Raw genomic sequence first — 64,253 nt, 5'->3', positions numbered from 1 at the left:
TTCATCACGCACTATACGCGGACGACATAACAATTTGGACTACCGAAGGGAGCCTTGGGGAAATGGAGGACCGCCTTCAGCGGGCCGCCACCATAACCGATAGCTACGCTATCGGCTGTGGTCTCCAATGTGCTCCCGCAAAATCGGAACTTCTGCACATCAGATCCGATCCTAAGGACAACACGAGTTTGCAAATCTCTCTGACGGGAGGCCCTATCAAAGAGGTCGGGGAGCTCCGCATACTAGGTCTGTTCATCCATAACAGGCTCAGCCCGGAATCCACTATTGCCAAACTCAAGCGCGTAGGCGAACAGGTCGGACGCATGATCCATCGCGTTTCTAACAAGCGCGGCGGGTTGCGAGGCAGGGACGCGCTTCGGCTCGCCCATGCCTTCGTGACCAGCAGGATCCTCTACTCCGCTCCCTACCTTCGCACTACGAAACAACACGAAATAAGAATCGACACCATCGTTAGAAAGGCTACAAAGCGAGCACTGGGCCTCCCAGTGGCCACCTCCAATGCTAAGTTGTCGGCGTTGGGGGTGATAAACTCCTACCAGGAGTTACGAGAGGCCCACCTCGTGAACCAATATACGCGACTCTCGCAGACGGCCTCCGGGCGCCGCCTGCTAGACCGCTTGCACATCCAACACGAGTGCACTCCAGAGGAGACGTGTCGGATTCCGGAGCTATGGCGTCACAAGCTCTGGGTCCCTCCACTCCCGCGCAACATGGACACACATACACACGAAGGCAGACGAGAGGCGCGCGCTCGGGCCCTCGAACACCAACACGGATCCAAACAGGGTGTATACTACGTTGACGTGGCAGGGCCGTCGCCCAATGGATTCTACACGGCCGCAGTAGTTCACCAGGATCAATGCGTTAACGGGCTCTCCTTTCGAGCTCGAAATTCAGCACAGGCTGAGGAAGTAGCCATTGCGCTTGCCGCCTCGGACTTGAATTCGAAGGTAATCGTGACAGATTCGCGTAGAGCCTGTCAACACTACCTGGCTGGCGAGATTTCACCTTTAGCCTGGAGTATATTAAAGCGCGCAGTGAGGGAATCGGACCCTTCGCCCAAACGCATAGTTTGGACTCCAGGCCATCAGGGCGTTAGAGGTAATGAGGCTGCGGACGCGGCTGCCCGAGCGCTTACCTACCGGGCACCTCACCCAGGCTCTTCCGGCTCGGAGATTGTGCAACCGCTTCTGCGGTTCAGAGAAATTCTGGACGACTATTGCGAACGCCATCGTCTTTTCCCGGTCCCTGCTAAGGGCCTGAGTAAAGCTGATGAGCGAACTCTGAGGCGCTTGCAGACCAACACTCTGTTGTGTCCTGCAATAGTGAAACATTTCGACCCCAAAATCGATGGGCGCTGCCCTCACTGTGGGGAAGTTTCCGATACCTTCCACATGGTTTGGGCCTGTCAAAAGAATCCTTCCCTTCCCCCCAATCCTTCCCCTTCCCGAGAGGCATGGGAGGCAGCCCTGCTCAACTGCTCGGGGCTGGAGTCTCAAAGGGCTCTAGTCCAACGGGCGCGAGTAGCGGCCTCGTCCAGCGGGGTCCCGGACTAAGGACTCCACCTATGTAAACGACCATTTTTGGTCTGCAAACTCTCCTGTTGTTTATTAAAACGTTTTCACCACCACCACCGCGGTGGCTCAGCGGCTATGGTGCTCGGCTGCTGACCCGAAAGACGCGGGTTCGATCCCTGCCGCGGCGGCTGGAATTTCTTTGGAGGAGAAATTCTAGAGGCCCGTGTACTGTGCGATGTCAGTGCACGTTAAAGAACCCCAGGGGGTCGAAATTTCCGGAGCCCTCCACTACGGCGTCTCTCATAGCCTCAGTCAAGGGCGTCCGCAGAATTTTTTGCAGGGGGGGGCCCCGTTGGTGCCCCGGGGGGGGGAGGGGGGTATGTTCGTAGCAAAAAGGCGCTATTTGTGGAGTAAATTTATTTATTTATATATAAATAAAAATTAAACAAAATGCACACATGAAAGAAAAATTACAAACAGCAAATTAAAGCGCGGCTAGGAGAGGTACATTGGAGTTTATCAACGAAGAAACAACTAAAATTAATAAAAAATGCAAAAAGATGCTATATCACTTCGTGGAGAATAGTGCTTAGTCTTCCTGCATACAGGTTCTCCACTCACCCGGATTGATGACCAGCACACAGCACAATATGTTCGCAAACACGCAACTACAGTCACTCAGTCAGTCTTCCTTGAACAGCAACTGTAGGCGCCTCGGATTTTTCTGGGCGAATTGCGTAATTACACGTGTGATAAATTCACTTCTGTGCTTCATTACACGCTCTCGGTGCACACTCATCATACACATTGATTGGAAAAACTGTTGAACGCGTACGTTGAAAACAAAAGATGACTATATATACAACGAAAACTTATTTACAAGATAAATGCACGCTTGCAGCTTCATACACCTCGCTCCATCTTGCTTGCGCATCCGCACAGTCGAGCAACCCCACACACACTGCTCGCAGCTCGTCGTTTTCTCGTCCGCTGTCTTGGTTGTTCTCAGCTTCGCTGACAACCGGCCACTAAAAACACCCAAGCACAAACACAGAGGCGCGCACACGTGCGAGGGCTTACTTGCCACAGTATCCCCGAATGCGCACTTTGGGGGTGAAAGGAACGCCGTGCAACTTCCGAGGGGAAGGGACACTCGCCACTCCGGTCGGAAAATTTGTTTTTGTGTTTTTATGGGGTTCAGAGCCCCAAAACGACTCAGGCTATGAGGGATGGAGTAGTACAGAGTTCCGGGTAATGTCGACCACCTGGGTCTCTTTACCATGCACTGACACGCACAGTACATGGGCGCTGTTGTGATTTGAGGCCCAGCCAGAGGTGACAGGCGAGCCAGGCAGGCGCCATCGGGCTGCGTTGACTAAAGGCGCTGGTTTTCGCAGAAGACGCAAAGAACGCTGGTGTGGGGGCGCCTTGGGAGACTGCGTCGCCGTGAACAAAAGCAGCTAATCCCCTTTGCCGGAGATTCTGAAAGCGGCGCTTCTACCGAACTGCGCTACCCGTGGATCGGAGGAGACAGCGAGCGGCGGCGGCGCCAACTCATCGCCCGCTTGCCCCTGAGCAGCCCGACAAAGCAGGGGTGGACACGGCTGATTTGTCCTTCCCTCCTTAAGAATTCATCGGTGACCGGCGTAACGATAGGCGAAAACAAGATGCCCCGTGCACTGTCTGCCTCCGTGTCGCTATCTCTCTAGAGATCAAAGAAACAGACACCCATCTCAAGGCGGCTCGAAACACATGCTCGCCGGTGCCGCTGTATGTCTGGAACAGGTCGCCCTTCAGTAGAGCTAACGATGGCGTGGTTTGAAAACGGCGGAACGACGCACGCCCGGACGCGGCATTTCGCAGATGTGACCATGCGGGGCTGCTTTTACCCTTTTGACTGAGCGCACCACCGCCCCTGGCGTGCGGCCATCACTCACGGTTCGAGTGAGTGATTTTCCAGGGGGGTGCAACCGCCCCCCCTTGCCCCCCCCCTCCGGACGCCCATGGTACAGTTCACTATAGACGCTTTACAGCGGCGTATCATGGGGGCTGCCATCTTTGATCACGTGATCACGCCGCCATTACTCGCCTCCTGACCGCTCGGCGCGCGCCTCGTCGCGAAGGCTGCTGCGTCTGACGGTTCGGTTCCGACAGGCAGTGTTCCGGCTGATACGGTTGTAAAGGAGTGGGAAGACGAAACTATGGTTTGGCCAAAGCTTGGAAGGACATGTGAGAACCCTAATTTGATCACTTCACGCGTGAAAACGCGATCGCACTTCATGTCGCGGAGAGCCGCTGAGCTCTCCGCCTGTTCGAGGCAACGGACGGATCGCCTGAATGCTTGTCTTTGCATGCGCTGAAGACTCTGTTTAATGTTTTTTTTTATTGTTAATATATAAAACGGCAATGTTTAATGTTCTTGCGGCCTTACAGGTTGTTGTCCTATTCTGTACATGCATGCAGACACTGGTCTGAAACTCTCACATGCACATCGTATGCATTTGTTTACACCCTGTTAACGGTGCTTAGGAAACCTGAAATATTTCCTACTGGTTGATTAAACATAGAAAAGCGACAAAAATAAATAGACACACAAAGGTTGACTATCATGGTAGCAGTACCATGCATCAAGCAGCCTTCACAAGCTGGCGTGCAATCGTTTCGAAGGATTCCGCGATATAATTGTTATAACGCGCGCATGGCCACGCGTTCATGCTGGACGAATTTCACAGTAACGTCGGCCTCATATAAAAAATTTTGGTACGCTCGACGCTCGATATGCGGACATGGAAATGCTCGTGGTCTCGTTGGTTGTAATTAATCAGCTTCACTCTGAGCGTACGGAGTCACTTTTAGTGACTGTCTCGCATGGACCGCGAGCAAGTGACAACGGTCCGGCACAGCAGCCGTAAACCAAATGCTGTAATCCGAACACGGTCCACGAAAACCGCGCTACTTGGAGCGAAATTGAACAGTAGCACCAAGACTGCGTGTAATACACGGACTGACGGTAAGCGTTGTCGGCTCGCACGGCTGTGCAGTGCATAACAAACAGCAGGCGTATGAAGGAGCGTAAGTAGTCTTATTTTTTTCGTTTCTAATTCGGCCTCGGGCGCTCGTTTTACTAATGGTCACAGACCACAACTTACGATCAATGCGGTCTCAGCACAGTGCACAATAACTGAAAGCACGCCGTCATGGTTTCGGTGGCGGAACAGCTTCTGCATGCGGCTGTGTTGTGCACTTACCCTCGCAGATTTTCCAAGATCGAAACCTTTATTTATTAGCTATCTAACGCTGGCGAACGTGTATGTTGCATTCGCCAGTTCGGAAAGGGTGCGTGGCGAACGGGCGCGAACATTGGCATTACCTCCTTGTGCAGTTCGGTTTCGTGAAGCTCGCAAACGATCGCATCCTGAACCTTTAACTCTCTGTCGCAATTCTTGCAATCCACAACAGAGCATGTTTCCTCTGCCTTTTCACATCGTAGAAAGAACACATTCGGCAACCACCCGCGAAATTTCCACTGCTGCGTCGAGGCGTACACGCCGGCGACTTACGAGGCAAGTAATGGTGCCGTGTTCGGAGCGCACGTGTGGCGCCATCTGTTCTCAAACGGAAGAACTGCGCGCTGTAAACGGTCTATACCCATGGCCTCAGTCGCTTTAACCAAACCATCCTCCGTGTGAGGAGGAGTTCAGTGTTGTCCGATCAAGCTGACGCGCGGGAAAACGAAACCAGAAATTGTTAAGGCACTCCATTTTTCATGTTCAGTATATGCTAATAGCTGCCTTGTTTCACACTGCGGTGTCAGTTGTGCAACACAAAGGCCTCTAAGGACAATAGCGAGTTTTAGCACCGCCGCACGTCAAACTACGGTAACTGCCGTAACTGCTACCGCAAGGCAAATGTGGCTAGCCAAGCCTGGCAACAGTAGCAAAGACATCGCGTTACCGTAGTTGCCGTACAACAAAACGGCTACGCTGACTCTCTAATAAAGTTTTCTTGCACACTTACGCTGCGTTTATGACATAAAACTCTCCATGCACCGACTTCAAGGTGACCGCGAAGCGTGCGATCCATCACGTCTGCACTTCAAATAGCCCGTTTGTAGCCAAGCTAATCCACTCCGAGCGGCTTCTGAGTTGCGGGCTTCTTGGGCCACTTGGGCTTGTGCAGTCCTGCCGCTTGTTTTTCGCCGGGGGAACTTGCGGTCTATCAGTGGGAAAAGCGGCCCAACAGTACCAGCATGAGGCTAAGCAGATTTGTGGAATTCGGCAGGAAGATTATCTGCGTCGGAAGGAACTACAGGTGAAACAAACATTGTTTTCTCTGATTGGTAGCACCCTGGGAGAGGGGAGGGCCCCGGGCTTCGCGATAAAAGTCCGACGAACTTTTTGAGACACGCAGAGTCAGCTTCTTGGCCTCACTGAAATAACATCCCAACTAGCTGAATAGGAGCACGCGATTTTAAGGTGTACCGAGCAGTTCTTTTCTCCGGTTTAGATTGACGTGCTTCAGTTAGTTTTCTTGCACTGACAGCCGTTGTTCACGTAATCAAGACACGTAGATGTGTGACATCGACCGCCGGAATGTTGCTGGCCTTCGGGGCGAAGACTTTTCCTTTCTAGACGCACATAGTGTGCTGTCGCTGTCTTGCCGGTCGGGCGGAACTGCCCTCCAAATATGCAAAAGAAGGTACCATGACCTCTGGGATGTTAAAAAGAAACAATTTCGCAGCTACAGCTTATTTTCTGATGCAGTGCTCTTGAGCGTTGTAACTTTTCGCACAGTTGGCATGGAGTCTAGAAGCTTTGTATTCGCCCGGAAAGTATGGAGTTTCGATATGTATGTCTTGTTCATTTTTTTTTCTTTAGCCCGCTACTGAGACCGGGATTTCGAAAATAATGCCACGTGTTGTTGGACTAGGTCAGAAACTGATGAACGGACATAAGTAAACATGGAGAAAATTGTGCAAAAACTCCTTCACAAAGTACAGAAGTTTTGCACGTCGCTGTTAATATAAATGCACGTTTTTCTTTCGTTCTGAGTATGTTGAGTTCAGTTCAGTTTCAACCGGCCCCCCTACCTACCCTCTCCAGCACGGCACGCAGGAATCCGGGAAAGGAGTAGGTGGTTTATTTACTACTAGACTGACACTTAAATTTAAGTGCTGCTGCAGCTGCCAGTTGGGTCAGTCCCTTTTGCACCCTAGAATCTGGGCTTCTTAATTAATGCTTCATTCCATACTCTATCATCTTCATATTTGCTTTTTCCTGGAGCTTCTTCGCATTTTCTGATAATGGGGTCCATGTCGGCCACTCCTCTGCAAAAGATGAATTTTTCTTCTTGGCTTGGTGCCTTTTCTTATTTTTTCTTTTTGGGGTTTGGTCCGTGCCCTCCATTTTGGGGAGGAGTAGTTTTCCGCCTGTAGTCTTCTTAGTATCTTGCACTCCTTGTAGCTTAGCTCCTTCCTGTCTGGAACGGGCAGCCTTCTTCTATCCTCCCTTTGCTTGGCCATTTTCTCCCTTGGAGGAGAATGTTCCCCTTCCACTATCTTGCTTGCTCCATCGCAGTAGAGCGCTCATCTTGATAATACCAGACGAGCAGCTCTGTCTGCGGTTTCATTGCCTGAATCCTCAGTATGTTCTGGAGTCCATGTTATTCTAGCATGTCTGTCTATAATTACACCTGTTATTTCGGCATGTTGTGCGTCCTACAAAACCACTTGTGGCCCATTCGTTTTCTGGCCGAAAACATCCCAGTTAACTGATGATACTCGGTGTTCTGAAGGTGATGTATTCTCCATAGGCACCGTACCTTGTTTCATATTTTCTGAAAGTTTAAGAAAAACCTGCCAAATGCGATGCATTCTTGCTACTATTTTACTTTTTTGCTGCTCATGGTGGTGTATGTCTTGTAGTTACGGTTTGCCCTGTATATTTATAATTGTTTTCACTTTTTGCCTTCTATTGCGCATTGTATTTAACTAATTGTTCCTATTGTGCTTAATCTGTTGTTTTTGCCCCCTATGCTCAATGCCCTTCTGGGCCCTGTAAGGTATTTTGAATAAATAAATAAATAAACTGTCCTTAGCCTGTGTTTTATGGTTTCATGCCCCTGTATCATGCTTTGCAGTGCACATAGTTCATGAATCAAAATGTGAAAAATATCTAGGCGCTAAAACATTTGTTGCATGCTGTGAGCTTTTCTCTTTTTTTAATTTTGTTTCTCTTCACTTATCCTGCTGCGAGTGTAGTAGATCGATGCATTGATTAAAGCTAAGTTGCCGGCTTGCGAGTTTTATTTTTGCGCTGCCCACTGCTTTAGCATTGACTTAGTTTGGAATCGCTGGTTAAAGTATTCAGTGAAGTGACAAAATTTCTTCTTTGGGTGAGCTGTTGCATATATCTTGGGCTTGCTCATGCATTGTTTTGTGCAAGTTTTTACAGCTACTAAAATAGCACATGGTGCAGTGGTTCATAGAATTCTTCTGCCTTTGTTTGGTGCTCTCTCAGTTGCAGCAATATTATGCTGTATAATATAAAGGCAGGTGCATGTAACAAAGCCCTTCCATATAGAGTTGTCCTATTACTGCCAGTCACCGGAGGGATTGGATTCAGTTGGAACACTTTCCGTCAGCTGGGTGTAGCAGAGAAATTTGAAAACAGCCACGTCAGTGTCTGTCATATGTGGGAAGCTCCTGACACTATTTTGGTCTCTGAACCAGTTTCCACTGGATCATTATCATCATCAGTGAGATCATAGTGGTAGTCAGAATTAGATCACGAGAACTTTAGTGGCCATTACTGGCGTCAGTCGTAGATTAGATTGACCAGGTTTATTGAAGCTGAGGCAAGCAATAGTATAGCTGTTTGTATCATTCTTCTGCTAGTGTCTCCATTGAGTTGCTCCTCTAGTGCTGCATACTGAGTGATCACTGATGTCATTCTGGTGGTTGGGGAGATGGTTTCGAAGCGCTCACAAGCCATTGAGGCTGGCCTGCTGACTGATGCTTTGCACTCGGAGCTTTTACTGCATAGCCACAAGATGTTATTCCAAGTATACTTGTGAGTTTCATGCACGAAGCTTAAGTTATCAAATGTCGGAAGGCGTAGACCATTTTTGTTTTTATTATGTGGAAAAAAGGAAATCTCACCTCAATCTGAGGCCAGTCTTTGTAACTTCTTTGTATTTTTTGAGGATTTTCTCAATAATGTCAGTCATGAATTTCGATTGCTCTAGTTCACTGTCATACTTGGCCTTCATACATTCTCTTGGGAAGTTTAGCTGGAGAGACTAAGCTATTTTATAAAACGGCCTTCATATGTATGGCGTGATGGCGCATACCATAAAGCGTGTGAATGTTGTCATAGTGGGTGCCACTTGGGAGCTCATGAAGGTGTGCCAATGTGGTGCGAGCTTAACTCTACGAGGAGGAGGTTTCGACCCCCCCGTTCCTGGAAGCCGTATACTTGGCAGTCATCTGCCAACAACGAAGGCACACTGAGCTATTGAGAGGGAAATGGCAGGGGTAACGTTGAAAGGCAGCATCAAAGCAGAATGAATTACAGAACTAACTCAAGTTTATTATATTGTCAAAACGGTGGTTAGTTGGGCGAGCTGTGTTTAATTCATGTAGAGGAGCACACAGTACTAACCGAACAAACTACTTTTTCAACAAGAGCAACATACTAAAGGGTGTTCCTAAGGGCGTACTTAGAAAAAAGTATAAAGGGACTTTCACTAGCAACAGCAGATTTAATTTGAACAGCATAGATACTATGCGGTGCTCCAGAAGCAGAGCAAAGTTCTTGAGAATGGAAACAAAAGAACATGCACTTAATTGCCACAACAGTCATGCTAGCAACAGGGGAATGCGTTATAAAGAGAGATTTCATTGTCGGTGAGCTTCAGCATATGCTTTAAACAACCCTCAGTGATGCCAATTTATTTTTTATTGACATGTTTTCTGTCGATCATTCAGCACTGTGGACAGTCTGCACAATTCTTTTTTTGTCATGGCTGTTCTTGAACACACATGTATGCACTACACTCATTGAACGAGGAGAGGGAGAAATTTCCCAGCCAACAAACAGCTCATGTTCAGAACGTTTTGGTGATCTGGTGAACCCACTTGTCTAAAACTATGTGTTGGTTGTAGCCGCCGCGGTGGCTCAGTGGTTATGGTGCTCGGCTACTGACCCGAAAGACGCGGGTTCGATCTCGGCCGCGGCGGTTGAATTCCTTCGGAGGAAAAATTCTAGAGGCCCGTGTACTGTGCGATGTCAGTACACGTTAAAGAACCCCAAGTGGTCGAAATTTCCGGAGCCCTCCACTACAGCGTCTCTCATAGCCTCAGTCGCTTTGGGATGTTAAACCCCATAAACCAAACCAAACCAAACCTATGTGTTGGTTGTGTTGAGATGTAGAGTAGAAGAGGAGTGCTTTTGAAAACTTATAAGGTTCGGCGTTGCCAAGATTTGTGCCTTTGAGGTTCGTGTTCTGATTGAAGTTTCTTGTGACTCTTGCAGGGAGCATGCTGAGGAGCTTGGGCATGCAGTGCCCAAGGAGCCCCTGCTTTTCATGAAGCCCCCCACAGCCTACATCACTGAGGGACAGTCTATTATGGTGAGCACATCAGAAGCATGGAACTCAAATGCTGGGATGCTCTGTAATCTGTGTAGAACTGGGTCTGCATCCAAAACTTGTGATTGATGGAGTGTTTCATTATACAATGTTTGTTGAATTATTAAGGCGGAAGCCTTTAATGCCTCATCGTTGTAAGCAGTAGTTGTCGACAGAAATGTCACGCTTTTCAGTTGGTCGAAACGGTCGTGACGTCACAGTGCGCGAATTTCAAACGTGGGGCCAATTGTACTTTGGCTAGTGACCATGCAACCAATTAAAGGGATCATATAGTGATGCTCCAAGTAAGTGGGAATGAGTTTAGTTAATTGCCTAATCACCCAATTAGCCTAATTAACCTTTCTAATCAGGCCACATAAATAAATAAAACCGGGTAGGAAATTGTTCGAGTTCAGGAATTGAACCCTGGTTTCCGGAGTGCGAGACGACCATGCTAACTACTCCGCCATGCCAGCTCGATGGTTTGGAATGAACAAAGGTGCGTCTAATCGTTCACTCCCATCTTCCTCCTTTCCCGTTACAGTGAGGTTCAGGTGTCCACTGAGGTATGGGAGACAGACACATTTCCTTTCCTCAAAAACCAATTTACCGATGAGCAAGCCTTAGGCAACACCGCGCTTAAGGCTTTCGCCTCACTGCACTTTAGGTGAACAAAGTGCCCCATTGAATTTTTTTCTTATATTGACAGTGTTCTATTGTATGTATGGGTTTCCTGGTCCTAATAGAGCTGCAAAGCAGTTTCTGTCCAGGAAACCATCCAGTTCAATCTTTGCCATGCTGTATGTTTTGCTATAGCTCCGCCAGTTACGCAAACAATTACAACATGCAAGCCAGAAATGGGCGCCTAAGAGCTATGCTCTAAAACTGAAAATCTGAATAATTCCCTGATTGGATGTTAAAGAGACACTGAGGAGAAATTGAAATTGGCTTCTGTCTACAGAATACCAGCTCTTGATTACGAAAACGCCACTCATACTGACAACAAAGCTCTTGTAACATAGAAAAGAGCAAGAACCAAAATACAGGTATCGCCGCCACAGGCCAAACTCGCAAGTACAAGTGTGATGACATCATAGGACAAAACAGTGTTGCTAGAACCAGTGGCTCTAGAAACACTGGGACACGAGGAGCCATGAATCACTGAGGCGCAGCCAATGCATGCGCAAATCTCCTTGACGTCGCCAGATGGCGCCACATACCCGGCAGCTACGCGCGCGTCTGCAGCATTGGGACCAATCAGCGCCTGCTCACCGGCAGTAGGCGGGCTCCCGGTATTCCGCTAATGGTAACAAGGTACACGGTATGCTAAAGTTAACTTCGTTGACGACTTCGAGAGCGGGATCCATTGTAACGCTGGCAAAACGCTGGTACAAACGTAAACGAAGCGACGGTAGCGACGGCCGCAATAGCCGATAGATACCTTCAACGTGCGGCCGGCGGTAGCTTTCTTTTCGGCTGCTGCTAGGCTGCACTGCTGGCCGCCAGAAATCACGGAGTCTGTGTTACGTCATGTGCACGTCATGTTACGCGTCACTTAGTCCTGTGTGTTCATAAGAGAATCCCAAGTTTAAATCAGAGCGGCGGGAAAAACTTTCTCAACTTCAAATCCAAATTTCTTAGAAATAAATGCATCTTTTGCTGCCGGCCAAGTGGCAACAAAGCCACGAAATGCCAAACTATCGGATTTTGCTTTAAAAAAAATATTAAGAGCTCTCCTCGCTGTCACTTTAATTGGCACCTGAAGGGGATATGCTCTCTCACGTGATGTCCCTGCACAGTGCCTGCTCGCTTGCAAATGCCCTTGGCCAAAGAATGCCATTGTGTGCCACTAACCTTACTTGCTCAAACCGTGCTCCGTCGCCACTTCTTAGATTCCCAGAGGCTGTGAGGAGCTGGACCATGAGGTTGAACTGGGTGTGGTGGTTGGCCGTAAAGGGTCGGCCATCCGTGCCGAGGAGGCCCTGGACTATGTGGCGGGATACGTGATTGCATTGGACATGACCGACCGGCAGCTTCAGCGACAGGTGAGAGCCAACCCCAGGCTTGCACAAAAGCATTCTGTTTTCTGCAACAGTTAATCAAGGCTGCAACTGTCCATGCACTGTGTGGCAGTGCTTAGTGCCTTGTGAAAGCCAGTGTATCTTGCATGGCTACTGGGGGCAGGAATTAATGCTTCTCGGGCAAAAGAGCTGGATTATTTGCACTTAGGCTTCATGCCAGTGTGGTATTATGTGGCGAAATTTGCTGATTACCATAACTTCATCTTATGCTCTTGGTTTTGTTCACTTTATCCAGGATAAACCTAAATGGACTGTCATTTGTATTTAGGGCTGATGAAAAAGATTGTAGTTCCAAAGAGCTAAAAGATGCACTTTGTAGAGTGCTGATTTCCTCTGTTGATTAAGTGGAACACCTGTCATGCACAGTAAGGGAGGAAAATGGCAGTAGTTTAGCGTTCAGTGGTCTCTACTTGCTAAACAGTACTAGCCATAATCATTCCATTCTTCTGTTGATTTCTAAATTGGCTCATATTTGTTTCATTTGCTTATGGCAATAAATGAGAGTGCACATTTTGATGTGCAGTCTGCATAAACGGGTCCCGCGTTGTCCCGCAAAGTATGTGTAGACATGAAATGCTTTTTAAGTTAAAAGCTGTGAAAAGTGCACAGAGTAGTAGTATTTCTGGCCACCAGGTGGTGCTACTAGTTTTCCTGTTTTAGTATCAGCTGCACCATTGCACTCCACAACGGAGTATCCTGTGTATCCTCATTTCATGACTTCCTTTGAACATTGTGTGCTTGACAAATGAATGAAACGTCTTAACTCGCTGTTGTGGGTCTGTGGCTTTGACATTTGGCAGTTGAGCCAAAGGCTGTGGGACTCAATCCTGGCTGCAGTGGCATTATCACAGTAGATGCGAAACGAAACCACGCCCATGTGCTGTGCAGTATCAGTGCGTGTGCACCGCGGGGTGCGTCGTACAAGCCGCGGCAGACGCTGCCGCTGTACCGTTTTCAGTGCAATCGCGCGCCCTTTGTAGGCCATCTCGATGGCAGTGGAGAGCATCTCATTACCTCGAATGGCAACGATTGAGAAGAAATAGCCAAGCCTAACCAAGCCGATTCCATGTAAATCCAAGATGGCGTGTTTCACAGAGAACGGGTTGGTTGTTACAGCGATGCTCGCTCGCATCTATATTAGGCCGAAATAACGAACTTTCAGTTGAAAAACGATAACCACAATATTGTTGGCGTCTATTTTAGTCTGAAAATTTGAAATTCTAGACTCTACAAAGTCCGAAATATTGGTTATGAAAATATGCACGTTTCTATGAGGTGCGTGACGGTTCCCTAGCGAAGTCCGAAATATCGCGCTAGTCCAAATTATTGGAGTGTGAAAAATCGGTCGGCTACTGTATACCAACCGAAATGCTTTTGGACCCCACAGTGTCAGGCCCAGGGTCTCCCTTGGGAGCGTGCCAAGGGCTTCGATACCTCCTGCCCCGTGGGTCAGTTCCTGCCCAAGGAATCGGTCGGAGACCCACACACCCTGACCCTCTGGTGCAAGGTGAACGGCCAGCAGCGGCAACAAGGGAGCACCTCAAACATGCTGTTCACCATCCAGCAGCTGCTGGAGGCGGCCAGCGCGCGGTTTACCCTGGAGCCGGGCGATCTGCTGCTGACGGGCACGCCCAGCGGTGTGGGTCCCGTGCACGCCGGCGACGTCGTCGAGGCCGGCATCGAGGGCCACAGCCAGGTCCGCTTTCCCGTGGAACAGCAGCAGCCGAAGCAGTAACGACCTCGCACTAGCAATCTTGCGTCACGGCAGATCCGAAGGACTAGTTTGCAAAACATCTGTCGTAGCTAGGGGATCGACTTTTTAAAGCGGATCCACGTTGCAGACCAAGGAAAGAGTCTGGCTGTGGATCGCAGATGCATGGAATTGCATCACTGGCAGGCTTGGAGTGTGCAAAGCATGGCGCAGTTTGTTTTGAGAGAGTCGTAAGACATGCGGTTTGCTGTCCAGAGCCAACATTTGGTGTGTCAGGCAAGTCTGCTTTGAATTCAAGGCAGTGAACGGCCAGAGCAGTCCACCCTAAGGTGCTAAAGGGCTGTATATGGTACAGCCTTTGTCAAAAGTTTGGAGCCCAGGGGGTTTGCTTCTGAGCCTCACTGTGTGGTTCGTGATGCATTTCCAGCGCTCCAAATTTTCTCTGGGTAAGAAGATTTCTGGTTCTGCCTCCTTCAATGGGTAGGGCTTCCCAGAATGCTTCAGGAGTCGCACTGCAAGGCTAAGAAGTAAACCCCCTGGGCTCTAAACTTTTGACAAAGACTGTACATCGTTCCTGCTCACACATGTCCTTAGCCTCACTTGCTTTTGGTGAAACAAGCTGTACAGTGGCGAGCATGCTTTCAAGAGTTAAGATGTGAGCACTGTTTAGGTGGAAGTATGATTGATTTCCATCTTGGCTGTTTTCTCAAAAACTTGGAGCATATGGTATTGGGTAGGATCATACCTTTGTGAGGCCATTGCACATCTTAAGCTGTGACCATCCTAACCGTGCTCACCTCCGTACAGCAAGGCCCTTGTGAACAAGCCAGTATGGAATGATAAATGGTGGGAGAGTGGGCTTGCATGCCGAATGGCGCAGATGCTTTTTAGTGTCGAGGAGACTGCAGGTCAAAAATGTCTTCAGGTCCCAGCCCCCTTCTTTTCTCATGTTTATGAGGGCAAGTGGCATCTATTTCCATGCTGTACCTTTCACTTGAACGCACATTTCATGTCCGTGCATGTGCACTGCCAGTGTCGTCATATTGTACCCTGCAGTTGTCAAGTGCATTTCCCTGTGATCGCAAGCACTGCTTTCATGGTCTACGCAGCAATCCAAAAGGGAAAGAAAAAGTAGGAATTCAGTCACTTGATAAGTATAGGCTCTAGCGTGATGTGGGCTTCACAGAAATGCAGAGAAAAACGTGCGAATTGCTTTTAATAATGAGCAGTTTTTTGGCAAAATAGGAATAGTTACATTAGCCACTGGAAGGTGGCGCTTCAGCTGCATCAGTAGTTTGTGATGATGATGATGATTATGTGGCCATGCCCTTTGAAACGGGTGAGCAGTACGTATACATGTGCTCAGGCCATGTTCAAAGAAGAAAAAAAATAGAAAGTGTGGCTGAGGGGGAGGTTATAAAAGTTCAACGCACAGTTAACAGGGAATAAGGGGGGGGGGGTAGCTTATCTGACTCCCCTTGTTCACTATATCTGGTGTATCATTGCCCACCACTCGGAGAGTCGTCGCTACTGCGGTGCTGCAACGCCATCTGTTGGTGGGAAATTTCGCAACAAAATTTATATTAGAAAACAATTCCTCACGTTTCTGTACATCACTGTAAAAAACTGCACCCCAGATGGTCTAATTCTCGCTTTTTTCGGCGAATTTTGGATCAAGCGTTACCTGTCTAGCGTGTCCTGTGCACCCCACTTAGACTTCTTTTTCAATTCCAATGACAGCCCCAGACTAGTCTCTCTGGCATGGTCCAAGCTTCGGGTTTCGCATCATCCTACCTCGCGTTGCTAGGCTGTCCAGCAGAATGCTTTTTGTGTGTCTCTCCAGAGGGCACCACTTATGTATGCAATGCAGCTCATTTTGCAGGTCTCATTCCTCTGAAGGAACAGGTTTCAAACTGGCTCTTCAACCTTTTTCATAACTGTGGCTTTTTCCTCGCTGTGCCTTGATTCAATGGGCCGTCTAGCTGAGCACATTTTCTGTCGAGAAGAGACTAGAACCTCGTTGTTGTGTCGAACCTCACTTCCCTGGTCAAGACGTTTTCATTGCAGAAACCAGCGTCACACGGTGATCTTTGACTGGAGTGATGAATTTGGGTAATCTTTCTGTAATCCCCTGTGGTTCCTGGATCCAGTTTTGGTATTTTAAAGAAAGCAAAATCCTAGATGAGTAGATTGAATAAAGTGTAGTCCGTTAACCCAACACAGCACGATATTCTTTTCTTAGTAAATTCCAATGCGGGACAGTTTGCTTCAAAATGGCAGCAGCTGGTGACAAACAGTGTGCTGTGTGGTTCTGGGTGAGTAGGTGACTATTCTCAGTACACACCCTCTCTAGCAAAGTTCTGCTATAATAACAACCGTGTTATCTCCGCACTTAGAGTGCTTCATTGAAGCCCGTATGAAGAAGGTTGATTTTCTATTTTTTCTTCCAGTAGGGGTTGCTGAAGTGACAGTAATAGCTTGTGCTTAGGCGTGTTCAGTCCATGGACAGTGAAAGAATTTTTGTTGCTACTTGCTTATGTTGTTGATAATGACGTGTGGAATCTAGACTGCTAAGTTCATGTAGCCACTTGTTGTGTTCATTCCTTGCATGCGGCTAGCTAGGTATAAAGCGATATGCACCTTTGGTTGGAACGAGAGGCAGGTTGTAACACTTCGTCCTGTCCTTATTTGGACTCTGAATGAGCAGTTTGGATGGGAAAATTTCCGGAGAATCGTTTGAAGTTTCTTCGACTTCGAGGCATTTGTCTCTGTGTTCTGTTAGCCATACAGGCGGAAGCTCTATGCAGACAATTTCAGCGTTCCTTAGTCTAATAGGTGCATATCACACATGCTCAAAACCCCTGTGTGCTCAGGTAATGACCGCTGTGATTGATCCAGGCAAGCATTGAGGAGATAAGCAGGTGGGTAATCAGTCATCAGTGCGCTGTTTTAATTGTATGCAGTACACCAGATTACTTGCAGATATAACTGGAGCAGCAAAACCACTCTTCCCAGGCTCTCCCCTCTAGAGAGACCCATCATTAGGTGGCTTCTCGGAATGTCTGTGCTCTCAAGAATGCACACGTTGAAGGGAAATGTGATGTGGTGTAATGCACCGGTTGCAAGCTGTGGTGCCATTTACGTGTGGGTCAAAAGACACTGCTGTTAACTTAATGTGCCCAACTTTAAAAGTTGATTGCAGTCTTCCAGATGGTTGGTGTTGTCAGGAAAGCGACTGTTCAGGATAGGTTCTATGGCCAGGGCCATACCCATGGCTGGGGTCTGTGCTAACGTAGACAGACTTTTGGGGATAAGTTTGAGGCAGTTAGAGCTTTCAAATCAAGGCTTCCGCTGTTGCTGCGTGCTGTTGTCCTTGTCAGCCTGCTGTGTTTATCTCCACTCTTTTGAAAGTGTTTTGGTGTGGGAACTTTGTGAAAAAGATGCATGTGGGTGTGAGTAAGCCAGGCTAACAAACGCTGAGGTCAGAGTTTTACGGGCTGTTCAGGAACTGGGAGGTGTCAGTGCGAGAATCTTGCCAAGGCAGTGATGACTCTGCGGGTCGTGGCTTCCATGAGTGAGTAGTGAGTGAGCGCATTCTCACGAAGTAGCATGTTGGGTCGGCGCTTAGCCGATTCAGACTGCGTGACCCGTTATGGCATTTACGGTGGCTCTTACGAGCACATTAGTGATGTTTGTGGGCAATCCTGGGGAGAGGTATGGTCGGTTTGTGAATAGTTACTGAACACCACCAGTTGTGGAGCTTCCATCAGGCCTCATTTCAAGAACTCTCATTGATCGGAAAGAAATTTGAAGGTCTTCGATTTTGAGGTCACCTGCTGTAGACAAATTAACTATGAGGGCTCTAGTGAGTGGTATGGCACATGCAAGGGTCTGCTTTGTTACCTGTGCTGAACTGGAGTTTAGTTTGCCAGAGAATGTTTTTCAGGCCAAGTATGTATGCCTAATTGAGTGATCTACAGCTAGAGTCCTTTCGTTTGCCAAAGTATATTTTTGGTTCAAGTATATGTGCCGAATAAAGTTATGTTTTGGTTTCTGACAGGCACTAGTTGGACATGGGCAAATCTGAACCTGAAAGCTTCTTACTTTGCCATAGGGCCCTAGGAGGGATGCCCGAAGTGGCATAAGAGTGTTCATAGAGTAGTACAACTTTTCCATGGCTGCTTACTTTGTGTTGCAGCGGGCTTAATGCCTACACAGGTTCACAACTGTGACGCACAAGGAATGTCACGAGACACATCTGTGTCATTGTTTGAAGTCACGTCATTCCGTTGCACGTGCATTCGAATCGCTGGTTGACACTCTCGCAGCATTTGCTCGGGAAATGCTGCTGGCATGTCAACACTAACATAGTGTTAAGCAGTTCTTTAGAATTTTGCAATTGCACTAGAATTCTGCTATGGGCTGTTCAAGTGTTTGTGTTTAATGAATCGTTTTGCTTTCTTTGTTGTTCGCTGGTTGCCCTGTTCTAGTAGATGATAGACACATTTCTCTGTTCCCAGCTGAAGGCAGTTTTCTACCACTGAACAAATAAAAACTTGTTGATAGCATTTGAGGTGTTTTCAATTCCCTGGCATAGTTTGGAGACGTTAATGTTTTGTGTTGTGTTTACTCGCATAATGAAAGCATTTGTGTTTCTAAAACTTTATATATAAAGAAGAATTTATTTTTTCGCAGAGAAAGTACTGAGTGTATGCATTATGTGAGCGCATTACATATTACATATTTACTGCTGCGAGTAAATATGTTATGTGCTGAATTTTTGTGCTGTTTGTCTAGAAGCAAAGTCTCACTAATTCAGTTTTTCGGCTCAAATGGTCCTGAAAGCGTGACATAGCATGTACCAGGCATTACATCATAGCTTGAAATTAACAATTTTTTAAGGCTGTAGTCACATGTAGCTCTTCATCTTGAGAGGACCGTGATGTGCTTCTAATGGCAACTGTGTAGAACGACACGCCAAGTATGTGCTACCGGAGCAGCAGCATCAGTGATTATTCGGAAGTATTGCATTGCTGCACACACCAATGAGTGTGCACTACACACAGGTGGAAAGTCTGCTCAGGAGTGTGTGATGCTTTCAGAAGGGATTCTCCCTTTCTTGTTTCATGTGGTCCTTGTCTATGGTGCTGAGAGCTGTGGAAAGGAGAACGTTAGGGGTAACGTTAAAAGACAAGAGAGCGCAGTGGGTTAGTGGACAAACATTGCAAGTTCATGTCCTAACAAACTGAGAAGAGGAAACGGACATGGGTAGGGGTATGTATTGTGCGCACCAGAAACTGATGGCTTGTTAAGGTAGCAGACCGGATTTCATGGGAAGAAAAACTTGGCAGGCAGTGAAGAGTTAGGTGTGGAGATGAAAAGAGGAAGTTTGATGTGATAAGGGGATCAAATTCAGGCGGCGACACCATCCTGCATATAAGATTGCACAATGTGCCTGACTGGCACGTTGCGCGCACAGCATGTTAGCAGCACAGCTATGCCCATACCTTTCAAATGTTCATAAAGCTTCAACCTAAACCGTGCTTGCCTCTGTGTGTGTCATTGTTGTGCACAGAAGACTTTTAGGGGGAAAAAAAGTTAGTAGCGGACATAAGTATGGCAGGGTTAGTTTGCTAAAATGAATAACCCATGTTTGAAATAAAGGAAAAGTTCCGCAGTTCTAAAAAAGACCAGCACACAGAAGACAAGGACAGGACGGATTTTACTTAACCCATGTCTGGCAGGCCGAGTGCAAGTATGACCTGAGTCACTTAAGAGTACCGACTACCGTGTTGGTGCTGACTTCCTGGTCACGCTCACTCTGAGCACTATGAGAGCACTGCAGCTATTTGGTCGGAGCTCACATTGCGCAAAGCAATGCGGCTCCTCGTAGTGCTGTAAAGTCTAGCCATTTAGCTGAGAGTTGAAGAGGTTTTTGTGCACAGTTTTCCCATGTTTCGTGTTGCGCATCACATAACACATATGGCCACCTAGTTGGAGACCTGGCGCAACGCAAAAAACCAGCACATTTCCCTAATCCGCTTGTCGCCACCTGCTTCTACTACACTGTGGAAAGTGCAGGCTGCTCAAAAGTGAAAATGAGCACGCGAAGTGGGGGTGAATCACATCCCAGCTTGCACTAGGAGTGGCAACACGTGCAGGTAGCAAGGGTAGCACCATCTGGCAGACCCATTCTGCAGTTCTGATGCTTCATGCGGTGAAGGATTGATAATTCAGGTGGCAGCGTCCTCCTCTCTGAGGCAAGATCAGGTTGCCATAGCTACCCACGCAGGTGTGGGTACTCAATACACTCAGACCTCCATGGGTTGTGTTTTTTTCGTGATGGTTAACTTTGAACTACGAAAGCTAAAGAACTACTAAGTGCATAGCTCACAGAAATTTTGTGCACTAGACGAAATATGCACAGTCCAGACGTCACGACAGTGGAGAAACGGGGGCCCACCTCGCGCCGTCGCTGCGGTTGCGTGCCTCCAAATCACGTGATACATGACGTCACACCACGTGACACGATGACGTCACGACAGTGGAGAAACGGGGGCCCACCTCGCGCCGTTGCTGTGGTTGTGCGCCTCCAAATTACGCGACACGATGATGCTTCGCATTCTCCAGGCTTAACCAAGTTAAGCCTCAGCCATTTTTTTGTAAAATATTGACAAAAACAGGCAAGTGAAATATAAGTGCTGCATTATGCACTGCGTAGTTTGCTCACTTCACACGTAGCAACATTAATATGTATTAACAATGCATGTAATTGAAAAGTACACACATTCTCTTTTCAGTGAGCTAAAACTTTTCTATCATAAGCAGGCGGGCCGCAGCGATTGTGCAAACATTGTCAAAAACGGCCAGTGGCCATTGCCAGGTACAAAATATATATCGGCGAAAGTTGTAGAAATTCCATTTCGAAGAGGTGTCATCCAGAGTAGAGCACGGGCCTGATGCAGAGGTCCGGGTTCAGCCCGTGGCCACCGTGGCATTGAGCCCGGGACCTCCAAGCTTGGCATGAGGCGCAGTCCCGGTCCAGGCTCAGTCCCAGGCCCCGACAACAACGCAAGTGGCAAATAAATGAATGTAATTGAGCTGTGTCCTATCTGCGGCGGCTCGTGTTGCGAGAAGCCAAGTTTGATGGTGACCATTATCGCTGTCGACTGCTGCGCCGCGCGTCTAAAACTGGCTTCTTGCGCATAGGAGGCTGTGGTGAAAACTCCTGTGTCGTCTGTGTGCGTGGTGACAGAAATCTGCTACGCCATAGAACTGGGCCACAAGCACCTGTCTTTAATATTTATACCGTGAGCACGCGGCTTGAGAAGGCGAAGTGTGTGCGCGTCTGCGTCCCCGCGCGGAAGGAATAGCTCCACGTGATGTTTTGTCGCGCGCGAGGCAATGTGTCAGTATGGAGTTCTGTTCTAGAGCTGAGTGACCCTATCGGTTATCATGGTGTAAGGGTTAGAAGCAAAGCAAAGAGAAATTGCGGGGCGCCAGTGCACAGGACAATAGCGAGTTATGGCATAGCGCTATCCGCTTTCGCGAGGCGCCACTGCGCATGCGCAGAACGCCTTGAGGGCGCCACGTGCACGCCTGCCGCGTAGGGGCCAATCAGCGCGTGTGCAGTAGTGCCCCGCGGAAGGGGATCGCACTATGCAACATAACGCCCCTGCGCATGCGCACTGGCGCCCGCTATTCCCCTATGCCTCTAACCGATATGGTCATCCTATTCTAAATGTTGCCGGCGTGGGAGACATCATGGGCCGCGACCGGCAGCCACGCGCGGGCGCCGCACTCTACTTGAACTCGTGTGTTTTTGTATATAGTGCCACCCTATTCCTTATTTCTATTGCTCCCTTCTTTCTTTCCCCTTCCTTGTCCCTTTATTTCCGTTAGCCGCAGCTCAGGTGCTTCAGGCTTCGATGGCAGACGCCGCGGCTAGGCTTAGCCTTGTCCTTCCGTTTTTACTTCATTACGAATAAAACTACTAATTAATACTTAAATAACCATAGGCACCCAATTTTAGTTGCACGTATTCATCATTAAAATGACTTGTTAGACATTAGATTGCATGAATCACCGCATGGTACGGCCTACAGGCCCGTTCACACTTGCCCAAAAATCCGGCGAGCGAAGCGGAAAGCGGCAGGGCGATCGGGCTGGACCGATTTCCGCCGCGCGACGACAAACATGGCGGCGCCCTTCGAAGCCGGACCCCTATACCCTAGCTTCGGTAGAGCCCGCCTCCGCGCTCAGCCATCTCACGTGACCAACTCACCTGCGAACTCAACCATGTGACATCATCCTTCCAGCAAACCAAAAACCTCTCAGAGACGTCTAGCTAGACGTCTCTGAGAGGTTTTTGGTTTGCTGGGCTCGTCTCGACCTATCAGGAACTTTACAGCCAGCCACGCCGTTATGACTTCTCAGTGCACCTGCTAACTAGGCCACGTCACGCGGTCTCATGGCGTCACGCAACCTGTCGAGAAATCAGCGCTCGGCAGTGTCACGCGACCAGGTGACGTCATCACTGTCTTGACCAATCAGCTATTTTTATGACTTACCGACTAAGCCACGTTTTATTTTTCCGTGATGACACTTCTAATGCTATCGCAGTGCTAAAGATGGGCAACTGTAACATCACGCATGGCTGTAGGGGTGAGCAAGGCCATGAAGGCGAAAACCTGCCAACTACAGTGTGCTGCCAACCGTCTTCCTCTTAAGAATGATTAAGAATCCAAAGCATGTCGTTTAACAATATTCTCGCGATAGACTAGCAAGAACAGCTATCGCCGGACCATTCGGTGCAACAAACCGGTGCTAGTTTTTTTTTTTTTTTTAATCCGAATCGTTTACGAAGAGCGCCTTAAAAAAGGTGAAGTCAGTCCCATCAATGAGGCAGCGCATGCTCATATGCAGGCTATCTCAAATCAGGCGTTATCGGTAGATGTTAGTTGCTGCCCAAAGCACGACGCTCACTGAGCATGCGTTTTGACTGTTCAAGTATGTGAACAGAGCAAAGGTCGATATGAAGCGCGATATGCCTGCCACGCGATCACCGCTTGCGTGACGTCACGATAGCACATGCGCATGCCCTAAGAACTCCAGAGGAAAGCGAACAGGGCATGCGCAGTACGACAGCGAGGCTGGCGAGGAGCGCGCGATATGAGGTAACTGCGCGAATCGCGGGAGTTTTTTGTGGCGCGACACGGTGGCGGCTGGAGGGGTGTCTTTCAGCCTAGCCCGTGCAAGGCATGGACTGCAGCCACGGCCCAGCCTCCTCCATGGAAGAGACAGGTACGACGCTCCGGAGTAGGAGCTACCGCGCGAGTAGCTGCGACGCACGTTAATTTGCCTCGAAACGTGTACCGCTGGGTGTTCTTTCGGGCGCGAAGCGCCCCGTTCTGCTGGCGTAACCGCTGCATCGTTTTGATAAGAGTCAGGTTACGTTCTTGTCTATGTATACGTCGGGGCCAGTGTACATTATTTCAGATAAATCCTTGCTATCCCAGGAAATCCCTGCTATGGCTCATTTCGACTGCTGCCCCGCATCGGGCGATTTCACGCTTGAGTGGGAAGTATTAAGCGTGGCCACAGTTAAGGTTGAAGGTGGCTGTTAAAAGCATGAGCCTGAAAGGTGACCAAGACAGGAAGAAACTTATCTTGTAGCGGCGTCCCGGTCGTTTGAATGCAGGCATGCTTTCATCCCTCCACCTGCCCAATGTCTATGGGCGGGTGTTACCGGACCCGGCCTCCTCATGTAGACATATCTTGAGCGATTCTGCGGCGTGTGCCGCCCGTTTATCTGCCTCTCGATGTCGATGCAAGCGCGTGACGCATTTTCTTTTCCAGCGCCACAGTCGGTGTGGGAATTTTGCCTTGACATCGGCGATTAGCAGCCCGAGTCAATGCATTTATCTTTACTCAAGCCGCAATAGTGTCACGCGGTAGTATGATTTATTCATGTTCATCATGTGGGGAATTTTATACGAACGACATTCATGAAGTTCACTTGCGCGGTGCCCCGATGAGCACTATACAGCACGACACGCGTGCGCGCCACCGCGGAGACCGACGGTCATAGTTTCTAAATGCCGACATGCTGACGGTGGAGCCATGTGGAGCGTGGTGCAACCCCGTCGTGCAGCGCGCGCTAGCAGACGTCGTGGGCAGAAGACGCTATTGGTGCAGAAAATTTCGCTCTGCAGTGGCGGATAGGAAGATTTGATAACGGGGAAACTGACGAAGCATCTCAAGTGTGTATATTTTAAAGAAATGTTGAATATCAGCTGTGATGCATTTATTCGCGCTGCAATCACGCAGCCACTGGCTGGCAAGCCATGTGTGTTGCCCTTGTGAGAAGGCTCGTAAATATTCTTCGTCCTGCTAGTACTACCTTAGCTCAGGCAGCGGACGGCATACACCGTTTATTCGGCACGCCTGCACTTCACAGCATTGGACTTTTTGTCAATGTATGCACAGGTAAAAGGATATCAATAAAGCGACAATGTGGCGAGCTGACATTAGATTGAGAATAGTCTTAGATTTTTTCGGCAGCTACTCTAGCTGCAGCTCTAAACCGGCAAGCATAACGCGCCGTGGTGTCTGACAAACATGTACCTTGTTACCATAATTGCAGCATCTTGCGAACACGCCCTCTGGTTCCCTATTTATTCCCGCAGTTTTTTTGAGCATCTGATTCAAGCATGTCCCACGCGCTGCTACCGAAGAGCTTGTACAGATTACCCAGAGTCTCGGAGGCCACAGTGAACAGAGGGAAGAAACAGCGACAGCGCTATTTTTCAGGTTCGGCTGAGGTATAAAGGGATGTGCCCCTTGCGTCGTATTTGGCGTTGCTTCTTGTGCACCGGTGCGGAGGCATTGAGTCTGTGCCGAAGACACCATTATTTTCACAAAGAAATCTCGGTGCAGCATTATGCGAATGGATCAGTCTTATTTGTGGTTCCATGCTCCTTCTCCCTCTTTCCTAACAATATACTTAGCCCCTGCTAATGACCAACAGTCAATTGCTATCCATGGTAAAACAGCGCGGAAAAAACACGAGGACGGAACAAACACGACAACACGTTAATTGCTAGTAGAACAGAGAGTATGTGGTTGTCACCCATGGGATGGAAGGATACGACTTATCATTGGCGTGGTTTTGTTTTTTCATGCCCAGTAGCTGGGGTATGGCTGCCGCAGTATGTTTAAACCCCATTCTGCTCAGGCTTGGCTATAGCCTCTTTTTTCACTGCCTCGGTATGCCAGCCACGTACCGGAGTATTCCCACCGAAGCAGCATGGTGCGAAATGTTAATCCGCAGGAGCGACAACAGGTCCTGTGATCAGCATTCAGAAATATGTCTGTTGGCGTACCTCAAAACCTCCTTTTTAAACGTCACGGTCGCATGTTCACACCAGCGTGTAAGCGTGGCTTCGCATTCCCGTTTCCATGAATAGGGAAGAAAAGGGGTGCCATGTTTTTGCTGGTAGCTGTTCAAAGTTGAGCTTTTGCAGCATGTATTTGCTGCCTCATAATGCGGGCCTCACAATGCACAACGCCAACCATAAAGAACCTCTTTTCAACACTTTCTTTACTGTCGGCATGCTGGTACATGCAGTGTCCATGTAAAGGAGGTTTCACACGACAGATCATTGGCCCACAGTCCGGGTCACGTGATGCCCCACTTTTGTTTTGCGAGGTCTGCGCCTGGATAAAGGCCTTCATCTTAACAGGCGGTGATAAGCAAATTAGGCATCCTTATGGTCTTATCCCATGCTAGGTGCACCAACATCGCAGGTCAGGAACGTCGTGACGCCTGGTCGTCCACACGTCACTGCGTAAGGATATGGGCTTCACGCACCTCCATAAATGACAGCTTCAGAATCTTTCATTACGAATCTTTTAATACAAATCACGACGCACAAAATCGTTCACTTTCCTCGCTCACTTTCGTTGACAGCCTTACATTTCCTTTCCTGAACGTTAGCAAAGGAATTTGGCACAAGAGTTCGTATTTAGCAGAGGCTTCTCTGCATGTCATGTATGCACACTGACAGTCTCTGCGAGAATGAGAAAGAAACTAAAAAAGAAAACCACTGGTTGGTAGAGCACACGAGTGGTGAGATCAGTCAAACGACGGACCAGTTCTTGAACCCCGGACTGGCCATCACATGACGTGCTACTTCCGGCCTGTCCCGTGGAGGGTACGTGCAAGAAATGCCAGAGGATTTTTTGTGCGGACCCTGAACCTTTGGCTGCCAGGTTGGTGCACATAGCACAGCAAAAGGCTCAGCGCGTGCCTAATTCACTTATCGCTATCAGCAAAGGTGAACGTACGAGCAGGTGGCGATCAGCCGATTATACATGCGCCCAACCTTTTGTCATGCTACGTTCACCAACGTGGTGACCAAAGGTCTGGACGGCACTGCCACAAAAAGCCTCTGGCGTTTCTCAACAGCTGTGCACAGCGGGCAAGGCGGACCTAAAAGACCGGAAGTAAAATGTCACCCGACGCCCGGTCCACGGGCCAAAAACGGTTCTGGGTCCGTCGTCTGAATCAACATTAAGCAAGGTCTACGAAAGAATGAAAATGGCGAAGAAATATAGGAAATGGACAAATTAAATAAGCGCAACACTGCTGGCATTCACCCTCAACCCCACCCGCCATTTCTGCCTTTCTTGCTCAATCGTGCAGCATTTTGCCCTACCTGCTTTGTTCTTGCAAATGAAATTCATCAAAGCACTGTCTTGATGTGTGCAAGACAACTGCATTTTTTGAGTCTAGCGCATTACAAAGATAAAAATAAATGACATTATGGGGATGTGGCGTGGTACATGCAAATATGAAGGTGAGGGACCACAGCCTCTCTTTCCCGTGGGTCCTATACTGGTGATGGCCTGTTACCAGAGGCTTAGGAACATCTGTGGAAACCTGGCAGGGATGCATGAAATTTGGGCCAGAAACAAGTTACTCGGCAGTTGCTGCCTCCTTTGGTGCCTACAGCTGACCCTGGGAACGGATGATCAATGACAGCGCGCGGACGCGTGCGGCGCTGCACACGCGGTGCTCTCCAAACGACAGGGCAGACATGGCCGTCGGAGTCGGCTCTCTTGCGGATGCGTGGATGGCCCGGACACCAGTTGCGTGTAGCAGGTGGGCCAGGTTGGACTCGCTGACGCCTCCGCCTGAAAAGTGCAGCATTGATGAAGCGTTAAAGATTAGCTGCTGCAAAGTCTGCTGAGCAAGCAATGCTAATCTATCTCGCCACAAAGAGATTATGCGAGTATGAAATGCCTTGGAGTGGACGTACCTGGGCACAGTCGATCATTACACAAGGGAACTTGGCCATCTCATATCTGAGGTTACTGCTCCATACAAGGCACATAAGTCCAGGTATTACCCAGCCATAAGTCAGTGCCTTAGTTTCCATCCCATTCAGCCGGGCCATAGATGCCACATGTGTTGCCATCATGCGATATCTGCCCACTTGATTCAGTGGCCACTGACTTAGGCGGTACACACAGCGTTACCACGTGCAACTTTATCAGCTAACTCGAGTGAACTGATCAAGACATAATTCCTCTCTCCCTGAGGTCACACAAACAACAATGTCACCATCTGTGAAATGGCAGTACCACAAGAATTTTATTGTAGTTGGATCCGTATCAGCGAATGCTTGTAAATTGCATGAAGTCTTAGTGAAAATGAAGCCCGGGGCACACCTTGTTCTCAAGCACGCATCTTACTGGTAGCTGTGATCATTAAGACACAGGCCGGTTAAATGTTTCATCACAAGGTGATGTCATGATGTCATGTGGTGTTCTTTCAAGTGAGTGAGATGCGTAGTGTTAAAAGCTCTACTAACATGCCTTCTAGCCTGCACACGCTATATTCACATCTTGTATGAAGTATTTATCCGTACATAGGAATCGAACCTCTGAGAAACTGCAGTAGATTCGGAACATTCATGCTTTTGGGCACCAGTTGTTAGCGAAAACAAGTCTTTGCTGTTTTCCTTCATGTATCCAAGTGCATTGCCGATACCATGACCAGTATTCTCTGGCCACACCGCGGGAATGTACATGACTTGGAGTTTTAATGTTGATGCCCTTTCAATGCAAGCTTACAAAAGCTGTTTTTTTTTTACAGAAGTATACTGCTGGCTGTTGGTCACTAGCATGCGGTAACTAATTTGTCCTTACTGTCCTTCTAAGGATGCCTGTTAGCTGACCCACATTACTTAGTTAAGCATCATTTATAGCTAAGCATCGTGCTCCGGGCGATGCTGCCAAGCCCACTGGAAGCCGGTGAGGGATGGATCGGGATTCTATAGGGCTCGGATGATGTCACTGGGGTCGCTGTAGTGCCGAAGGGACGATCCAATGTGTATGTCACAGCGAAGTTCTCCACGTGCGGTAGTATTGTCAGATGCAGCGTGTCTGTCGGGCAATCAGGCAGGTGCTGCAGCAGATGCTGATGTCGCCCTACAGGCATAACCGTCGATGGGTGAAGGATTGCCGCTGGTGCTTCCGAGCAGTCCCAGCAAAACCCGTGTGGACATGCTGTCGATGCAGCCCAGACTTGAGTGCAGAAACGAGACGACAGCGGCCGCTGCTCAAACGACGACTCCTCTCGCAGCGAGTACCGCGCTGCCGGGAAATTGCGCTGCTCCGCGCTTTGCGGATTCAAGGGAGGAACTGGCAGTTCACAACACGCGCAAGTCTTTACACGGAACTATGAAAGTGCACCAGGCCCACCATGTTTATATCTTGTTAAAGGGACACTGAGGAGAGCACTATTAATATTTTTTTTATAGTAAAATCCGATAGTTCGGCATGTCATGGCTTTGTTGCCACTTGGCCGGCAGCGAAAGATGCATTTATTTCTAAGAAATTTGGATTCGAAGTTGAAAACGTTTTTCCCGCCGCTCTGATTCAAACTTGGGATTCTCCTATGACGACACAGGACTAAGAGACGTGAAACATGACGTGCGCATGACGTAACGCAGACTCCGTGATTTGTGACGGCCAGCAGTGCGGCCCAGCAGCAGCCGAAAAGAAAGCTACCGCCGGCCGCACGTTGAAGGCATCTATCGGCTATTGCGGCCGTCGCTACAGCCGCTTCGATTACGTTTGCACTGGCGTTTGCCAGCGTTCCGATGGATCTCGTTCTCGAAGTCGTCAACGAAGTTCTCGCAAATAGATACCTTTAGCATACCGTGTACCTTGTTACCGCTAGCGGAATACCGGGAGCTCGCCTACCGCCGGAAAACAGGCGCTGATTTGTCCCGATGCTTCAGGAGCGCGCGTAGCTGGCGGGCACGTGGCGCCATCTGGCGACGTCAAGGAGATTTGCGCATGCATTGGCTGCGCCTCAGTGATTTGTGCTTCTCATGTCCTAACGTTGCTGTTCTAGCAACACTGTTTTGTCCTATGACGTCATGACGCTTGTACTTGCGAGTTTGGCCTGTGGCGGTGATACCTGTATTTTTGTTCTTGCTCTTTTCTATGTTACAAGAGCTTTGTTGTCAGTATGAGTGGCGTTTTTGTAATCAGGAGCTGGTATTCTGTCGATACAAGCCAACTTCAATTTCTCCTCAGTGTCCCTTTAAGCGGCAATGTGACACGGAAGCTCTGTTGTAGCATGCTACACTGATAGATGACATAAAACACCAGCGAAAGTTTTGTACAACTAGTATCTTTGGGTAAATTATCCACACATCTAAGACACAGCACAGACGGGCTACTCCAGTATATGGGGCGAATCAATAATTAACTCTCTACAGTGACCAAATGTTGCAGGCTGTTATCGGACACCAGCCTGGAAGAACTGATGGGCAGTACTTACCCGGCATCAGCTGTATTCTGCCCTTGGCCTGAAAAAAAAAAAAAGAAAAGTGGAAGAACGTTGGATCCCACATGCAAGCAAGCATATCCCGCACTCAAAGTCATTGTCAGTGCTGCAATGGTTGGTTAAAAAAAAAGTAGGAAAAGGATGCGACATTGGGCAACAGACTCTCGGTAGTTCAAAACTCAAAGGGGAGTGCAAATTCATTCAACTTATGCAGAGTTTCAAACTAAAGTGAAGCCTTCTGAATACTGTTGTGGACTTGAAGACAAAGCGGGCAGTGGAACTGCACGGGGTGCCGCAATTACCGTATTTACTCACATAATAGGCGCACTTTTTTTCCAGAAAACCCGGCTCAAAGTTCGGGGTGCGCCTATTAAGCGGGGTAAAATTTCCGAAAATTTTTCGACTCGCAAAATTGAAAAAAAAAGAACGCACAAACACACTCGTGTACGGGCCGCACCCCGTTTTCCCGAAGAAAATATTAAAAAAAGATCCGTGTAAAGGCCGCACCGAATTTCCACAACCCACGCGGGAATAGCCTTCGAAATGCACGCGCCGAGGCCTCCGCGATCAGCTCAGGCTGCGCGCAACGGGCGCTTGATCGCGGAGGTCACACACGCGCCGTGATCGAGGCGGCCGTGCACGCGCACAGGAGCTTCCAGACGCCGCCCACGGAGGGCGTCCGAGGCCAAGCTCATCATCATCATCACCGTTTTCCTCCGCCGCGAGCTTTCGCTATCCATATCGCCATCAGCATCACCAGCTCCAGTTTTTTTTTTGTTGTTGTTGCTGTCATCTGCTGGGTTCTGCAGTAGCGCGTTAGTTCATCGTGGTTTGTGGCATCGCCGCCGAGCGTTGCTGTTTTAGCACGATGGGCAAGCACCTTAACAGCTACACGGCTGGGAGTTTGCTCTCGAACACGGCAAGTGTGCGGCAGGTCGGAAATTCGACGTGGCCGAGAAGTGCGGCAGTTACGACTGCGGCGTGCCTAAATTTTCGTACGCGACTCCAAGCGCCGAGGTTTTTCGCCGGCCTAAGTCGGGAACATTTCCAGCTGGAGATGAAGCTTTCCAAAGAGACGTTTAAAGTGAGCATCCCTGAAAACTGTGCGCGGCTGTTCTACGCGATGTCGTACGTGCTGTGGGTCCGCAGCAGCTGCGACTGCAGCAGCACTAGTGAGGACTAGTAGTCAGTTCAGCAAAAACTTTGTTAAAATAAAGATTGGGGAGCGGGGGGTGGCGAGGTGTCGGCTTGCAATCGTGTAAATACAGTATTGATCACAGTGCCAAGTTCGGGGTGCGCCTATTATGCGCGGAAATAAAAAAATCTTATTTTTCGCGACCAAACTAGGGGTGCGCCTATTATGCGAGTAAATGCGGTAAATTACGTCATCACTCTCTGCCATGTCTTTGTTTTCATCGGCCTTCCATTGTGTAACAATATGATTGATGTTAATTGATGTTTATTGGAAGTGTCACTTCCAATAAACTGGCAGACAAAAGTGAGAGAATGACTCCGATGTAGTTGGCAAGGGTTCATTACACGAATACTCCTTTTACACAAGCTTAAGACAATGCCCAGACAAGCAATGGGTGCTACACTGACCAATGACTGACCAGTGCAATGCCCATTTTCCCTCTGTCTTATATCACTTAGTCCAGTTGTCATAATGGTCAAATGTTCAGCTTTACTTGGCTCAGAAACGGCATGGTGTAGCTGCGCTATCCTTATGGCATCAAATGCTACAGTTTCAAGCCTTCAGTGACATCACAGGATCGACTGCTAGAGCAACCCCTCTCCTCCCAAATGACAAAATGACAAGAGCTATGGAATTAAAATATCAAGTACCGCCCGGAAGGGTGCTAAGTATAACCTGCCCCACTTCAGTAAATTTCTATCAAATTTCACTAGGCTTTCTGCAACACAGAAAAGGGGGGAAAAAGTGCCTCGCATGCTACTTTAGATTTCCATTGTACTCTGGCATGCATACTGTGGGTAGCTTCAGCTTTGTCAGTGAAAAAAAAAGATAGCTTGCACGCCGACGGCAGCCAGCACACATCGGTGCTGGTAGACTACGTGTGCTCGGTTGATTTATCACGTTCATTTTGTTACAGAAAGTACAATTCACATCAATAACAATGAAGCAGCTTCAGGTGTTTGATATGAGGTATAACTTGCTCTACCCAGTTTTGTTATTACCATCTACAATCGCCGCCGCGGTGGCTGAGCGGTTATGGTGCTCGGCTGCTGGCCCAAAAGACGTGGGTTCGATCCCGGCCGCGGCGGCTAGAATTTCTTTGGAGGAGAAATTCTAGAGGCCCGTGTACTGTGCGATGTCAGTGCACGTTAAAGAACCCCAGGTGGTCGAAATTTCCGGAGCCCTCCACTACGGCGTCTCTCATAGCCTTAGTCGCTTTGGGACGTTAAACCCCATAAATCAAATCAAATCCATCTACAATCAAGCTAGATTATAAGATGAAGGCTGATTGTGCAACCAAATGTCCCTTCTTTTTCAAAAAGTTTTCAAGCATTTTCCTCAAAATACTTGACAAGGCAGCCTGGCCAACCATGAGTGTTGATCGTTCGCCAACTAAAATGAAGGAAACAACAAGCTGCATACTGTAAAGCCCATTTTGAAAGAATGGAAATCATGCCGCCATAAAGAACGTTTTATCGAAGTAATTTTATGTCGTTTACGCATAGGCCACACACACATCACCCATAACTTCTTATTAACAAAAAAAGACAAACCTGTGTGTGAAATGTGTGGTGAGGAGCTCACAGTAAATCACATTTTAATTTCTTGTTCGCATCTGGAAGAACTTCGAAAAAAAATTTTTTACGGTATTTTACAATGAACACATTCTATTTCATCCCGCATTGCTTTTAGGCGAGCAAACACTTGTCGAGTTTTCACTCGTTTGTAAGTTTCTGAAGAAAGGCAATGTTTTAAACCTATTATAATGTAACCTCTATACACTTGACATATCATCACCTAACCTTGTGTTTGGCGCATGATAGCCATAGTTGCTTATGCGCCATAAAACCCCATATAACTAACGTTCGCCAACTGTCTGAATGGCGAGACAGAGATACACAAAACAGTACAAAACAAGCAGCCCAGTTGAGCCAGCTAGTTGCTCACCTGGGCGGCCAGTCTGCAGAGCAGGTCGAGGCCCCCCTCGACGCTGGCTGCCTGGCCGCTGGTCAGCAGGCGGCGGAAGCTTAGCTCAATCACCCGCTCCAGCGCGGACTCAGGATTCCGGACAACGTCGAACGCTGGAAGAGTGCAGTTGGAATGACCAACACAAGCAACCAACCGCAAACTTTTCATTAAAACAGTCCTTGTTCGCAGCGAAACGCACAAGTGAACTCTGCAATGTAGTACTGATCCAGAGTCGTGAGGCCTGTATTTAGTCATTTCTGGGTAGCGTAAAAACCCACATATAATACGAGGTTTTTTTCCATAATTAGCGTCCTAAATTTCCGCCTTGTACTATTTGCGGATCCGAACAAAAATTTTCGAAGTTGCTCAAAGGTTTGGTTTTGTTTTTGCGGCGCGGCTACGGCTTGGCTTCGTTACTCTCGACAAACGACGTCACGACGTCGTTTCTTTGTTGATCCGTTGGGTGCGCCGGGGGGTCGCGGTGTGCCTGTTGACAATGCACGTGCTCGCATGTAAGGCACGCTTCATGAAGTGGATATTCTTTTGGGGAGCACGATGTCAGGGTCTCGAAAACAGTACTCGGCTGCTTTCAAGCGAAAAGTGATTTTAGCTGTGGAGAACATCGGCAACGGTGCGGCCGGGAGGCAGTTTGGTGTTGTCGAAGAAAGCATTCGTGGATGACCACGACCGCCACGACAGAAAGAAGCCCTTTTCGCATGCAGCGGAACGCGATGAAGGTTTTGCGGCCCCTTGATGTTTGTGCAAACAAACTGTTCAAGGACGCTGTCAAGTGGTACTACGCAGAGTGGATGCGCTCAGGTGAGCCTGCAGTGACGCCAAACGGGCGACTGAAGCGGGCTTAAGAAGCGCGGCATCTCGAATGCCCTCGATGGCACGGAAGATGAGTACATTTTGGATGATTTGTCGGACAAAGATATGTCCGAAGAAAGTGCTACTGAAGGAGAAAGTGATTGACGTGGAGTGCGGAATGCGAATCTGCTGTGAGCTTGCTTCACTAGTATTATACGCCGGTAAAACTTTTTTTCCCCATTTCGCGTGTGTAAAACTTCACCTCGTATTATATTCAGGTTTTTATGTACTTGGAAGAAGTTTGCCATTGCATCACAAGAGTGGAATGTGTTTTCCTTCCTTCCGCCACATTGCTTTATGCTGACTATGGCGTTTGTATTCTATTCCAGTCTATTCCGGTGCACTCTATCCGTTGCAGCGACGTTCTGCTGCCTGAACGATAGCCCCCCTACTAACCATGTAAGCAAACAGCTACAAACAAGTGCGGTGGCTCAGTGGCTATGGTGCTCGGCTGCTGACCCGGAAGACGCGGGTTCGATCCCGGCCGCGGCGGCTAGAATATCTTTGGAGGAGAAATTCTAGAGGCCCGTGTACTGTGCGATGTCAGTGCACGTTAAAGAACCCCAGGTGGTCGAATTTTCCGGAGCCCTCCACTACGGCGTCTCTCATAGCCTTGGTCGCTTTGGGACGTTAAACCCCATAAACCAAACCAAACCATACAAACAAGTGCTTCCTTCATTATGCAGGAATGCATTTCCTGATGCCATAGCAATGACAGCTAAAAAAACACAGTGCAACTTTAAGACAGGGGCTGCACCACAGCGCTGACTTCAAGTAGTTTCTTTATTGTGAAAAGAAGCGATATATATATATATATATATATATATATATATATATATATATAGGAAGAGTGGGCGGGGAGACATGGGGGACAGCTACCGAGTTTGCGGTGCTTGCAAGATTTTCACACAAACAACAGTGCAAGGAAGGCACAAATGGGTGAAGTCGCTACACGGCTTGTGGCAACAAATCAACAAATGAACCATCATAAAAACAAGATGTCAAAAGGGGTGTTAAAAGGTTAAAAATTAAGGTGAAATTAAAAAAACGAGGCCAAAGGGGCAAATAAAAGGCCAAAAGGTGATGTCAGGGGCCTAAAACCTTTAAACAGACAAAATTAAACACTGAATTAATCAAATGACACCTGGCTCAAATAGGCTCAAACCTGGTTCATGTTTTGTTAGAGCAATCGAGGGAGTGCTTAAACTCTTCTCCTAACTTCAAAATGTGGGCGGCTTCTATGATTTCACGAGTGATTTGACGCAGATTTCTCGCGAGAACAGTGCACTCATGAAACAAAGGCTCGCAGGAGCTGGAGGGACACCTTAAGCAACTCGCTCCCAAGTTTAATCTTTGCAGTGCTGGAAACATCAGTGTTCCATTAGCCTCTCATTAAAGGGTCCCTGAAACGGTGTCCATGTAGGCAAAGAGAAGTCGAAGTATTGATAGACATTGAACGATCCATCATCCTACCGCAAAAATTTTTGATCTACCTTGTGCGGAACCAGAGATAATGGATGTTAAAAATGACCACCAGCCTTTTCCCTCTCAACTCGTACACCGGAGCGAACCATAAAAAAATAAAGATTACAGGCCGGGACCATGCTCCGCCCACAAATACGTCATCGACGAGATCGGTTTGTTTACTTCCGGTTGACGCGCTCTTTCGCTCGATCGCTCGCTCGCTCGCTTTCCCGCTGTCTGCTGTTCACCTCTGTCTCGCAACCGTCGCTGCGGCTTCTCTCGTACTATAGACCCCGAGCAGAAGGAAGGACTTTTGCGGATGAGTGCCGAAATGGGATTTCAGCCTTAAGGCGGGGACACATGTGCGAAAAGTGTGTGCGATTCGCTGCGGCGCGCCGTTGTGAACGACGTCGTAACAACCGATCGCAGCTCGTCGCCTGCGTCCAACCTGCTGGATGTCTACGACAAGCCGCGCGCGGAAAACGCAACGACGGGAAGCGGGAGCCAATACGAGTGCGGAGAGCGGCAGCGTCATGATGCCGTACAGCGCGCTGCTCAGGGCGCTCGGGGCCGAGCCACGCCGGACCGGTCTGCCAGCCTTGATGCCGGCCACCGGCGACTGAAAAACGCGCTAGTATTGTTTGTTCTCGTCCATAGCAAGCCCTTGGATAGATGCATGTCAAAAATGCATAATTTCTGACGATCGTTGGCCAATACCGAGTTGCTGGTAAAAGTGATGACTGCGATACAAGCAAATTTCATCCAACAGCCGATTTGGTGCTGCTGCTACTTGGTGCAGTTCGCCTACCGTCTGCTAGCTCCGTTGCTGAAGGCATCGTGGAAATCGAACATATCTTTTATTATGGGACGAGTTCGCAGTAAAGCGATGTGAATAGTAGGCCTTTTATTATAGCGCAGGCAACTTCCGAAGCGCCGTCAGCTGCGGTTTCAATGCGAAACCAGATAGGCCTAGCGACGACTAGGGCAGCCTGGGACCAGCGCGCAGTTCGTCGCGCGGCGTTGCCGAAAGATCCACTTTTGCACAGACATATTTTCGTTGCTCGAATCTAGGAAGCATCCTCGCTGGTATCATGGCTGTTTTGCATTTTCTTGTGCGAACGTGATGTACGCCGAGCATGCCGGCCGGCCGGCGACATAAAAACGAGCTAAAGTGTGTTCTTGACGTAAATAATAAACCCTGGGATAAGAAATGTGAAAAATGTGTCATTTTTGAGGATCGCTGACCAATACTGAGCTGCTGGTAAAGGTAACGACTGTGATACGAGCAAATTTCTTGCCACAACCGTCTCGCAGCTGCCGCTGGCCCGACGTGGGGTCCGGCTCGCCTGGCGCCCGCTCGCTTCGCTGCAGAAGGAGTCGCGGAAAGTGACCATACTATTATTTTATTGTGAGATGATGCTGTTGACTGCAAAGCGATGTGTAGAGTAAGCCTTGTATTATAGCTCAGGCGACTTCCGAAGCGCCGGCCGCTGCAGCTTCGATGCCAAAGAGGCAATAGGCCTAGCGACGACCACGGCAGCCAGGCAGCAGCAGAGCTCGTCGCCCTGAGCGCCTGCGAGCGGTGCCGTTGCCGAAAGCTCGCAACATAAGCAGGCGTGCTTTGTCGCTGCTCGAGAAGTATTTCTGATAACAAGGCGATCTTGCCTTGTGATATTTGTACACCATCCCAAGCAGCGCTCAGGCATTGCTGCACGGCGGCGAAGTGCGACACCGGTTGTGAGCGGAGCTTGGGTAGGGCGGCGCAGCGATGCTCACCACTCCGTGTCTCCCTGCTTGTAGTGGGGCGGCAGTTCGCAAGCGACGATCGGTGCAGCGCGTCGGCCAAGCTTTTAAGGACACGCCGTTCAGAAATCGAGCGCTGAATCCTGACGACGACGACGGCTCGCTCACTTCCATCTTTCGGCAGACAGTGCCGAAGGGCAACATCTTGCCGAACCCTGGCTTTGCAACCAACGACACAGCACGGCCGGTCCATTTTGATTGCGCATGCGACGGAGGTCGCGACAGAAATCAGTAGTGCGGTGACTCCAAATCGCACCTCGATTCTCGATTCGGTTCGACGACGGCGCCGGCGGAGTGACACAAGCGGCACGAGCAGACGAAAACATTGTAAACCGGAAGTGCAGTACTAATTTCTGACACCGAACACACAGTAACTGCGTAAACATGCATATAAACGACAACTCTGCTTGCTGAAATGCGAAATGTTTCCGAAAAGAGTAAGAGTGTGAAGTATCTAGAGCTTCTAGTTTGTTAAATGCGTGATTTCACGTTGGCACCGCGAACCAATCATAGCCCAGCACTTGTGACGTAAAGAGTACAAACTGACGTAATGAGTACGGATTCGGGCGGAAGTTCACCGCCGCTGGTCGCCGCGAGGCTCGGGAGAGGTAGTTTTTGAAAATGTATTGTAAATTATCTACTCGCCTTTGATGTATTGTACGCGGCATGAACGTTCAGTGGCCTACGCTCTACATAATGCAAGTATTTGTTTGCCAACCTCAGACACCCCTTTCAGGGACCCTTTAAGGCACTGCCCGGTTCGCCCTATGCAGGCCTTGCCAAATCTCAAGGGAATTTTGTTAACCACATCAGCATGAATTAACAATCAGACAGATCAGCCATGCTTGCAAAGCCACAGCTTTGCCTACTCGGAGTTAGGCACTCAGAAAAGCTATGCAGCAGTATTAAGAACATCGGTTACTGTCTTGGTCAACTCTTGCCATAGTTTTTAAAAGACCGGTGATCATGCATTACCTATGATCGGAAGTGCATTTCATATTTGGATTGACTAGTTAGACTGAAAGCACGGACTCTCCTTTGAGATCGAAGCTGTGCTGTGATGCTCTTTACTGTGCACAGCTCAAGTTCTTTTATAATACTAGTGCACTTTTCACTTAGCATTCAACTCAAGTGAATGTTCGGCGTTCAGCTGGTATGGAAACTATCGCAGGATTTCTTGGGAGGTCTGCGTCGAGGGGAGCCTTTGTGCTAAGACTGAATCCATGGTCTGTCATTAGCAAATAGCCAAGCCGAATACGAAAGCACACATCTGCATTCCAGCACCTCGCCGTGGTTCACTTAAACTGTCGATTCAATTCGGAGACAATTTCGTCCCTTCACCACGTGTATTAAAAGGGCTCCTGGTATAAGGCTTTAAGCATATACTGCTTATCCACCTTCCTTATAACAGATGCAATAGAGGTGACAAGAAAGCTTTCTCAACGTCATTCACACTCCCTTACCTCTGTGAAAAGTGGTGTCCGCCTGAGGTCCAGCAGCAGCTGAAAGGCCAAAAGTGGTTTTGGCAAATGACTGCGATGCAAATGTGCAGTTAGAATGCAATGCAGCTTGTCCAAACAGCTACAATTTCGTTCAATGAAATTGTGAGCCTGCAGACAGATTAGAATAACATGAGATCTACAATATTTGGTATAAAATATAAAATGCTTTCGTCCCTACATAAACTGCAGCTGATCAGTTCAGCCTGCTTCCATTTAGAGTTCAGAGTTCAACGGGCATACAGTGGACATTTCCAAGAGCTTGTTTCAACATCAATGGTGTCTATTACGGACGAAACCTGAAACAGGATGTTAGTTTTCAGCCCTTGCCAACATGCTTGACGATTGCATTTGCAACACTACGCCACTTAAATTGTCGTACATTACAAGGCAACATTTGTGGAACTGTGCTAGTACTCGTATTCACCAAGCTTGGCTCATAGTGAAGCAGTGGGGGTAATCATCAGTGATTTTTAATGCTAAGTACTCACTACTAAGTTACCCGTGAACTTATCTCAATGATGTTACCTTACCAGACAGTATGCTGTCAAGCCAATGAGTTCACCAAAACGTGGCACACAGTATTGTGTTCAGGAAGATGCACTCACCAAGCAGGTGCTGACAGGTAGCCACGTCAACATCCCCTTCCCTAGAAAAAAAAGAGTAGTAATGTTAGTGCATATGCACATGTTAGGACACTATCGAAATTATGGTTGTCAAGAATTTTGGATTGTGCAGGGCTACATCAGTCTGGAGTGTGAACCTGCCTTAGTTGGGATGGGCATTTCTGCCAGATTTAATTTTTTTTCTGTGCCTTTATCTCTGAGAAGTTTTTAAGCACGTCAGTGTGCAAGCCACGAAAAGTCAGTGCACCACAGGGGTTGACTTCAAGCAGAAAGTGGAATGAGTGCTTTGAACTGCGCAAATATGACAAATTCATAAGTTGAACAGCCAGGTTTTTTTTAGTTGCTTATAATTTTCACCCATACCACATTCTTTACTCACCAACTCAACCACAAATTTTGAGTTCCTCTTATGAAAAGTTGGTGACACTAACCTTGATACCAACTTATTGAAAGAGCCCAAGAACTCGATGAGTACTAGTGTTGGATCCTAACAACTGATACCCGACTGAATCATAGGCCTCACTTTAGCTATAGCTAGGAGGCCAACAATGATAGAAAATGAATACATAATTGGGCCTTCATTTAATAAATTCCAAAGCTTTTCAGCTCTTTTGAAGGTAATGCCTCAGGCGAGACCTTTCACTCCAGCATGCAGAAAACCATCCTGATTTAGCACGTCACTATTCTAGGGTATCCACTCTAACTAAACAATTGCCAACTCTGCACATAATGTGCTTTGCCCATAGCCATTCTAGCTTCAGCCAGATCACCACCTCCAAGAGAGGGGTACATGGCTGAGGATGACAGGGCGACGTATACAGAGGAAAGAAAGTTTAGCATATTTATTTGGACAAAATTTGTGCCGTTGATACAAGACAGAGTTAAAAATAATTTTTAACTTCAGTCTTGTATCATTTATAAGAGGCTTCTCTCCCACAGTTGGCATAACAGAAGTGCTCCTATGCACGTCAGAAAAAACTGCTGAAAAGCCACAACCAACCGAAAGATTGCCACTACAGTTGGCTACGCAGCTGACTACAGAGTTGGCTACGCAGCTGACTACAGAGTTGGCTACGCAGCTGACTACAGAGTTGGCTACGCAGCTGACTACAGAGTTGGCTACGCAGCTGACTACAGAGTTGGCTACGCAGCTGACTACAGAGTTGGCTACGCAGCTGACTACAGAGTTGGCTACGCAGCTGACTACAGAGTTGGCTACGCAGCTGACTACAGAGTTGGCTACGCAGCTGACTACAGAGTTGGCTACGCAGCTGACTACAGAGTTGGCTACGCAGCTGACTACAGAGTTGACTACAGTCCACTGTAGTCACCTGGTGAGGGCTCCAATGACAAAGCCGTGCGCGCCATGCTGCCTGAACAGGGCAATGTCGGTCGCCATGGCCTCAACTTCTTCAGTGGAGTAGCAAAAATCGCCAGCCCTTGGCCGCACCAACACCATGATTGGCACCGTGACTCGCTGCCGGACTGCCAGGAAGGTGCCTGAGGAACACAAATGCATGCGGCGTCTTTAAAAACTGTTTCTTTTATTTTAGAAATGCTACACATAACTAAAGTGGCTCAAATATCGTTGGGAAAGGCTCCCAACCAAATTCATTCCACTCAGTGTCTCAACATAAAGCCCAGCCCAGCACACAGGTATTAGATACGTCTTGAATACACTGCACATTCTAACAAGAAAAACCACACAGAAAAAGGGGTAGTTTTTTTGGCACTGCTTTTACATGTAAATTGTGAGCTGAAAACTAGCCCAAGCCTTCACTCTTCTAGTCCACAGCATTGTGCTTGTGCGAACCAGACAAACTTTCAGTTAAGCGCAGCACCTCTGAATCCCTGTGGAATGCCACTTCAGTATGCTACAGCTCATGCTTGGTGTGAAATTTGGCTGGAAGCATGTCGGTTGCATCTGTGTTATTAACGCAGAGTTTCTATGCGGAGATTCTATCAAGCAATACAGCTTCTCTAAAAACTCGCTACGAGAGGGTTTGGCATTTGCGACACCGATCGAAGGGCTTGGATGGTGCCATACTAACCGAGGCTCGGTGTGAGGCCCCCCACAGCCAGTCCGGCACAGAGCTCCAGCCGGGTGGCACCGGACTCTGCTGCTGTGAGCGCCGATGCCACAGAGTCCACGCACACCTCCAGCTGCATCAGTGGTTGAGAACACAGCACAAACAGGTATGAGCCACTATTATAAGGACTGCAGAATCCTGGGCATCTGTTTTGTACTTTGGCCTGGTGGCACAGTCTGATGTTGCTGCCCTGCACCATTGCTGTAGCCATTCATACAGAGTGCAACAGATTTTCACACAGTACCATCCAAGGGAGAAGGTTAAAAGGAGTCTTGATTCTTTTCCACACCAGAACTAAATATTGTGCATGTGTAATCATATGAGTGTAAAGACGAAGACGAACATTCTGTGCAGCGGCGGCAGTGCCATCGCTGCGCATGCTTTGGGCTCGCTTTGGCTGACCGCAGACTGTTGCCGCCCTGCTCCTTTAATAAGGTCCCAGTGCCTTTAATAAACCGCCGTCTTACATTTGGTGGAGTTGCCGGGTAACGATATCGGCTCTGGAGCTCCGTAACCGCACTCTTCCAACACCTGCTATGCCTGTGGACACCCAAAATCAAGCCGTGCAAGCAGGCCCACCGACTGTCATCTGTGCCGGCTCCCTTCGCCAGCGGGACCCGGCTGTCTTCAGTGGAACAGATGAGCAGGACGTGGAAGATTGGATCGCGTCTTACGAACGTGTGAGTCTCTATAACAAATGGGATGACGAGACTAAGCTAAACAATGTCATTTTTTATCTTACCGGTGTCGCCAATTTATGGTACCGGAACCATGAAGGGGACGTTGGAACTTGGTCGGCCTTCAAGACGAAGTTCCCCGAAGTGTTTGGTCGCCCAGCCGTCAGACAACTCCGCGCCGAACAGCGCTTGCGTGAACGGTCACAGCAGGTCGGCGAAAGCTTCACTAGCTACATAGAAGATGTAATCGCCCTCTGCAACCGGGTGAACGGCAGCATGCCGGAAGCTGAGAAGATAAAGCAGATCCTGAAAGGTATTGATGATGACGCCTTTCAAATGCTGCTAGCGCGGGACTTGCGCACCGTTTCAGAAGTCATCACGCTGTGCCAGAGCTTCGAGGAGCTGCGGAAGCAGCGGGTCCTGACTCGTCAGCATTCAGTTCATGTAGAGTCACTTGCTGGACTGACACCCGCAGCTGATAACTCCTCTCTGCTGCAGCAAGTCAAAGACTTTGTGCGTGAGGAGGTGGCCCGTCAGCTTTCTCTTTTGCCTAGCCCTCAGGGGTCACCACCATATTTGGCCCCGGCTTTCCAACATGCTATTCGCGAGCAGGTTGCTGAGGCGCTTCCGTCCGCCCATTCACCATCACATGTCGCTGCTCCACTGACGTACGCTGACGCCACTCCCAGACCTGTCGCCACGCCTCTGAGTTATGCCAACGTCGTCCCAAGACCTGCCGCCCGTCCACTGACTTACGCCGAGGTCGTTGCTCAAACTCAGCCGCCTACGTACCCTACAGTGTCAGTGCCGTACCAGCGCCGGCGCATTATATGCGACCCTCTCCACGAGGCCGAGATCCCTGGCGCACGACAGATAACCGGCCTATTTGCTACACCTGCGGACTGCCTGGGCACATAGCCCGCTATTGTCGTCGCCGTCTCCCAGTCTCGACACCGCCGGCCGGGTACTGGCCTCCAGCGCGTCAGTACTCTGCGTCTGCTGAGCCCTGTGCGTCGACTCGTGCGTTCTCCCCCGACCGCTCACCACTTGCCGATCGCCGTTCCCCTTCGCCGCGACGCCGCTCCATCTCTCCGATGCGCCGTCGACCTAATAATTCTCAAGAGGAAAACTAGATGCCGCAGTTCCTGAGGCAAGAACTGCATCCCCGTCGAACTACCAAAGACCTCAGCTGTCACCTGCGAACCTTATTGACGTTTCGGTCGAGGGAATTTCTGTCATGGCCCTTGTCGACACTGGCGCTGCAATTTCAGTAATAGACGCACAACTTTGTCGCCGCTTGAAGAAAGTTAAGACGCCAATTGCCGGTCTCTCGCTGCGCACGGCCAGCGCTCAGTACATCAAGCCGTCAGCAGCTTGCACAGCACGAGTTTTGATTCAGGACGTCCTATACACAATCGAGTTCGTCGTCCTGCCGTTTTGTTCCCACGATGTAATTTTGGGCTGGGATTTCCTGTCTCGTCATGCTGCGGTCATAGATTGCGCTCGCGCTGAAGTCGGATTCTCTGCGTTGCCCCAATCGCTGCCGGACGCTGCTCTCTCGTCGCCATGTATTAAAGCCCTCATCGCCGAAGACATCGACCTGCCTCCGTGCTCTTCCGTCCTTGTGCGCCTCTGTTGTGACCCTCTCCGTGATGACACTGTACTTTTCACGCCCGCTCATACTTTTCTCCGCCGGAAGTGTCTTCCCCTGCCTTACGCCGTTCTGACTATTTCTGCTGGCCTATCCGTACTGTGTGTCTGTAACCCGTTCTCCTGTCCTAGTGCTTTGCGCCGTGGCGAATATGTCGGCAGTGTCCAAACCATCGCGTCTATTATAACCCGTGAGGAGACTGACGAAACATCGCACCTCAATCTCACTGCGCTCAGCCACTCCTTCCTCTACAAAACTGTTTCTCCGCTCCATCGACGCAGATCTTCCTCCGCCGCAGCGCAAGCAGCTTCTCCACTTGCTCCACCAGTTCAGCGCCTCCTTCGACTGCCATCACAGCTCCCTTGGCCAAACCTCGACTGTCACACATCGCATCGACACAGGTGCCCACGCTCCTCTACGGCAGCGCCCCTATCGTGTGTCGACAACCGAGCGCCAAGTCATTGAAGATCATGTCGACCAAATGCTCAAGAGCGGCGTCATTCAGCCCTCAAGCAGTCCTTGGGCTTCGCCAGTTGTGCTTGTCAAAAAGAAAGACGGCTCCATCCGTTTCTGTGTAGACTACCGCCGCCTTAACAAGATCACGTGCAAGGACGTATACCCCCTGCCACGCATCGATGATGCGCTAGACTGCTTGCAAGGTGCCGAAATATTTTCTTTAGATTTACGCTCCGGGTACTGGCAGGCACCCATGGAAGAGGCCGATCGCCCCAAAACAGCCTTTGTAACCCCTGACGGCCTATATGAATTTACTGTGATGCCTTTCGGCCTTTGTAACGCTCCTGCCACCTTTGAGCGGATGATGGATACCATTCTGCGTGGGCTGAAGTGGAAGACCTGCCTCTGTTACCTCGACGACATCGTCGTGTTTTCGCCTGACTTTGACACTCACCTCTCCCGACTGAAGTATGTTTTGACCTGCCTCTCTGACGCCGGCCTTCAGCTCAACTTAAAAAAGTCATTTTGACGCCCGCCAACTTACCATTTTAGGCCATGTTGTCTCTAAGGACGGTGTCCGTCCGGACCCGGCTAAACTTCGTGCTGTGGCTGCGTTTCCTCGACCTACTTCTATAAAATATCTGCGCAGCTTCCTGGGTCTGTGCTCCTACTTCCGTAGGTTTATACGCAACTTTGCCTCAATTGCTGCACCTTTGACACAACTTCTGTCCGGCAGTTCCGATCTTTCTCAGTGGTCCCAAGTTTGTGACGACGCCTTCGATTCTTTGCGCCGTCTCCTCACCGCACCGCCGATACTGCGCCATTTCGACCCAAACGCACCTACCGAGGTACATACTGACGCCAGTGGGGTAGGCATCGGCGCCGTACTCGCCCAACGCAAATCTGGCTTCATTGAATACGTCGTTGCCTACGCCAGCCGCACGATAACAAAGGCTGAATCTAACTACTCAGTCACTGAAAAAGAGTGTCTGGCGATAGTTTGGGCCCTTACCAAGTTCTGCCCTTACCTCTACGGCCGCCCGTTTGAAGTCGTGACCGACCACCATGCGCTATGCTGGCTTTCCTCTCTGAAAGATCCATCCGGTCGCCTCGCGAGGTGGGCCCTTCGCCTCCAGGAGTACGATATCCGCGTCGTGTATCGTACTGGCCGCAAACATCAAGACGCCGATGCTCTATCCCGCTGCCCACTTCCAGCCAATATTTCCAGCCTTTCCGCCTTCGACGCTTCCTCACCGATGCTCCACATCAGCGCCATGCCTTCCTCGCAACGTGCCGACCCATGGATCTCTTCTCTTATTGACTTCCTCACCAACCCTACGGCTGCTTCGCCTTCGCGCGCTCTTCGCCGCCATGCTTCCCATTTCTCAATACGTGATAACCTACTTTATCACCGCAACTACACCTCAGACGGCCGCAAGTGGTTGCTAGTCATTCCACGTCACCTTCGCTCGGAAGTCTGCGCCCATTTTCATGCTGACCCGGAGTTTGGTCATGTCGGAGTGTTCAAGACCTACGATCGCATCTGACTACGATACTATTGGCGTGGCATGTACACATTCATCCGCAAATACGTGCGGTCATGCCTTACCTGTCAACGTCGCAAGCCACCTTCTCATCGTTCTGCTGGAGAATTGCAGCCGCTACCTTGCCCGCCACGCCCATTTGACCGCGTCGGCATTGACTTATACGGTCCCCTCCCGTACACTTCGGCCGGCAACCATTTCATTTCATTTATTAAGTCCTCAAAGGCCCCATTTAAGGGGTATTACATGAGGGGTGGGCGGGGAGTACGGCAGTTATGACAAAAGAAAATGATTTTCGATGGCAGTCTTGAATTGTTGAAGATCTTCAAGGCAAGCGATATGGCCGGGAAGGTCGTTCCAGTCCAGGGCAGTACGGAGGAAAAATGATTTCTGGAACGTTGTGGTGTGGGCGCGCTGGGGGTAGACTGCTCTGAGATGGCTGTGACGGGATAAACGATGGGCTGGGCGGATGAGTGCGTTGTTCGGTGGCAAGCTGTGAAAAAATGTATGATAAAGAGAAAGGCAAGCTAGTTGACGACGGGATGCTAGGGTACGAAGCTCAAGTCGAGATTTTAGTCCAGTTACACTAGCGAGATATGAGTACTCTGAAAGAATAAAACGTGAAGCGCGATTTTGAATAGATTCCAGTAAATTCGACAGGTTGGTTTGGTGAGGGTCGAATATAGAACTGGCGTACTCTAGTTTAGGTCGGACAAGTGATATATATAGGCAATTAGTTTGACGGAAGGGGGCGCTAAGGAAAAGTTACGCCGTAAGTAGCCAAGGACGCGATTGGCTGAGTTAGCTATATTAGTAACATGACTGTGCCAGGATAGGTCACTGGAGATATGGACACCTAGGTACTTAATATTGCCGATTTGAGTTATGGGACAACCGTAAAGGAGGTAGTTGGGAGGTGAGTAGTTACGTCGGCGGTGAAAAGAGACTAATAAGGTTTAAGTGACATTTAGTTTCATGAGCCAGGTATCGCACCACTCTTGCACTTTAACGAGGTCGTTCTGTAGGACGGCAACATCTGATTGGTTATTTATGGAGTGGTAAATCACACAATCGTCCGCAAACAGGCGTATGTTCGATGACATGTTATTTGGCAGGTCATTAATATAAATTAGGAAAAGAAGGGGGCCTAAAACAGTACCTTGAGGAACACCCGACCGGACATGGGAGAGAGCGGATGAATGGGAGTTCGCGACAACAAACTGGAGACGATTGGTTAGAAAACTGCTGATCCAGGTGAGCACACAAGAGTCTAAATTAAGGCATGACAGTTTGAGTAGCAGGTGACGATGCGATACTTTGTCGAATGCTTTCTCGAAATCTAAAAAAAATGCGTCAGTGGGTGTATTCAGGTCAAGGTTGGTGTGAATATCATGAAGGAAAAGAGCAAGCTGTGATTCACAAGAGTGACCTTGACGGAAGCCATGCTGATTGGGGTGGAAAAAGTTGACCGATGAAAGGAAAGATGCAACCTGGGAATAAATAATATGCTCCATGATTTTTGAACAAACGCTTGTGATAGATATTGGCCTGTAGTTGGTGGGGCATGAACGGTTACCTTTTTTGAAGACAGGAACGACCTTCCCAATCCTCCAGTCAGCAGGAATAGCACCACTAGTTAGCGATTGCTGAAATATGAGTGACAAAACAAAACTACTGACTTCTTTAGTATTTTTAAGCACTTTGGCATTAATGCCATCTGTTCCCACGGCGGATGAATTTTTTAGTTTGTCGATTACATTAGAGATACCGAACGGGTCGAAGGTTATGGGATACATTTGAGGATGAGCATAATTCGGGGGTGAAGGGAGGTGCACAAGTGTCTCATTGGTGAAGACAGCGCAAAATGCATCGTTTAGTACACCAGCAACTTCGTGTTCAGGAAAATTGCAGCCGTCGTTATGGAACAAAGAAATACTGGTTGAAACTGAAGGATTGATTGTTTTCCAGAACTGTTTTGGGTCGTTACGCAGCATAGAGGGCAGAGTGTTGTCGAAAAAGTTGTGTTTGGCGGTATATAAAGATTTTTTGTACTCGCTGGCGGCGCGAAAATACTTATCCCATGCAGCGTCGTTGTTAGAATGCTTTGCAATGCGAAAGAGCCTTTTTTTCTTGTTATTCAACCGGTTTAGTACAGAATTGAACCATGGCGACTGTGCACGCTCTATTATTGTGATAGTGGGGATGTACTTTGCGATTAGACGGAGCATTTCGGTTTTAAAAAGTTGCCAGTTAGTATCAACAGGACGCTCTTTATAACTGGCCGCGAAGGTGTCACAAAAAGATGCCAACTCTGTATTCATACCTGCATAATCACCTTTACCATAAAGAGTCAGTTTTTTCTTGTTTTTTTTTTTGCTTCTGAGTGAACTGCACTGGAAAGAGGCACAGATTACAGCGTGATCGCTCGGGGACGGGAGAAAGATAAGCGAAGAAAAAATATCGGCGTGTGTTGTTAAGATGAGGTCCAGGATATTAGAGGAGTGGTCTGTAATGCGTGTAGGTTCTGTGACCAGCTGTGATAGACCGAAAGTCAGGCACGTGTTGATGAATTCACATTCGTTGTTGCACTTTGACAAGGTGGAAGCAGGGTTAGTCCAGTTTATCGAGGGATAATTGAAGTCACCAAAAAGAATGACGGGGGTGTTATGATACATGGTTGTTATAGCTTGCAATGATTCGTAAAATAAAGGTAAGAAAGAGTCGTCGTTAGTTGGGGGTCAATAGCAAACACCAATTAGGAAGCGCGGAAAGGTAGCATTGCAACATATCCAGATTATTTCTAAAGGGGTCGAGAAATTAACGAGCGTGCAGCGCAGCGATCGGTTAGCGGCGATTAGAACACCGCCACCGCGCGCATTGCCGGGTCTATCTTTGCGAAAGATATCAAAGTGAGGGAGTGAAGGCAATATTTCGAGATCAGTTATTGATGGATTTAGCCAAGTTTCTGTAAGTAATACTAAGTCACTCGAAGAAGAAGAAATGAGGCTGCAAATTTCATCACGTTTCGGTATAACGCTGCGGATATTAGTGTACAAGAATTGCACCGGGGAATAACTGACGTTAGTGATTTCGCGTTGAATTTGCACTTCGCGCTAGAATTTTTCGACAATGTTTTGTGCGGCATGATCATAAATGTATGTTTTGTTGTTTGCGATAAGCTTGTCATTTCTTAATTTGATTTTAAGGTTACGTTCCTTCGCAAACTGAAAAAGCTTTTTCTGCGCAAGACGAGTTTCAGGTGAGAAGTCTTCACTGACGCTGTAATCGGTTCCCTTAAAATTTTTGCACAAAGAAAGCACAAGGTCTTTGTCTTTGTAGCGCTCAAACTTAACGATGATCGGCCGTTTTTTTCCCTGTGTGTAAGTACCTAGTCTATGGGCACGTGCAATATCTCGTGGCTGAATGTCGACATCAAGAAACTGATGACAGTGCTCAATGATCAACTTTTCGGATTCAGACCAGGATTCGCTTGGGCTGTCCGTCAAACCAAAAAACACTAAGTTGTCGCGACGAGACCTATTTTCAGTATCCACAACGCGGGCAGTTGGGCTATCGTCGCGGTTGACCACTTGACAAGGTACGCCGAAACCGCAGCCCTTCCAGTGGCCACAGCCTCAGAGGTGGCCTCGTTTATTTTAAACCGATTCATCCTTCGTCACGGCGCCCCTCGCGAACTGCTGAGCGACAGAGGCCGCGTCTTTCTGTCGGATGTTGTGAAAGCACTGCTCACCAAGTGCAATATAATTCATCGAACCACCTCCGCATATCATCCGCAAACCAACGGTCTGACCGAGCGCTTTAATCGTACCCTCGGTGACATGTTGTCTATGTATGTCTCTTCAGATCAGTCAAACTGGGATCTTGTCCTACCGTACGTAACCTAAGCGTACAATACCGCAACGCAGTCCACTACCGGATTTTCTCCTTTCTTTCTCCTTTACCGCCGTCACCCTTCTGCTACCATCGACACCATTCTCCCGTACCAACCCGATGCTTCAGAGTATACACCTCTATCTGAAGCCGCCCAGCACGCCGAAGACTGTCGCCACATCGCCCGTGCCCTCACGACTGACACCCAGTGCAGAGAGAAATCCCGCCACGACATCAGCCAAACAACACCACACTTCGCCAACGGCTCCCTTATGTGGCTCTCGATTCTGACGAATACTCCGGGTTTGTCATCAAAATTTCTTGCCAAGTACCATGGCCCATACCGCGTACTGGAGCGCACATCTCCAGTTAATTACACTGTCGAACCTCTCAACCCATCTTCTGATCGCCGCCGCCGTGGACGCGAGACTGTTCACGTCCAGCGCCTCAAGCCATTCTACGACCCAGCCGTCCTGCCTGAGCCCTGAGTCGCCAGGTTGGCTCCTTTTCTCCCCGGGGGCAATTGTAAAGACGAAGACGAACATTCTGTGCAGCGGTGGCAGTGCCATCGCTGCGCGTGCTTTGGGCTCGCTTTGGCTGACCGCAGACTGTTGCCGCCCTGCTCCTTTAATAAGGTCCCAGTGCCTTTAATAAACCCCCGTCTTACATGAGGAATAATTTATACTTATGCACATCGAAAATTACTGTTTCAGTCTCTAAATGCAGGCAACAGCCATGTCAGCTCACACCTGCATGGCTTCCACTAGCTGTTACATAGAGAGTAAAGGTTGAGATCTCTGCCCCCTCCCCCCCAACCTGGTGGTGTGTTCTTTCACCCCGTTCTTTTACACCAACACAAGAACAAACAGACGCGCCATTTCAAAGGTGCAAAACAAATCAACACACACTAACAAACTTAATCTGGATGACCAAGAAAATCGCAGGTTACAGGAATGTGGTAAACAAAGCGAAATGAAAATGCACATTACAAGGCACAAAATAAAAGGATTCGCTACACTGTACAATGTATATCGACGAGCAACACACTGTACAAACAGTATGCAAGATGTTAGAAAAAGTCAGCAAACAGACGTAGCATCTAAAAAGTGCACAACTAGATTGTCAAAAGTTTTGCTGTTCTCAATTGCCAGCAATGCCACTTCATAGCAAAAGTATTTCTAAGATTAGTAGCATGTAATTACCAATCGCTGACGTTGCCATGAATATGCACAAGATAAACCTGGTTATACCTTTCAGTCCAAATGGGTGCGGCATTTCAGCGACAAGGAAAAGTAGTGTTTGCAGCCTACCTCGACGGCCATTGCTCTTCAGCTGTTGATGCTCCAAGTTTCAGGCAATGCCAGCTGCTCAAGGTTGCTTAGCTGAGCCAAACCAGAAAAAAAGAGGGAAAGAGGGGAGGGGGGAGAATATGAGCTCGTGCTTATGGGGTACTAAACACTATTCAGGCTTGCTGAACAAGTTTTTTTGGGGTATGCAAAAATGATAATTCTCTGTCCATGATTATTTCCCAAGGTTAAAACCACAACTGCCAAGTAAAGGAGGTTTTCGGCCTTCAAGCATTCTTTGGCAACTATTAAAAAGAAACAGGGACACCATTGGTGCAGTATTTTTTGCAATAGTTAATAGAGGATGCTCACGTCTGTGGGCCTTCCTGGCGCTTCCTGGTAAAAATTTGCAGAAAATCAGTTTCTTCATGACTGTCCTGCTTAGAGCACTGAAGCACATGCTTTTCAGCAATTCAAGAGCAAGACTTTTTTTTTTTTTTTCATGGATAGCTTAAAATTCTTCCTTACAGCCAATTTAGCCTTTTTAAAATGTACTGACTGGTGAGATGCAGTTTACTTCTTTATCCGACTGCATGATAGTGAGCCCGTTATCCTTCACATAGTTTGTTTCGACAGGAGGCTTTTTGGTGAGTTGATGATTTATGGACCGTTGTAGGTAATCGGCTCAGTACCCGATGCTGCTTTCCCAGTCCTCGCGTGTACAACACATCAAACCAACAAAATGCAACGGTTTCTTCCTCGCCATATTCTAACTTCTAACTTCCCTGGACAGGAACAGAGTAGCCCGCAAGCACAATTTTCGAACCGTCGATAATCCGATAACTTGCTGTGCTGCTGCAGTCCAATTTTTTTGGGTACTTCCAATGTTTTTAGGTCTAAATATATATCGGCAACTACTAAATACCACTTTACATCAGATACCAAATGTGTGCTCCACTGCCACTGTGCCTTAATTATTACATGGGTGTTCCATGTAGTCACACTAGAAACTTCCTGGGGGTATTTATTCTGAAACTAGTAATGCTTATACCCACCTGCTGGCCTGAAATGTCAAAAAACAGATACAAATGCTTTTGAGCGTTTTCTGTTAATTAGGTCCTTAGATGACGCTATTCTTCCTCTTAAAGGTGCTCTGGGTGTTGATGTACTATAATGAATGGACTATGAGCATAAGAGTCGGTTATGCCTCCCTCACATCAGCCAATATTTCCCAAAAGTTTTCTTGTATTGTCTACGGTTTGCTTTGATTCAGTAGACACAGATGGTGGTGTTGACCAGTAACAGATTAGGGTGTAGGAGGCTGAACAAATGTGGCCACGACAATAAAAGTGACAAAAAAGGCTGCATGAGTGATAAGGAAACAGGGTAATGTGAAGGAAATTACAATTTGCACATTTAATGAGAAGAAAATTGTGTGCAACTTTGCTGCTTACTTAATTTTGCGTCAAGGGTCACAGAGGAGCATTTTGCGACAAGCAAAGCAACAATGCAGTGCTCACAGAAATAAGGTCAAGACTGATAACCAAAGTACATTCTAGATTACACTTCGAAGCCGCGGTATAGATTCTTATCTCGCGGAAAAACAGATAAGACCCTTGTCGGAGGGACTGCATATCTGGGTGTCCTCTTTTAAGGGGCGTCTGACTGCAAAGCACGGACTAGCGTAACCAAACATGCAGACTAATGCTCTGTTAATGGACAGTTGAAGCTTAATGACCATACTGAAATTATTGACCTGCTGAGGGTGAAAATGTTCCAAAAGCTGAACGCAGACATTTCCCCAAACCGAACTCCAACCAAACACTGAGAGTCAAGCAACGAATACAAATTTCATGTTTAGCGGGGAGTGATGGCGAAATGCTTTGTACTCAGCCATTGGTTAGAAAAAAAATTAAAATCCATGTAGTAAGACGTTATACGCACGCAGGTCTAAACTAAAGCGCGAAGACTTGCAGAAGCGAATGCGGAAACAGCGTTTACAATCTAATCAGCGTTGAGGTTCCCACATGCGACGCAATTTTTTTGCGAAGCTCTGGGGTGACGCTTTGTACTACATTGTTACATTGTTGAACTAACTTACCGGCTCTGAAAGGTGAAGGGCGGCTACCGTATTTAGCGAGATGTCGGCACTCCTGCTTGACTGCGACTGTTCCGAGATCGCTTCCAACGACACGGATCGCGTACTAAAGCCGAAAAACCAACATCGATGAAACTTCCAGCGCGTCACCCGCTTCAGTTGTCTCTGCCGCCATCGCAGAGCGCAACAGTGCCCTGTGGAGCGATGACTATACACGCCCACACAATGGCTGCCGAAGCTTCGCAAGTTTCTTCTAGTGATTCTAGATATATAAAACCTCAAAAAGGAACTATTTTGTAACTATTTCTTCTTTGAGCCTCTGATTAGACATTCACAGTTAATATAAAATGCTGCGTTAGCGTTAAATAATAATTTTGTAGGTGGCGCTAGTTGCTCTTCTTACACGTACAATTGGCGTTCTAGCTATACGTATAGCAGTGCCGGAGCGCCTGAGTGAAGCATGCATATATGCATATGGTCGTTAGTTCCTTCGGAGCGGGCTAGAGGTCGCCACCGCAGTCACATGAAATCACAAAGAAAACAAAAGTCGTTCTCCCGGCGCGCGGGGGAGGAGGAGCGAAGAGGGAGGGTGTCTTGTCGCTACTTTAGTTTTTTTAGGGGCTTTAGGCTCATGTAGAGTTCTCTAGGCTCATGTCTAGGCTCATGGGCACCCCAGCGCCCCTGGATTTTGGGGGCACACTTACGCGGGCGTGACCACGTGGCGTGACGTTAAATGACTTCACGCCTCTACGTGTGCTTTTGGCGCGAATTATAAATCAGTCTTTTTGTAGATTCCGCATTTTCGAGACCGCGTCCCTTGGAGGTTGTTGCCTTTCAACGCGCTCCAACGTTTGCCAGTCAAATGTGCTCGAGTTCCTGCTAGTCATGTCCTTATTTATGAATAATTGGAAGCCCAATGAAAGTTACTGGCAAAGAAGGCAGCGTAGAAAGGCAGCAACCCTTCCAGACATAGGCTAGGCATGCATGATTCGCACCGCAAATACTGGTGCAAGTACCTTTACAAGTACTTGCCCTCTGAGTATAGCAAGGTATGATCCACAAAGCACTGGCTCAAGTGCACAGTTCACAACAGAGCGTACGGAAAGTATTGTTTTCATATTTACGGTTTATTACATCAACCAAACAAATACAGTGATAAAGCATACCAACAAAAATGCATGTCACAGGCAGCACAAACAGTAGCACTGTTTAAGCTGGCTAATCATGTAAATGGTCCCAGTGCAAACAGGAAAAAGCCCTGAAGTGCTACAAATGTTGCCAATTGGAAGATTTAGAGAGAGAGAGAAAAGGACGGAAAGGCAGGGAGGTTAACCAGGCGATGCCCAGTTGGCTACCCTACACTTGGGGAGGGGAACAAAGGGGAAAAAAGGAAAAAGAGCGGCAAAGAAATGAGTCTGTCAAGTGTCCATCGACCACTACGTCACAGGGACAGAGGGCGCGCACAGAAAACTTAGATTATAGGCGGGAATGCAACCCCGAGTCCCTTAGGAAATTCAGGAGCGCTTTCACCGCTTTCCGTTGTCTGGAAGGTTGAGTCCAAGGCCCCAGAACGTTAGACACTGTTAAAGGACGCGAGTCCAAGCGGAGCAGAGAAACACTTAGGACACCGCGCTCTCGCTCAAAACGAGGGCAGTCACAGAGGAGGTGGCTGATCGTTTCGTCACAACCGCACTGGTCACACGCAGGAGAGTCAGCCATTGTGATCAGATGGGAATAGGCGTTTGTGAACGCCACTCCCAGCCACAGGCGGCACAACAGCGTAGTATCACCGCGGGGGAGGCCGAATGGTATGTGATGTTGGAGCAAGAGGTTGAAGTGATGCGAGCGGGGTGACCAACCTCCAGGGGCAGACCACGACGTTACAGTCAGGTTTCGGGCGAGCAGTTGAAGGTGCCTTGCTGCGTCAGCTCTTGTCAGTGGTATGCGGACAGTGTTGGTTGTATCGTGAGCCGATCGAGCAGCATCATCAGCTAAGGCGTTACCAACAATGCCGCTATGGCCTGGTACCCACTGGAAGATGATTTCATGATCTAAATATACAGAAAACATGCTATGACAACTAAGACATCAAATAGGTGCACCAAGATACACATGAGGCATAGAGCACTGACACTATTCTTCACATTTCATTTCTTCAACTGAAAGAATATAGTAGCTATGTTTACACCAGCGTGACAATATTAAAAATATTAAAAACAAGTTTTAGCATCAACAAACCTGCTCAACGCTAGAACATTACACCCTACATGGGGCCTGCCACAACCTCGAGACCTGCTTCTTGTCGCTAACCGGAATAATTTTAAGCAATTCTAATCAAACTAAAACATACGTGAAGTGCAGTTTACTGTGAAGTGCAAGGACATTCAATACAGCCAGTTCTTCCTCGAGTAGGCACAGCATCGTGACGCAGCCATCCTGGCCGCAGATGCGCAGACGGTTCAAAGTGCTTGGAACAAACCCTCAGGTCTCGCAGCTGGCAAGGCGTCTTCTCCAAGCTGAGGGTTGCGGCAGAACTGCATCCACGTTTTGCACCTGGACATGATGCAGCGTGCACGCTATACAACTGTACCCAAATGAATACCATACACTCCAAACATCAATACTCCGTGATTCCTTTCACCTAAGTGCAGTACATTATATTTTAACTGTGACATTAAATTCTCGGGCCAAGCCTCTGCGCCTGAGAGTGCGGTTGCGCTCGCTTAGCTAGCTCCTTTTCTTTGCTCAAAGAGTTGACGAGAGCGAAACAGCGTAATGAGTTTAAAACTACATTGACAATCATGTATACGTAGAACTGCTATAACTGCTGCTGATCGAATTCAGTTAAGGCACTGTCAAGGCGGCACACATACACATGGTTGAGTTTCGATACTGTCAGTTGCGAGGGGATCCTCAAATTGTCTTCACGGTGTTGGAAAACCCATTAATGGCACGCTCATTGCTGTTAGGCAGCTCAGTTGGTTTTTGGCCTTGCGGTCAGTAGAAGGCACGTGGTTGTTCCTGAGAGCCCTGTATCCAGTTCACGTTGGTGACAGTCGGCTGCACGAAACTAACTATAAATAAGACAAATGGTGGGCCTCTTTCACTCACCTTAGGACTGCAAGTGCGTGCCCTGACGTTTACTTAAATATCCCCGACGCGAAAAGCCTGATAAAAGCATATTTAGAGCAGATGACAATGGCAAGAGCTCACCTGTGAAAGTACAGCGGGAAGTGGTGTAGTAAACACCGACGGTACAGTCCATGCTGTCGCAATGTGCCACGGAGCAAAGTTTCTTCACATGCCGCAAGTCCATCTTGTAATGACGAGCTAAAGGCTTCAAATGAACAGTGCGAGCGTGACACGATGACGAGAAATGGTTTCGCACTGGCTGTATACTGTGTGTGTGTGTGTGTGTGTGCGTGTGCGTGTGTGCGCGCGCGCGTGTGTAGTTGCACGGTTGTACGCTTCATATGTTATGTAGCTCATAATCTAATTCCTAAAGGAAAATGTCTGTCCCATGCACAGTAACGGGCTTTGTCAGTTCAAATTTTCCTGGTCAGATTTTGCAGCCCAGCAGACGGCTATGGTCTCGTAGAGAATGTGTGTCTGTAGCACAAGTGAGTAGTGGCGCAGTAATGTCAGTAATGAACAGAATGTCTCGCCTACAACTCATACTCGGTCCTGTTGTTGCATCTGTTGTTTTGTTCCACATATTGCTCAGCTACATGCTGTATGGATTACTTTTGTGTTCTCTGTTGAACAAGTTTTATTTCATGTGTTGGTTTGCCACTGAAGCTTGTCTGTGGTAGATGCATCAACATCGGTAGTGCCAGATTAGCCAGCTGGAGGGATACCCCCCCTCCTTCTGTCCTTCAATGGTAACCGTGGTGATCAGTAAACGCACTCTCCTCTTCGGCCGCTTGCTGTATCCAATCGCATTCTCCCCCGTAAAACCACTTGAGGAGACGAAAGCCGGGTGGACAACGTTCATAGTTACTGCCGAGCCCCGAAGTGCTGTGTAATTCTTGTCTTTTACCTTAATTTCCTATATATGGCTTCAACAGTCGCATGTTTTTGTTTGTTTCCCGCATCGTTGCAGAAGCAATTTTATGTTGGCAGTTTGCTGCGATGTGCCCTTGCTTTTTACAGTTGTGGCAGGTTAACGGCCTCCATTTTTCAAAAGAACACGCATCGTTTCGCTGCTTGGGACCATCATTAGCATTTTTAGATGCATTCTGTCCTTCCCTTACAGTTATATTGGTAAGGGACCCGTCCGAAACTCGCGACGCGTCATTTGCCTCCGTTCGTCTCCTTCCTGGAAAAGCGATCCCTCCTATCTGCTTTTTCTATGCGCACTGCCCTGCTCTGCAAGCTGCGGCAGGTGTAATACTCTTCCGCTAACACTGCTGCCTTGTTTAGCTTAACCTCCTTTAGCCTATCTTCCAGCCAGAGCCTGACATCCTCATCAATGCAATGGTAGAACTGTTCTAATGCAATGCATTCGACGACTTTATCGTGGTCATCGTAAACTTCTTCGCCCTTCAGCCATTCAACCAGGTCGGCTTTCAGATGAAACACGAAGTCAGCATGCGACTCTATGCCCTTTTGTGCATACTGGTACCTCTGCCGGAAAGCTTTGGCCAACAATTTGTACTTCCGCAGTAGCACTTCCTTCACATCACTGTAGCTCTCAAACACCTCTTTCGATAAGCAAGTTGTTACGTTCGCAATGTCATTCTGTTCGCACATGTGCTCAAATTTCATGAGGTATTTAGCCATATCGTCGGCGACAACAAAGGACGGGGTTGGTCGCGTATTCTTGGACCGTTAGAGGGAACTGTCGTAGAAGCAAAACTAGGTGCTGGCGAGGTTTTGCGGAGCTCCAGCTCATTCATTTTAATCTTGTGCTCTCTAAGCGCCTGGCGCTCCCGCATCTCCTCTTCTTTCCTTTCCTCCTCGCAACGTTCCTTTCCTCTTCTTTCCTCCCGCTCACGCCGTTCATTGATATCATCCCAGGCCTCTTCGGCTTCCTCAGCCATCACATCCGCAGTTCTCATGGCCTCAAGGATCGCATTCTTTCGTTTTGTTGAGCCCAAATCCATGCCGAACTCTTCACAAATTTGGAGTTCTTTGACTTTGTAACTCTCCATTGTTCACACTGGCCTCTTGGTGTTTGCCCTTTTAGAATATACTTGCAGTACACTACTATATCACTACTAGTTAGACACATGCAAGCAGTTCACACACTGCCTTGTTTACCCCTTTGCATACCTTGGTTTTCAAAACACTCTTACTAGGCTTGTAACACACAAGGTTAACACAATGCTACACCAAATCTTTCTCTAAGCTACTGTAACCTGCGTTGGAGAAAGTCTGGCATTTGAGGAAAACTTCAGGCACTTATGGCGCCGGGGTAGCTGATGCCGGTCAATCCCATAGCTGCCAGCCAATGTTGTGCCATAGGGGTGGTCCCGTAGCGCTCTCCACCCATTTCGTGACTGAGCGCTGTCAGCTCTCTTGGCGGTAGTGAAGATTCAGTCAGGCGTTGGTGAGATTAAGAAAAAAAAGTTTTATACACTGTATACAGGGCGTTGCATAGAACAAGACACGGAGGCTGAGAGCTAACAGAAAACACGACTGTTCTCACACAGCGATGACCGACGAGACTCCAACACGTCACGCTATCCGACTCCATTCGTGAGCAGCACTCTACTCTCAGTGGATTGGTTTCTCCCTCCAAGCGCCAGCGCTGGAGCTTATAGAGCCTGAGAAACTGTTATCGCAACGGTCCAATCCAAAGGCAGCACTTGACGGCAGTCTGAGAGGTCTAACCAGCGACCGCGCTGGCCACCTGCTTCAAATTTGCTACGCGCTATGACTTCTAGGGGAAAGGGAAACCTGCGCCTGCTGTCTTGCAGCCTGCTACACGTTTGGGCATGTCGCTCGCCAATACTTACCCATAGGATGCCGCTGGCCAAGTGGGCTGGCCAAGCACAGTGTGGCCAGCACAGCGGACAAATTCACTCTAATAAAGTTGAGAGCAAACTTCTATCATTTAAAACTATTTTTTAAATGTAGGGTTGAAGTATTTGTATGCTGTCTGAAAAAAAAGTTTAGAAAAAACTCTGGTGTTTTCAACTGGTTATTTTTTCTCGTATACAAATTGAACAGTGCCAATGGGCTCCCTGGTGGCTTTTGTGGAAAGCTAGTTAGCTGTGTGGCAGTGACTACATGGGGGATTCCTTTATGGGGAAGAAAGTTCAAGTGAGTTCTGAGTCTGCCGTGTGACAGGGGTATTAGTTTTCAAAGCCCTGGAGCAAGCTTCTTGACACATTTCACTGTGAACTGCCTAAAAGTGGCACAGAAGCTTGATCCGAGCTTTCATGCGCTGAAAATGTTAAAATGGTGGAGTCTCAATTCCTCGTTATTATATTGTCACGGGTTGTTTTGGCAGCACTCGGGGGGGGGGGGGGGGGGGGGGGGTTGGCAACGGTGTCTTGGCAAGAACAGGAACTAGGCGAAGCAGTCTCGACTCTGCAACATCCTGGCCACTGCAGGCTTGCCCTTCTCTTGATCCCTTCTATATAGTTGACAAACGTGGGGCCAGAGCTCACAATGATTATGCTGCTCCACTAGTTGGCTATTCCACTTTCGTTCAAAGAAAGGCCAGGCCCATCTGTCATGCTGCATGCAGTACATTTAAGGTTCCGCCAAAAAGGTCGATGCCCTGACCTCCACTGGGATTCGGTGGGCTTGGTCACGTCAAGGCATGCTGTCAGCAGCAAAGAGTTGCCCACAATGGCACAAGGCGATGAGTTTCTGAATAAAAGTCAATGACATTAGACATGCGCGCATCACGAATTTCTGATTACTCTTGTTTCTAGTTTGTGATGTATTGGTGATGAAAATTGGCCCCCGATTTTCTGATTAAGACGCGATGCACTTTCTCCTGTTAAGATTCTGATTTATTTGTGATGCATTTGTTTCGTGCCTGTCTATTCTAGGATGACTCTAGTAACTGAGGACTTCTTTTAGATGGGGATTATTGAACGTTTATTACAGTCTGGGCTACATAGGTCTGATTAGGAGGAATACATGGCTGGGTCTGCTGCGTAGCTGTTCAAGTGGGGACGACGTGGAATCCGAGTCGTCGGCCACTTGTATATAAGAGGGTGAGGAGGACGGCGGCCGTCGGGCCCGTGCGCTCGGTAAAGGGGCTTTAGCGCTCGGCGGCTGGGCGCATCGCCTGCGGGAGTGGCTGGCTGCTTCTCCGACAGCGGAGGAAGCGGAGGGTGCGTTGCCGGTACAGCTGGCGCCATCTACAAGAGCGTCTTGTAACATCCTCCCTTTTTTTGTAGCTTGCCGTCATCCAACCAGGTAATCGTGAAGTCGCTTTGGGAGCATTCTTGTTCTTTGAGGTCGTGCCGGCGTGCGAGTCACATCAGGGCGCTGCTGGGTTTCTTGCTGTTCAGTGTCATTGGTTTGGTTGTCTCCCGTTTCAGCATTTCCTTCTTCGGACTCAAGCTCTCTCTGTTCTTGTTCCTTGTTGCTGGTTGCACTCTTCGGTGGGCTTCTTATAAACACGCGGTTCCTTCTCAGAACGCTGTCTCCCACGTTGACTTCATACGATCTGTCATCAACTCTTTTTGTCACGGTTCCTTTGGACCATGGTCCGCTTCTAATCGGTCGGACAGTCACATCTTGTCCTTCTTTCTGTGTTGGCAGGTCCTTGGCATGTTTGTCATGATAAAAGATAGTTCGTTGTCTTCTTGCCTGCCTCTTGCCGGTCACGTTTATCGTTTCGGGTTCAAGCAGCTTTGCTGTGGTCGGCAGTGTCGTTCTGGTGCGGCGACCCATGAGCAGTTGTGCCGGGCTGGCGTTTAATCCTTGCAGGGGTGTATTTCGAAAATCTAGGAATGCCAATTGCGGTTCTGACTTGCTTTCTTCCGCTTTTTTCAATAGCATTTTTGCCGTTTCTACCGCTGATTCGGCCATTCCATTCGAACGTGGATAACCTGGACTTGACGTTTTGTGTTCGAAGTTCCAGCTTTTCGCAAACCTCTCGAACTCCTCGCTCGCAAACTGGGGTCCGTTGTCGCTCACCAGAATTCTTGGAATCCCGTATCTAGCAAAGTGAGCTTTCAGCTTTAGGATCACTTGGGTTGAAGTTGTCGTCTTCAGCTGATCTACTTCCCAAAAGTTGCTGAGATAGTCGACTGTAACGAGAAAGTTTTTCCCCTTATACTCGAAGATGTCGCATCCGACTCGTTCCCACGGATAACTCGGTTCCGGATGAGGGATGAGTGTCTCTCGTTGTTGGGAATGCGCATGCTTCTGACACACTTCGCACCTTGCGATGTAATCCTTCAGTTCTGTGTTCATCCTGGGCCAGAATACACACTCGCGTGCACGCCGAAGACAGCTCTCAATTCCCATGTGCGATGCGTGAAGTTTCTCTTTGATCTCACGGCGCAGAGACAATGGGATGAGCAGTCGTAATCCCTTGTAGATGAGGTCCTCCTCCACTGTGAGTTCATCTCTGAATGGGTAGTAGACGCGCATGTCTCGCGGCACTTGGTGCTTTTCTTGTGGCCATCCTGACAATATGATTGACTTAAGCTTTTGCAGGAAGTCATCTTTCTCCGTCGCTTTGCGGATTTTTTCCAGGGTTTCCTTGCGCACTGGCAGGTAGTTCACAACGTTGATGCTTTCTAGTTCACTTTCACTGTCGCGGTTGGGAAGGAATGCCCTCGACATCGTGTCAGCTAGAAGTAGTTCTTTCCCTGGTCTGTGCTCGATGTTTATGTTATATCTTTGCGTTTGCAGTATCATACCTTGCAGTCGTCTTGGCACTTGATCGAGTCTTTTTTTCATGATGGACTGAAGAGGTTTGTGATCACTGATGATCGTTGTAGCTGTTCCGAAGGTGTACTGATGGAATTTCTGCAATGCAAATACGATCGCTAGCATTTCCTTCTCGATCTGGGCATAGCGACTTTCTGTCGGTGTTAGTGCTCTGCTGGCGAAAGATACAGGTTTTCCTTCTTGGATGAGAGCCGCTCCAAGTCCGAGGTCGCTGGCGTCACATTGTATTTCAACTGGCTTTCGCGTGTCGAAGTATGCTAGAATAGGAGCTCTTGTCACTGCATCTTTTGCCTTCTGGAACGCTTGTTCTTGTTCTTCTCCCCAGTGCCACGGTGTGTCTTTCACTGTGAGCTTCCTCAGTGGTTCCAACACTCGTGAAATTCCGGGCAGGAATCTGGACAGGTAATTGATCATTCCGCAAAACCGCTGTACGCCTTGGACATCAGTTGGTCGAGGCATTTCTTGAATTGCCTTTGTTTTCTCTGGATCCACTTTCAGTCCTTCTTTTGTCAGCACGTGTCCCATGAAGACTGTTGTGCTCATGCGAAGTTGCGTCTTGTTCTTGTTCAGACGTATACCAGTCTGTCTGCATCTCTGCATTAGGTTTTCGAGCTTTCTGTCGTGATCTTCAAGAGCATCCTTTTCAGTTTCACCAACTCCATAGACGAGGATGTCGTCTGCTATGCACAGAACTCCGTTTAGTCCTTCAAGTGCCATTTGGAGTCTCTTCTGAAATATTTCACTGCTGACCGCTAACCCAAATGGTAGGCGCAGCCATCGATATCGGCCGTTGGGCGTTTGAAACGTGGTCTTTAGACTTGACTCTTCATCGAGGCAGCATTGCCAGTACCCTTCTCGTAGGTCTAGTTTTGAAAAGATCTTGGCTTTTGCAAGCTCTGGCAAGACGTCGTCGAGAATGGGTAATGTGTGGCGCTCTCGTTCTAACGCTTCATTTAGCGCTTGTGGGTCAATGCACACTCTCATGTCGCCATTTTTCTTCATCGCCACGACCATTCGGCTCACCCACTCGGTTGGCTCGGTGACACTTTTGATTACTCCTCTTCTCTCCATGCTTTGCAAGGTTGCTTCAAGCTGTGGTTTTATGCTGACAGGCACTCTGCAGCTTGTTATCGCTTTCGGGACTGCATCCTGTTTTGTTACCAGATGTACTGTTCCCGGCAGCGTCCCTAGTGCTTCTCCAAAGACGTCTGGGAATTTTTCCACTATGCGCTTTGTGAAGTCTTCCTCTGGAGCGTTAACTGTAGCTACCAGATCATAATCGATTGTTATGAGACCCATGGTTTCTGCTGTCTTCCTTCCAATGAGAGGTGTGAGCTCATCAGCAACAACTACGAATTCCAGGACATGCTTCTTTCCATTTTTGGCAGTGACCTCAAGCTGGGCTTTGCCTTTGGAGTAAACTTTGCTTCCGTTCCATGTCCGCAGTGTCGTTGCGCTCGCTCTCAGCTGCTGTGGCTGGACGTATTTGGCTGTAATCACATCAACTGCCGCTCCACTGTCTACTTGAAACTTCACTTTGTTTCCGTTCACTTCCAAGAGCGTGTAGAATGAGCTGGGCTTTTCGCTCTTAACTGCCAAAATGTCCCCTTCGTCGCTATCGACCTCCAGACTAGCCACTGCCCTGCTGCCTTTGCACACTGCTGCGAAGTGGTTTCGCTTTCTGCACTTAACGCACACTTGTTTCCAAGCTGGGCAGGCTGTTCTTTTGCGTTCGTGGCTCCTTCCGCAGTACTTGCATTTCGGAAGATTCGCCATCAACGGAGGTTTCCTTTCTTCTTTTAGACTTTTCCTGGCATAGTTGCGATGGTTCTGCTTTTTCACAGTGTGAACTTCGCTGTTGCTTGCAGCTGATCCCTCTTTAAATGCTTTCAGTTGCTGTTTTGTAGCCTCATGAGCAAGACACACTTTGACAACTCTCTCGAGGGTTGGGTCATCGAGCTTTAGAATGTCCGCTCGCGCTCTCTCGTCGTAAATTCCACAGACGATCTGGTCGCGGATCAATTTGTCTCGTTCGTTCCCGAACCCGCAGTCGCGCGCTTTCAATTTCAGGTCGGTCAGAAAGTCATCGAACTGCTCTTCCTGTGCTGCATTCGTGAGCGGAAGACGTATCGCGAGTACAGTTCGTTATGCTTCGGTAAGAAATGCGCGTCGAGAAGGCTTATCACATGCGTGTAGTCAAATTCTGGGTGTGGTCTTGATCCTGTTGGTTTCCCGAAGTCCAAAGTGTTATAAATGTCAAGAAGCGTGGAGCCTCCGACGGTCAAAAGAAGTGCTACTTGCCGGTCGGACGGTGCTTTCGCTGTGTTGGTTGCTTTGAGGTACAGCGTGAAGCTCTGCTTGAAGGCTCTCCATTGTTCCGCTGCGTTGCCAATGGTTTCGAATTTCGCAGGTGGTGGAATCTTCTCCATGTTGAGGCGTTGGCG

The 64,253-nt window shown here is 48.4% G+C and overlaps 2 protein-coding genes across 3 annotated transcripts; one reads left to right on the top strand and one right to left on the bottom strand.

Moving 5' to 3' along the window:
• The first annotated feature begins 5,662 nt into the window (after nucleotides 1–5,662).
• On the top strand, nucleotides 5,663–18,526 carry LOC149332078 (oxaloacetate tautomerase FAHD1, mitochondrial-like). The gene is made up of 4 exons (XM_089557025.1): nucleotides 5,663–5,849; nucleotides 10,073–10,169; nucleotides 12,059–12,211; nucleotides 13,635–18,526. Exons 1-4 carry the CDS (start codon nucleotides 5,788–5,790, stop codon nucleotides 13,980–13,982), a joined length of 660 nt encoding a protein of 219 aa, XP_089413151.1. The 5' UTR covers nucleotides 5,663–5,787; the 3' UTR covers nucleotides 13,983–18,526.
• Nucleotides 18,527–25,853: 7,327 nt separating this feature from the next.
• On the bottom strand, nucleotides 25,854–53,150 carry LOC149332077 (copper homeostasis protein cutC homolog). Of its 2 annotated transcripts, none has more exons than XM_089557022.1 (9): nucleotides 52,945–53,150; nucleotides 50,868–50,939; nucleotides 41,300–41,411; nucleotides 40,580–40,748; nucleotides 39,231–39,271; nucleotides 38,587–38,625; nucleotides 32,966–33,099; nucleotides 29,818–29,845; nucleotides 25,854–27,155 (listed from the first exon to the last, which is right to left on the bottom strand). In XM_089557022.1, exons 2-9 carry the CDS (start codon nucleotides 50,877–50,879, stop codon nucleotides 26,968–26,970), a joined length of 723 nt encoding a protein of 240 aa, XP_089413148.1. In that variant the 5' UTR covers nucleotides 50,880–50,939; nucleotides 52,945–53,150; the 3' UTR covers nucleotides 25,854–26,967. The 2 variants fall into 2 exon arrangements, with proteins under 2 accessions (XP_089413148.1, XP_089413150.1); XM_089557024.1 differs by having other exon boundaries at nucleotides 50,868–50,934.
• Between the last annotated feature and the right edge of the window lie 11,103 nt (nucleotides 53,151–64,253).

This window comes from Amblyomma mixtum, chromosome 8, assembly GCF_055824585.1.
Source record: "Amblyomma mixtum isolate Tamu chromosome 8, ASM5582458v1, whole genome shotgun sequence".
In the NCBI taxonomy this organism is placed as follows: Eukaryota; Metazoa; Arthropoda; class Arachnida; order Ixodida; family Ixodidae; genus Amblyomma; species Amblyomma mixtum.
This window is presented reverse-complemented; position numbering and strand designations above follow the sequence as displayed.

Bases quoted from the DNA above. Each gene is read 5' to 3' on its own strand.
- LOC149332077 (XM_089557022.1), bottom strand. The intron at 33,100-38,586 runs GTAAGGGAGTGT...GCACTCTTCCAG, and splicing joins GGACACCACTTTTCACAGAG to CGTTCGACGTTGTCCGGAAT. The intron at 29,846-32,965 runs GTGAGCAACTAG...TTTTTTTTTCAG, and splicing joins TCTGCAGACTGGCCGCCCAG to GCCAAGGGCAGAATACAGCT.
- LOC149332078 (XM_089557025.1), top strand. From the start codon at position 5,788: ATGAGGCTAAGCAGATTTGTGGAATTCGGCAGGAAGATTATCTGCGTC. The intron at 10,170-12,058 runs GTGAGCACATCA...GCCACTTCTTAG, and splicing joins CTGAGGGACAGTCTATTATG to ATTCCCAGAGGCTGTGAGGA. The intron at 12,212-13,634 runs GTGAGAGCCAAC...TGGACCCCACAG, and splicing joins ACCGGCAGCTTCAGCGACAG to TGTCAGGCCCAGGGTCTCCC.